This window comes from Magallana gigas, chromosome 5 (assembly GCF_963853765.1).
Source record: "Magallana gigas chromosome 5, xbMagGiga1.1, whole genome shotgun sequence".
NCBI classification, from domain to species: domain Eukaryota; kingdom Metazoa; phylum Mollusca; class Bivalvia; order Ostreida; family Ostreidae; genus Magallana; species Magallana gigas.
In genome coordinates this window covers 31568928-31640340 of record NC_088857.1, presented here as the reverse complement: position 1 = coordinate 31640340, position 71413 = coordinate 31568928, and the positions used below count along the sequence as shown (strand labels likewise).

General features: G+C 34.5%; 7 protein-coding genes across 9 annotated transcripts in view; 3 read left to right on the top strand and 4 right to left on the bottom strand.

The window, feature by feature from the left end:
• Positions 1 to 19797: 19797 nt before the first annotated feature.
• Positions 19798 to 24502, top strand: LOC105344617 (tRNA (cytosine(38)-C(5))-methyltransferase). Its single transcript, XM_011452423.4, has 9 exons — positions 19798 to 19942; positions 20304 to 20413; positions 21822 to 21970; positions 22233 to 22344; positions 22462 to 22569; positions 22669 to 23177; positions 23376 to 23433; positions 23953 to 24109; positions 24226 to 24502. Exons 1-9 carry the CDS (start codon positions 19888 to 19890, stop codon positions 24348 to 24350), a joined length of 1383 nt encoding a protein of 460 aa, XP_011450725.3. The 5' UTR covers positions 19798 to 19887; the 3' UTR covers positions 24351 to 24502.
• A 4522-nt stretch (positions 24503 to 29024) lies between these two features.
• Positions 29025 to 40576, bottom strand: LOC105333450 (uncharacterized). 2 transcript variants are annotated; one of them, XM_034468850.2, is made up of 5 exons: positions 40320 to 40576; positions 34472 to 34610; positions 33516 to 33713; positions 30481 to 30651; positions 29025 to 30377 (listed from the first exon to the last, which is right to left on the bottom strand). In XM_034468850.2, the coding sequence occupies exons 1-5, from the start codon at positions 40455 to 40457 to the stop codon at positions 29536 to 29538; spliced, it is 1488 nt and encodes a 495-aa protein (XP_034324741.1). In that variant the 5' UTR covers positions 40458 to 40576; the 3' UTR covers positions 29025 to 29535. The 2 variants fall into 2 exon arrangements, with proteins under 2 accessions (XP_034324741.1, XP_034324743.1); XM_034468852.2 differs by having other exon boundaries at positions 34472 to 34630; positions 40320 to 40446.
• Positions 40577 to 45502: 4926 nt separating this feature from the next.
• Positions 45503 to 50225, bottom strand: LOC105333449 (TBC1 domain family member 7). Of its 2 annotated transcripts, XM_066084397.1 has the most exons (8): positions 50071 to 50225; positions 49504 to 49724; positions 48513 to 48694; positions 47695 to 47832; positions 46900 to 47051; positions 46021 to 46150; positions 45772 to 45840; positions 45503 to 45673 (listed from the first exon to the last, which is right to left on the bottom strand). In XM_066084397.1, the coding sequence occupies exons 2-7, from the start codon at positions 49694 to 49696 to the stop codon at positions 45775 to 45777; spliced, it is 861 nt and encodes a 286-aa protein (XP_065940469.1). In that variant the 5' UTR covers positions 49697 to 49724; positions 50071 to 50225; the 3' UTR covers positions 45503 to 45673; positions 45772 to 45774. The 2 variants fall into 2 exon arrangements, with proteins under 2 accessions (XP_065940469.1, XP_011434738.2); XM_011436436.4 differs by having other exon boundaries at positions 45503 to 45840.
• A 3504-nt stretch (positions 50226 to 53729) lies between these two features.
• Positions 53730 to 60600, top strand: LOC105333447 (E3 ubiquitin-protein ligase rfwd3.S). Its single transcript, XM_011436434.4, has 14 exons — positions 53730 to 54330; positions 54458 to 54562; positions 54749 to 55066; positions 55255 to 55340; positions 55513 to 55615; positions 55842 to 56020; positions 56409 to 56502; positions 56744 to 56845; positions 57121 to 57284; positions 57911 to 58114; positions 58349 to 58443; positions 58706 to 58797; positions 59150 to 59338; positions 59775 to 60600. Exons 1-14 carry the CDS (start codon positions 54019 to 54021, stop codon positions 59922 to 59924), a joined length of 2193 nt encoding a protein of 730 aa, XP_011434736.2. The 5' UTR covers positions 53730 to 54018; the 3' UTR covers positions 59925 to 60600.
• A 427-nt stretch (positions 60601 to 61027) lies between these two features.
• On the bottom strand, positions 61028 to 63820 carry LOC105333446 (uncharacterized). The gene is made up of 6 exons (XM_020069390.3): positions 63676 to 63820; positions 62300 to 62403; positions 61882 to 61963; positions 61688 to 61784; positions 61313 to 61436; positions 61028 to 61197 (listed from the first exon to the last, which is right to left on the bottom strand). The coding sequence occupies exons 2-6, from the start codon at positions 62394 to 62396 to the stop codon at positions 61190 to 61192; spliced, it is 408 nt and encodes a 135-aa protein (XP_019924949.2). The 5' UTR covers positions 62397 to 62403; positions 63676 to 63820; the 3' UTR covers positions 61028 to 61189.
• Positions 63821 to 65331: 1511 nt separating this feature from the next.
• LOC105333445 (uncharacterized) lies at positions 65332 to 69403 on the top strand. Its single transcript, XM_011436432.4, has 4 exons — positions 65332 to 65508; positions 67767 to 67883; positions 68341 to 68433; positions 68706 to 69403. Exons 1-4 carry the CDS (start codon positions 65403 to 65405, stop codon positions 69023 to 69025), a joined length of 636 nt encoding a protein of 211 aa, XP_011434734.3. The 5' UTR covers positions 65332 to 65402; the 3' UTR covers positions 69026 to 69403.
• Positions 69404 to 69405: 2 nt separating this feature from the next.
• Positions 69406 to 71413, bottom strand: part of LOC105333444 (uncharacterized) — a 3890-nt gene continuing 1882 nt past the window's right edge. The window contains exon 2 of the mRNA XM_011436429.4: positions 69406 to 70604. Coding sequence (XP_011434731.2) covers positions 69833 to 70594 — 762 coding nt within the window. The 5' untranslated portion in view covers positions 70595 to 70604 and the 3' untranslated portion in view covers positions 69406 to 69832. The remainder of the gene's footprint in view (positions 70605 to 71413) is intronic.

Below are 71413 nucleotides of genomic sequence, written 5' to 3'. Positions count from 1 at the left end.
CCTTTGACCTTGACCTTTGACCTTTGACCTTGATCTTTGACCTTGACTTCTTAGAACTAATGAGTAATAAGTGTATGCAACATATATATCAGATTTAGTTATATGAACAATTTGCCCCCCCCCCCTCTTCTTTTATACAAGGATTGAATTCTTATATGAACATGACCCTCGATATTTGAACTTGAAATTCAATATTCCTTTTTAAAATAAAACCTAAAAAAGTGTTACAACCGTTTGTCAGAATTTTTTGAAAAGGTGAAACACTGTCTGCCATTTGACTCCAGACCGCGTTTTAGACTACGCCTCCAAATAAAAATTCCAGCTCCAGTAAAACTCTGTAGAACTCGGCGAAAATTCATGGGACTGTTTCTCACACCTGAATCTAATTGCCTGCCAAATTTCAAACGAAATGAACCCTATTTAAGAAAGTTATCCACCTCAGCGGCATCGAACCATCGTCCCGAGAAACGAAATTTCAACGCTTCGATATTTGTATCTAATAAATTCACGCTCAAATTTCACTGAAAATCTTTGTTTACATTTCTATCGGCAACCTGTGACGACTTGTGTTGAAGTGCAACGAAAGATAACTCTTCCTTCCCAGACCCCGATTTTAGATGAATTTAATTTACATTTTCTTTCAGTTTGTTTATTTCCCGACTTGGCTGAAATACATGACTGGCCTTAATTCAGTTCCGATTTTCCGTACTTGTAATCCACGAATGCATGACAGTTAATAGATTTATAAGCACGTGCATTTCAAATCACAGGGAGAATTCGCATCAGCTGAGCAAAAGTGACGTTCCCACACCTTCAAATACCCGCCGGCGACCAGAGTTTGACCTGGCCTGTTGATTTCTTAGTCAACGCTATCCGGCCACATTGTTTACAAGCAGCACTGATTTTTATGAATAAACTGGTGAACAAATACTGCCCTCCCAACCAATCGCTAAGCCCCTATCTATTCTAAAGGTTCCTCAGCGTTGGGTATCAATTTTAGATGGACAGAAGAACGCTTCATCTCTTCTTTCTATCATCATCCAAATTGACTACACAACTCAACAAATTTTACCTTCTAACAGATAACAAGCGAAATAGCGTAGTGGCAACACTCTCGCCTAGGAATCCAAGGGTACTCGGATCGATACCACTGTGCGGAACCGATTTTTTTTTTTTTACTTTTTTTTTCTTCGTAAATTGATTTTTCTCTAATTACTCAATAATTATCAACATTTTCGGGAATTTTTTTGAATCATTATGGAAGGTGGAAAGGCCTCTAATTGTTCCGTGAACAATTAGTCTACTAGTTATTCTTATAATTTTTCTTTTCTATTTTCCTTGGGACAACTTTTTTATTTCAAGAGATATTGAAACAATTTTTTCTTTATGTTATTGGCCATTAAAAGTTATGGTACCAAATGACCCTTTGCTTGATCACTCCCAGAACTTACAAAGTTATTGCCCTTGTGTACGAAAAGCTTGTTATCGCTACTCCTCTGCAACCATAAGAGATAGAGACTTGGAACGTTTACCAATGTCTTCAGTACACTTAGAGGGTTCTTCAATCTACTAATACCGAAAGGATCCGAGCCACCCTTCTGTCAGTTATTGCCCCTGAAAGTATTTGAATTTCCATAAAATCACTTCCAACTTTTTTATTATTTATCATAGAGACTTCGGACCACTTGGGATGGAAGAGTCTACCTTGGCCAAACAAAATGACATAAAGGTCAAAGGTCAAGGTCATTTGGAAATCTCTTAATTAATGAGTTTTTCTATCTCTTTTGTTTAGGATGGTAGAGAAAAAGTTTTTCATGGATGTAGTAGAACATCTTAAGACATTTCAAAATATAAACCTTTAACCCTTACCATGTAACAATTATAGAGTTATTGCCCCTATTGTACAAAATGCTTGTTATCGCTACTCCTCATTAACCGTTAGAGATAGAGACTTGAAACTTTTACTAATGTATTCAGTATACTTAGGCGCTTCTTCAATCTATTCATACCGAAAGGGTCCAAAGTCCCTTTCTAGCAGTTATTGCCCCTGAAAGTTTCGAACATTCAATAAAAACACAAATAACTTTTGAATCAATAATCATAGATACATCGGACCACTTGGTATTGAAGCGTCTACCTTGTCAGATGAAAATGACATAAAGGTCAAAGGTCAAGGTCGTCAAGCAATAAAAAATTGCAAACTTAATCGTTTGACACTTTTTTAAATGAAGTAACGCAGAAGAAATATGTTATTCTATTGAAGCAATCTTATTTCAAACATAAAAAAACAGTGAGGTGGAAAGACCTCTAATTGTTCGAGAACAATTAGTCTACTAGTTTATTATTATTTTTCTCCTCTATTTTCCACGGGAAAACTTTTTTATTTCAAGAGATATTGAAACAAATTTTTCTTTATGTGATTGAACATTAAAAGTTATGGTACCAAATGACCCTGTGTCTAATGACCCCAAGGACTTAAAAAGTTATTGCCCTTGTATACGAAAAGCTTGTTATCGCTACTCCTCTGAAACCATAAGAGATAGAGACTTGAAACTTTTACTAACGTCTGTAGTTCACTTAGACGCTCTTTCAATCTATTCATACCGAAAGGTTCCGAGACCCCCTTCTATCAGTTATTGCCCCTGAAAGTATTTCAATTTCCATAAAATCACTTCTAACTTTTTTACTATTTGTCATAGAGACTTTGGACCACTTGCGATGGAAGCGTCTTCCTTGGCCGATCAAAATGACGTAAAGGTCAAAGGTCAAGGTCATCTGTAAATCTGTGTATTCATGAGTTTTCGCATCTCTTTTGTTTAGGGTGATATAGAGAAATTTTATCAAGGATGTAGTAGGACGTCTTAAGACATTTCAAAATGTAGCCCTTCAGCTCCCATCTTGTAATAGTTAGCGAGTTATTGCCCCTTTTGTACGAAACGCTTGTTATCGCTACTCCTCTGAAACCATAACAGGTAGAGACTTGAAACTTTGACCAATGTCTTCAGCACACTTAGAAGTTTCTTCAATCTATTGATCCCAAAAGGGTCCAACGTGCCCTTCTGGCAGTAATTCCCCTTTGAATTTCATTGATTTCACAAACACATTAGAAATAACCCCCCCCCCCTCTTTTTCTGTTAAATGTGTGACCTTGACCTTTGACCTTGACCTTTGACCTTAACCCTTGACATCTTATGACTGGTGTGTTATAAGTATCCGCAACATCTATAATATCAGATTCATTTATATGTACAAAAAGCTCTTTTAAACACGAATTCACACTCCCATCCCTTATATTTTTAGGTTTGACCTTGACCTTCGACCTTGACCTTTGACCTGACCATGACCTTTGACCTTGACCTTAAAGGACTGATGCGTTACAAGTATATTTTACATATACATTTCAGATTCATTTATATGTGCAATAAGCTCTTTAAAACCACCACACCCCCCCCCCTTATTTTTAGGTTTGACCTTGACCCTTGACCTTGACCTTTGACCTGACCTTGACCTTTGACCTCTTAGAACAAATGAGTAATAAGTGTATGCAACATATATATCAGGTTCAGTTATATGAACAATTTGCCCCCCCCCCTTTCTTTTATACAAGGATTGATTTCTTATATGAACATGACCTTCGATATTTGAACTTGAAATTTGATATTCCTTTTTAAAATAAAACCTTAAAAAAGTGTTACAACTGTTTGTCAGAATTTTTTAAAAAGGTGAAACACTGCCTGCCATTTGACTCCAGACCGCGTTTTAGACTACGCCTCCAAATAAAAATTCCAGCTCCAGTAAAACTCTGTAGAACTTGGCGAAAATTCATGGGACTGTTCCTCACACCTGAATCTAATTGCCTGCCAAATTTCAAACGAAATGAACCCTATTGAAGAAAGTTATCCACCTCAGCGGCATCGAACCATGGTCCCGAGAAACGAAATTTCAACGCTTCGATATTTGTATCTAATAAATTCATGCTCAAATTTCACTGAAAATCTTTGTTTACATTTCTATCGGCAACCTGTGACGACTTGTGTTGAAGTGCAACGAAAGATAACTCTTCCTTCCCAGACCCCGATTTTAGATGAATTTAATTTACATTTTCTTTCAGTTTGTTTATTTCCCGACTTGGCTGAAATACATGACTGGCCTTAATTCAGTTCCGATTTTCCGTACTTGTAATCCACGAATGCATGACAGTTAATAGATTTATAAGCACGTGCATTTCAAATCACAGGGAGAATTCGCATCAGCTGAGCAAAAGTGACGTTCCCACACCTTCAAATACCCGCCGGCGACCAGAGTTTGACCTGGCCTGTTGATTTCTTAGTCAACGCTATCCGGCCACATTGTTTACAAGCAGCACTGATTTTTATGAATAAACTGGTGAACAAATACTGCCCTCCCAACCAATCGCTAAGCCCCTATCTATTCTAAAGGTTCCTCAGCGTTGGGTATCAATTTTAGATGGACAGAAGAACGCTTCATCTCTTCTTTCTATCATCATCCAAATTGACTACACAACTCAACAAATTTTACCTTCTAACAGATAACAAGCGAAATAGCGTAGTGGCAACACTCTCGCCTAGGAATCCAAGGGTACTCGGATCGATACCACTGTGCGGAACCGATTTTTTTTTTTCGTAAATTGATTTTTCTCTAATTTCTCAATAATTATCAACATTTTCGGGAATTTTTTTGAATCATTATGGAAGGTGGAAAGGCCTCTAATTGTTCCGTGAACAATTAGTCTACTAGTTATTATTATTAGGTCTTTCCACCTTTCAGGTGAAAGACCTTTTGTTTTTCTTATGTTTTTAGGTCTTTCCACCTTTCAGGTGAAAGACCTTTTGTATTTCTTATGTTTTTTATTAGGTCTTTCCACCTTTCAGGTGAAAGACCTTTTGTTTTTCTTATGTTTTTTATTATTATTATTATTATTATTATTATTTTTTTTCTTCTCTTTTTTTCCAGGGACAGCTTTTTTGTTTCAAGAGATATTGAAGCAATTTTTTCTTTATGTGACTGGCCATTAAAAGTTATGGTACCAAATGACCCTTTGGTTGATCACTCCCAGAACTTACAAAGTTTTTGCCCTTTGTGTACGAAGTGATTGTTATCGCTACTCCTCTGAAACCATAAGAGATAGAGACTTGAAACTTTTATTAACGTCTGTAGTACACTTAGACGCTCTTTCAATCTATTCATACCGAAAGGTTCCGAGACCCCCTTCTATCAGTTATTGCCCCTGAAAGTATTTCAATTTCCATAAAATCACTTCCAACTTTTTGACTATTTGTCATAGAGACTTCGGACCACTTGGGATGGAAGCGTCGTCCTTGGCCGATATAAATGACGTAAAGGTCAAAGGTCAAGGTCATTTGAAAATCTGTGTATTCATGAGTTTTCGTATCTCTGTTGTTTAGGGTGATATAGAGAAATTTGATCAAGGATGTAGTAGGACGTCTTAAGACATTTCAAAATGTAGCCCTTCAGCTCCCATCTTGTAATAGTTAGTGAGTAATTGCCCCTTTTGTACGAAATGCTTGTTATCGCTACTCCTCTGAAACCAAAACAGGTAGAGACTTGAAACGTTTACCAATGTCTTCATTACACTTAGAAGTTTCTTCAATCTATTGATCCCAAAAGGGTCCGACGTCCCTTTCTGGCAGTAATTCCCCTTTCAATTTCATTGATTTCACAAACACAATAGAAATAAACACACACCCCCCCCCCCTCCCTCTTTTTTCTAATGTTTGACCTTGACCTTTGACCTTTGACCTTGACCTTTTACCTCTTAAAACTGGTGTGTTATAAGTATGTGCAACATCTATAACATCAGATTCATTTATATGTACAAATAGGTCTTTCAAACACAACCCACCCCCCCCCTCCCTTTATTTTTAGGTTTGATCTTGACCTTTGACATGACCTGGACCTTGACCTTAAAGGACTGATGCGTTTCAAGTATATTTAACACATACATTTCAGATTCATTTATATGTGCAATAAGCTCTTTAAAACAACCAAAACACCCCCCCCCCCCTTATTTTTAGGTTTGACCTTGACCTTTGACCTTGACATTTGACCTTGACCTTTGACCTCTTAGAACGGGTGTGCTATAAGTATCTGCAACATCTATAATATCAGATTCATTTATATGTACGAATAGCTCTTTCAAACACGAATTCACCAACACAACCCCCCCCCCCCTTTTTATATTTTTAGGTTTGACCTTGACCTTTGACCTGACCTTGACCTTTGACCTTGACCTTTAAGGACCTGATGCGTTACAAGTATATTTAACATATACATATCAGATTCATTTATATGTGGAATTAGCTCTTTAACCACCCCCCCTTATTTTTAGGTTTGACCTTGACCTTTGACCTTGACCTTTGACCTTTGACCTTGATCTTTGACCTTGACTTCTTAGAACTAATGAGTAATAAGTGTATGCAACATATATATCAGATTTAGTTATATGAACAATTTGCCCCCCCCCCCTCTTCTTTTATACAAGGATTGAATTCTTATATGAACATGACCCTCGATATTTGAACTTGAAATTCAATATTCCTTTTTAAAATAAAACCTAAAAAAGTGTTACAACCGTTTGTCAGAATTTTTTGAAAAGGTGAAACACTGTCTGCCATTTGACTCCAGACCGCGTTTTAGACTACGCCTCCAAATAAAAATTCCAGCTCCAGTAAAACTCTGTAGAACTCGGCGAAAATTCATGGGACTGTTTCTCACACCTGAATCTAATTGCCTGCCAAATTTCAAACGAAATGAACCCTATTTAAGAAAGTTATCCACCTCAGCGGCATCGAACCATCGTCCCGAGAAACGAAATTTCAACGCTTCGATATTTGTATCTAATAAATTCACGCTCAAATTTCACTGAAAATCTTTGTTTACATTTCTATCGGCAACCTGTGACGACTTGTGTTGAAGTGCAACGAAAGATAACTCTTCCTTCCCAGACCCCGATTTTAGATGAATTTAATTTACATTTTCTTTCAGTTTGTTTATTTCCCGACTTGGCTGAAATACATGACTGGCCTTAATTCAGTTCCGATTTTCCGTACTTGTAATCCACGAATGCATGACAGTTAATAGATTTATAAGCACGTGCATTTCAAATCACAGGGAGAATTCGCATCAGCTGAGCAAAAGTGACGTTCCCACACCTTCAAATACCCGCCGGCGACCAGAGTTTGACCTGGCCTGTTGATTTCTTAGTCAACGCTATCCGGCCACATTGTTTACAAGCAGCACTGATTTTTATGAATAAACTGGTGAACAAATACTGCCCTCCCAACCAATCGCTAAGCCCCTATCTATTCTAAAGGTTCCTCAGCGTTGGGTATCAATTTTAGATGGACAGAAGAACGCTTCATCTCTTCTTTCTATCATCATCCAAATTGACTACACAACTCAACAAATTTTACCTTCTAACAGATAACAAGCGAAATAGCGTAGTGGCAACACTCTCGCCTAGGAATCCAAGGGTACTCGGATCGATACCACTGTGCGGAACCGATTTTTTTTTTTTACTTTTTTTTTCTTCGTAAATTGATTTTTCTCTAATTACTCAATAATTATCAACATTTTCGGGAATTTTTTTGAATCATTATGGAAGGTGGAAAGGCCTCTAATTGTTCCGTGAACAATTAGTCTACTAGTTATTCTTATAATTTTTCTTTTCTATTTTCCTTGGGACAACTTTTTTATTTCAAGAGATATTGAAACAATTTTTTCTTTATGTTATTGGCCATTAAAAGTTATGGTACCAAATGACCCTTTGCTTGATCACTCCCAGAACTTACAAAGTTATTGCCCTTGTGTACGAAAAGCTTGTTATCGCTACTCCTCTGCAACCATAAGAGATAGAGACTTGGAACGTTTACCAATGTCTTCAGTACACTTAGAGGGTTCTTCAATCTACTAATACCGAAAGGATCCGAGCCACCCTTCTGTCAGTTATTGCCCCTGAAAGTATTTGAATTTCCATAAAATCACTTCCAACTTTTTTATTATTTATCATAGAGACTTCGGACCACTTGGGATGGAAGAGTCTACCTTGGCCAAACAAAATGACATAAAGGTCAAAGGTCAAGGTCATTTGGAAATCTCTTAATTAATGAGTTTTTCTATCTCTTTTGTTTAGGATGGTAGAGAAAAAGTTTTTCATGGATGTAGTAGAACATCTTAAGACATTTCAAAATATAAACCTTTAACCCTTACCATGTAACAATTATAGAGTTATTGCCCCTATTGTACAAAATGCTTGTTATCGCTACTCCTCATTAACCGTTAGAGATAGAGACTTGAAACTTTTACTAATGTATTCAGTATACTTAGGCGCTTCTTCAATCTATTCATACCGAAAGGGTCCAAAGTCCCTTTCTAGCAGTTATTGCCCCTGAAAGTTTCGAACATTCAATAAAAACACAAATAACTTTTGAATCAATAATCATAGATACATCGGACCACTTGGTATTGAAGCGTCTACCTTGTCAGATGAAAATGACATAAAGGTCAAAGGTCAAGGTCGTCAAGCAATAAAAAATTGCAAACTTAATCGTTTGACACTTTTTTAAATGAAGTAACGCAGAAGAAATATGTTATTCTATTGAAGCAATCTTATTTCAAACATAAAAAAACAGTGAGGTGGAAAGACCTCTAATTGTTCGAGAACAATTAGTCTACTAGTTTATTATTATTTTTCTCCTCTATTTTCCACGGGAAAACTTTTTTATTTCAAGAGATATTGAAACAAATTTTTCTTTATGTGATTGAACATTAAAAGTTATGGTACCAAATGACCCTGTGTCTAATGACCCCAAGGACTTAAAAAGTTATTGCCCTTGTATACGAAAAGCTTGTTATCGCTACTCCTCTGAAACCATAAGAGATAGAGACTTGAAACTTTTACTAACGTCTGTAGTTCACTTAGACGCTCTTTCAATCTATTCATACCGAAAGGTTCCGAGACCCCCTTCTATCAGTTATTGCCCCTGAAAGTATTTCAATTTCCATAAAATCACTTCTAACTTTTTTACTATTTGTCATAGAGACTTTGGACCACTTGCGATGGAAGCGTCTTCCTTGGCCGATCAAAATGACGTAAAGGTCAAAGGTCAAGGTCATCTGTAAATCTGTGTATTCATGAGTTTTCGCATCTCTTTTGTTTAGGGTGATATAGAGAAATTTTATCAAGGATGTAGTAGGACGTCTTAAGACATTTCAAAATGTAGCCCTTCAGCTCCCATCTTGTAATAGTTAGCGAGTTATTGCCCCTTTTGTACGAAACGCTTGTTATCGCTACTCCTCTGAAACCATAACAGGTAGAGACTTGAAACTTTGACCAATGTCTTCAGCACACTTAGAAGTTTCTTCAATCTATTGATCCCAAAAGGGTCCAACGTGCCCTTCTGGCAGTAATTCCCCTTTGAATTTCATTGATTTCACAAACACATTAGAAATAACCCCCCCCCCTCTTTTTCTGTTAAATGTGTGACCTTGACCTTTGACCTTGACCTTTGACCTTAACCCTTGACATCTTATGACTGGTGTGTTATAAGTATCCGCAACATCTATAATATCAGATTCATTTATATGTACAAAAAGCTCTTTTAAACACGAATTCACACTCCCATCCCTTATATTTTTAGGTTTGACCTTGACCTTCGACCTTGACCTTTGACCTGACCATGACCTTTGACCTTGACCTTAAAGGACTGATGCGTTACAAGTATATTTTACATATACATTTCAGATTCATTTATATGTGCAATAAGCTCTTTAAAACCACCACACCCCCCCCCCTTATTTTTAGGTTTGACCTTGACCCTTGACCTTGACCTTTGACCTGACCTTGACCTTTGACCTCTTAGAACAAATGAGTAATAAGTGTATGCAACATATATATCAGGTTCAGTTATATGAACAATTTGCCCCCCCCCCTTTCTTTTATACAAGGATTGATTTCTTATATGAACATGACCTTCGATATTTGAACTTGAAATTTGATATTCCTTTTTAAAATAAAACCTTAAAAAAGTGTTACAACTGTTTGTCAGAATTTTTTAAAAAGGTGAAACACTGCCTGCCATTTGACTCCAGACCGCGTTTTAGACTACGCCTCCAAATAAAAATTCCAGCTCCAGTAAAACTCTGTAGAACTTGGCGAAAATTCATGGGACTGTTCCTCACACCTGAATCTAATTGCCTGCCAAATTTCAAACGAAATGAACCCTATTGAAGAAAGTTATCCACCTCAGCGGCATCGAACCATGGTCCCGAGAAACGAAATTTCAACGCTTCGATATTTGTATCTAATAAATTCATGCTCAAATTTCACTGAAAATCTTTGTTTACATTTCTATCGGCAACCTGTGACGACTTGTGTTGAAGTGCAACGAAAGATAACTCTTCCTTCCCAGACCCCGATTTTAGATGAATTTAATTTACATTTTCTTTCAGTTTGTTTATTTCCCGACTTGGCTGAAATACATGACTGGCCTTAATTCAGTTCCGATTTTCCGTACTTGTAATCCACGAATGCATGACAGTTAATAGATTTATAAGCACGTGCATTTCAAATCACAGGGAGAATTCGCATCAGCTGAGCAAAAGTGACGTTCCCACACCTTCAAATACCCGCCGGCGACCAGAGTTTGACCTGGCCTGTTGATTTCTTAGTCAACGCTATCCGGCCACATTGTTTACAAGCAGCACTGATTTTTATGAATAAACTGGTGAACAAATACTGCCCTCCCAACCAATCGCTAAGCCCCTATCTATTCTAAAGGTTCCTCAGCGTTGGGTATCAATTTTAGATGGACAGAAGAACGCTTCATCTCTTCTTTCTATCATCATCCAAATTCACTACACAACTCAACAAGTTTTACCTTCTATCAGATAACAAGCGAAATAGCGTAGTGGCAACACTCTCGCCTACGAATCTGTGGGTACTCGGATCGATACCACTGTGCGGAACCCATTTTTTTTTTTTACTTTTTTTTTCTTCGTAAATTGATTTTTCTCTAATTACTCAATAATTATCAACATTTTCGGGAATTTTTTTGAATCATTATGGAAGGTGGAAAGGCCTCTAATTGTTCCGTGAACAATTAGTCTACTAGTTATAATTTTTCTTCTTCTAGACGTTTTTAAATCCTCAATAACTTTTTTGTTTGTCATCGGATTTCATTCAAATTTTCACGGTATATTGTAAATTGAATTAGGTTGCTAGAGCACAAAAAAAAATTGAAATCGCAACTTCCGGTTTTGAGTTATTCCCCTTTTTCTAAAATTTTAGGGGCGTTAGTTTCCAGACAAAGGCTCCGAAATGGTCCGTAGCAAATAATTTATAGTTAAAAATCTTTATTATTGATACTTTGAATATTGTCCTCTGATTTTTGGATTTTAGTTTCTTCCAATTATTCCACTCGAATTAATCAATCGAAATCTATGTTTTAAAAATAGCGAAATTTTTCTCATGTTTTAGCTTCGTAACTTTTTAGTTTGAAATATTTCCTAAATACATATAGAACAAAAGTTGTGCATAATGTTAAGGACTTTCATTTGACACCAATAAAAAAGGGCTGGCCCCTTAAATTAAGGGCCAGTAGCCCTCAAAAGATTTTGCTTATTAACTCAAAAACGGTCAGGATTTCGATATTGCTCTCGCTGGAAAAGTTGTTTGTTGGGATCTCATAAAGGTCGTTACAATGTTATTTTGTAAGTGATTTGTGTAGTATGAGTGTAAAAAGGTTTACATGTTAACATGTAGCTGCTTTCATTTGGCAAGTTAACGAAAGTCTTTGCGCGAAAACTGGCAAACAGTTACCATAGAAAGTATAATGGTTTATACAGGAGGCTTTAATTCATGAGAGAAAAAAATTAGAACACATGCTTTTTTTTTTTTATAGAAGTTAAAGTCATTGTTGTTTAGTTCTTATAGTGCACAATCCTAAAAGACGAGAATCGAAAAACAAAACATTCTTTTTCTTTTCTAGTAAAACACAAAATACTTATTGAAAAAAATGTCTATGCATTACATTTTAGTTATCATACTGCATGCATTTAAAATCCACATTGAAACAGAGATGCGTATTATTACGTAAGCTATCCCTCGCCCACGGCCGAGAAAATCGGTCACCATGGTCGCGGCTGGACTACCTGGCGGTCAGCGGTTATCTAATACACGAGAGTTGCGTCTCTCATATATGAGTTAATCTAGCTGCGAACTGAAGAATTATTTCAGTTTTGATTACACATAAAGGTTTATTCTTCAATTGGATTAAACGATAGGGTGTCAATTAAGAAATCGTTCAGTTAATTAATAAAAGCAATGTCATTCTCAATCTCATGCAATATCAGACATAGTAAAAAAAATTCTATTTGATAAAATTTAGTCATTTAATTGCAAACTTTTCAAATCTTCCTAGGTTCTGAGCTGTGCGTGTGTATGCGTTAAACCTTTATGTAATCTATCCTTCGCCCGCGGCCGGGGAAATCATCCACGGCTGCACTACCTAGCGGTAAACGGTTATCTAATACACAAGATTCGCACCCGCACACTTACATGAATATGAACGTGTTTGAGTTTATATAGCCGTTAATACACTGTTTTAATTTTATGTTATAAAAGTTTGGTTATTTTGTATTTAGTTAAATTAAACGTTGGAGAGTAAAATTAAAAAGTCGTTCTGAAAATTAATAAAAGCGATATTACTCCAAATCGGAAATACTCGTGAGACATATTTGAATACTTGGTTTGTAAGTCTTAAATGTTTTAAAAACTGTACAATCAATGTTTTCAATCAACAACAAAAAAACAACGACACAAATATTAAAACCTTTAAATAATGATCATCCCTCGCACATGGCCGAGGAGATCCCACGCAAGTGACCTCTACATGTACCTTATCACGCGTGCATGTTTGGTATTTTGTACGAACGCAGCTATTTTTATTATGTTTTTAACTATTATATTGGTTTCAGATGAACCGATAAATTTATTTTACTCGTACAGTTGATTTAGCATTGATTTATACGACAGCGTACAAGGTAATTTAAAAAATCAAATCAAATTATGATCAAAGTGCCATGTTTGCGGGAGGTGCTGACACGATAAGAGAATGCCCTGAATTAAGGCATTCGGTGATTATTGTAAAGAATATTCACATGAGTTTTGAAACAAGTTTTGTTTAGATTCTATCGGTCACATATAAATAACTTCTGTAGTGTTTCTACATGGTCGTTAGTTTCATTGTGAAAACGAACTTATTTCTGTGTTGCCCTCCCACCGCCCCGCTGACAAGTGCTCTCTTTTTTTAAAATTCCAGATCTGTCGAAAATCATTTGATAGTGACTTCTTATGTGTAACATTTTCTCCTGAGCGTGTTTCTCTTTCCCACCCGTTTTTTTATTCGGTCAGTCTTTGTAAATTTCAACTTTCTTTATTGCGTAAATTCAATCGCCACGTGCTACCGAAAATCTTGTGTCACTTTGAACAGCGCAAACAGCTCAGAACATATATAGCCCCAGCTTATTTATGGCTGCAGATCATCAATTGTTATGTAATTAATCAACAGTTCGAAGGGCGTTTTCTTCAAAGTGGTCAATTTTCAAACAACAAGACTTTCATTTTCACATTAAAGGTGCGGGATCGTAATCTGAGAACGTGGCTATAATAAATTAACATGTCGAACACGCTAAACTTCTATTATATATAGTTATGAATAGAATAATATATATTATAATTAAAAGTTTTAAGTCAAATGTAATGTTTTCTTGGGATAAGATGTTATGAAATTCGACTACATTATGCTATGCAGGTGGTCGCCATAGAGAAATCATCAAAGTATTGCAAGTTAGGACAGATTAGTTTACTTGACTTACAGACTATAATATAGCGACATATCTGCCTCCAAAAAATATATGCGCTTCTCAAAGTTACACTTCAGTGAGATGGACATGTGTTCTTGGGGATTTTCTTTATTGCTAATTATATGAAAATTGATTTTTAAAAAAAAGTTTTATTGAAGTTGTGTGGTATGAGGATGTCATGCAACTTAATTTACTTACAAGGTTACATGTAGCTACAGCCAGTGGAATACTAATTTTAGGTCAACAATCACTGGCGGATTTAATGGGGGGGGGGGGGGGCGTGGAGGGCGCACGCCACCCCCCCCCCCCTAAAATTTTCAAAGTATGCATGACTGTAGATGATTTGATAAATTTTACATAGAAAAGTTAGCATTTTGTGTTTCACTTTATTTATAATTATGCCTGATTCAATATTACACCTCATTGATACATTAGCTGTGCTATGCTGACTGTAATTCTGCTGCTCTATAAACATCTATAAACATCTAATCCTAATGCATGTTGACAGGTTTTGATAACAAACCAATTAAACTGTGTTTAAAACAAGCAGTGTTGGTCATTTCATTATGGTGGCTGCAACAAATTCCCCAGGGCCCTGAACTTGGGGCTTCGACCAAGAATCGACTGGAAATCCCAGCAGTTTTGTTTCAAGTTTAGACTGCGCTGTCATTTCCATATTGCGACGCAAGCAGACATTTCTGAATAACTGTATATTTTTTGAATTTTTTTCTAGGTAAATAGACTATTTTAATATAAGAATATTGAAGATTTGATGCATCAGATATTTCTAACAGCTAATAGGGGGTCGGATACCGTAACGTCATTACAATGTTGTAACTTTGATAACCTAGTTAATTTTGGGAGTTCATAAATGCCCAATTTTTTTTGTTTTTAATCCAATACATGTATTAGGTATAAGTAACAATATGTGTCAAATTGTTTTATATATGTAATAGGCTTTTGTGTTAAGTGTACATAACTGAAAAATACCACTATTTTGAGACTGGTTTTACCTTCAAAATACACGAAAACCCAGGAGCTTCCGGGGGCTTCGCCCCCTGGGCCCCCACCAGGGCTTTGCCCGGGACCCACGGGGGGCCTCAAGGCGGCCCCAGACCCCCTGCCTCAATAATTTTATCCACGCCCCCCCCTAACTACAAACCCTGTATCCGCCCCTGACAATGATTACCCAATCTATTAAAATACAAGATAAATAGAGAATGCAAATATTGCTTGTGACATGTACGTAGTTTTTTGGGAGTTGATTTTTAATCAACTCTCCTATGCAGTCACTCGGACAAACCGAAAGTGAAACAGTGTTTGGACCTCAGCACAAATCATTGCTCCTGACAAGACTTAGTTCTTGAAAATAATTGATGAATTCGATGTAATGTATGCTAAAGCATTGTTTTTCAAGGAAACTTATTTACAAATACCTTAAAAATAGTCAGATTTTAAATGGTACGAACAATTTAAATATTTTTTGTAGTCGTATGTATTCCTACGCCAGAGTTTAATATAGTCTCGTTCAACTCGACGCTCGGCTGTCTCCGTAAACCCTTGTCGGAGATTTACGGTGTCAGCCGAGCGTTTGGTTGAACGAGACTAGAGTTCAATATTGCTTGGATCCATATATTTCTACCACTGATACATAGTTTGATTGAATTAATTTTATCTTTAAATATTATTTAACATGATTCATATGGAGGTTTCTCGACATTCTAGTCGAAAAAGTTCAAAATTTCATATTATAAAAATATGCGTAATTCAAATTAGAAACTACGTATACATGTACTTGTCATGCAAAATAACATATCATTGATTTTAAAATAAATAAACATCGACAAAATCAACTCCCGTCAGTTCTTCAGTACTTTGATTTTATATATCTTTATGATAAAGCAGAGAAGAGCAAAAAAAAAAAAATAAAAACAAAAAAAAAAACCCACAAAAAACAAACATGGAACTTGCATCAAATTTACTTCATGTACATGTTACCAAAAATCCGACCGAATATGCGCCTTTGTCACATTTAATTAAATTAACTGAAAATAAAAACCGTAACACCATTATTTTCCGCTTATTTTTATTGAAGTTTCTCCCTTTTTTTTTAAAAAAAAATACATACGTAAACTTTCTCCGAGAGAATAACTGTTGATCCAATAAAGGAGAAAAAACTGACTTCAAAATAGGGATTTTGAATATTATTGCATCGTAGGGAGAAGTAATATTCATTTCTGTAAATAATGTTATTAAATTTTACGTTACATAGCGGTGTCTGTATATCAGGAGTAACATTTAGACGCTCACTTATGCATAAATTCTCCCGATGATCTTAGATAGCTGATTATTATTTTAAATGTTCAAGTCTACTCGTATTATCAAATAATATCAGCCCTGAATAAATTTTCATAGATGCCATCAATTTTGGCTATTTACCAAAATTTTACAGCACGAAACAAATTCAAACTTGCACATAGTCTTCAAAAAATTAGAAAGATTTATTTACAGAAGTTACGTGTTTTTTTTATGCACGTTTTTACTTACATTTCCTTACATGAATCATGAGTACATGTAATATATAACAATCCATGCTACCCTGAAAAATTTAACTCGCCATTAAACTTCTCATTGTTTAAATCCCTGTCACACTGGAGCTGCGTCCTCACAGCGATCCCGCTGCGTAATTGAATAATGTAAAACGCCATGGTAAACGAACTAGAGTCTTCTACAGCGCCTTAACAACTCAACGGCATCTTCGTTCGCCGCAGTGGGATATCCTAGCCTAGAACATTTTAGAACGCCATGCGACGGCGCGTACTTTGAACATGCACAAAGTACGCGCCGTGGCTCTGCGTTCCGATAAACACGCCGTAGAAGAGGAGTAAGGTCGCCATGACAGCGCCGTAAAGTCTCCAACAGCGCATGTGCACGCAGTCAGCGCGCAGAGCACGCTGTGGATGCGCGGTAAAAACTCCTAACACGTCATGAGCGATCGGCGGATACCCAGCGAGAGGGCAGTCAATCGCCAAGTAGAACTTTGTGGAAACGTAGTTTGGAGCTCTGTAAAAACGCCTTTCTGAATTTTCCTTGCGATCCTACGGCGATTCCATTAAATTTACAACGCCGTGAACACGCACTGGGAACGCAATTTTGTGTGAGAGGGCCTTAAAGAGTTTTCAAAACAATTACACAAACTGTGTTCGACAAATAGTTTTCCTAAAACATTTTTTTCCTCTCTTTATACAGGCTTTCAATCACAGCACGTTTTTATAACAAAAGCAGAAGTGAAATTTTAGTCATTAGTCATTATAATCGTTTGACACCAAATCACATAAATTTTCATCTCGCAGCAACAACGGAAGACCTACTCGTGGCTTTGCCACGAGCTCTGCTCTAGTTATAGTTAATGATTCTACATCATGTTGATACTTGTATAGATGTTTATAGTCAGAACCACTTTCTGTGCCTATTCTGATAGCGACATGCAAGTTCTAGTCTGTCAGCTACGCCATACCAGCCCTAAGACGCTTTTACTTTTGGCGCACGAGCACCTTACAATACTCTGCGATCGGAATTTTCTGGCTTTGCAAGAGCTCTCGCATTCGTTGCATGCGTGTTTGTGATCTCATCAAGTTTGCTCAAAATAGTGGACGTGCACACTATTTAGACGCGACCAAATTATTGTAGTGATATTAGTACGAGCCTTTTACAACGTTTTGTGTACTCGCAAGAGCGATACACGATTTTTAAAGATCGTAAGATAAATTGCAGCTGTTTATTTGTGAGTTGTGCGACCATAAGACTGTTGCACAACATGTCTAATGTAATCTTGCAACGTTTAACTATCATTGCAAGATTTATCGGTTTTAGTTTTCATGTTTTGTCACTTTTATTTAATGGATATAGCGTTATTTTCGCCATATGATATTTTCGCATTATTTACGGTTTTGCCTTGTCTTGAATTCGCTCCAACAAAGAGAGATAATATGAGACATCAATTGGAATTCGCCAAATCTTAATACGCTAATTGAAAAAAGAGCGAAATGAACGAAAATAAAACGGGCGAATAATTCCTTTATACAGCATTCACTGTACATGTATATAATAATCATACACAGTATCTGTTTCAGGCCACAACTGACTTTGGTTTTGGCTGTTGTTTTTGTCTTGTTTGTTCATCTTCTCTTGCATTCAACTATTTCTACTGAAGAGCGTCGGAAAATGTTGGTGTATACATATACATGTATAATCCCCTCTTACTCGTACGAGCATTCATACGATATGAAACGCCGCTTGTACGTCCGTTTGCAACAATTTGCCGCACATTCAATCGTCCGGTCATCTGGTCTTTCCTGCACGATCATATCGCATTATCTTACAACACTCGCTTTCATTGTACTACAGTCGCATATAGACGCAAGATATATCGCAAGATTCAACGCGTTTACAGTGCAAACGGGCGCTCTGAATCATGCTACATGTAGTTAGTACGAGTACTTTTCCATATGCAAGTATTTTGGCATAAACTTACCAACCATATCTATTTTCATTCGCACGAAAATTTTGTCGCTTCCGCCAATTGTGAAAGAAGCTTTAGCCACAAACTTTCTTATATTGGTAGATTCAGTTTATCGCTGATTGGATAAGAAGTATTTAAGTCTAAAAGGCAAAAAAAAAGTGCAATTTTGGATGAAAAGTTACATTTTCAAAAATTTAATGTAGTTAAAATGAACAAGAGCTCCAGGCGGATTCGAACTCATGATCTGCGGTTCAGAAGCCCAATATTTTAGCCACTGAGCTACGACGACATACAACCTAATCGGACGATATAAACAGTTTAACAAAACATTTAAATCGCCATCTTGTGACGAAGTGTCTCAAAAAGTATAAGTGAAAGTGTAGTGAGGTACCTTAAAAATACCAAATCTTGTGCGCACGATTTTTTGTGCGAACAGTTTTTCATAACGCGCTGGCGTGCGTTATTCAATTTGTATATGCACACGCCGTTGCAGTTATGAGACCACATCTTTCGAAAAATAATGATTCAATGCTTTATATTTTCCCCTTGCACTGAAATGTCAATTAAAGTTTCATTGGTTTCAACATGATTTTTTTATTTACCGAGTATGATTCCCTCTATTTCTTACGGGAACTTACATTAAATTCATAACTCTATATAAAAACAGACAGACTAAAATCTACACTTCCCGTTTATCGATTGGTTGAAACATAAAGCGACTGAAGCTGACAGGAAACTAGATTGGTCGAAACCTACAGCACATTAGAAAATTCACGGGCTTCACGATATAACCGCGATGATGTCAAACTCAATTTCCAACAGGAGACAATTTGGCTGTTTCTTTTAGCTTACGTACTGGTGTATATTAACAGTTTTTTAGTGAATTATACTTATTTTTACAAGTAGTTTATTAATTTGTTAAAAGACAGATGTACTAGTACAGGGAAATATTCCCCCCGTTTTATATTTTCGCCCCTTTCGCCCTCCTTGTCAGCGGGCGCATTTAGGACTGGGTTAACTTTCAATGTCTCTTTAAACACAACTGTGTATGGGTGAATTTAACACGAAGCGAAATTGTTTGCAAGTGGAGAAGGTTGAAAATTACACGGGGCGAAAATAACCCTGTATACAGTAAATATAAACACGCGTTATTCAATTTGTCTGCATTCAGTTATTAACACCACAACGTCAAATTTTACTAACGAATGATGGCATTTCTTCAGAGATATGTAACAATTGTAACTTGTACTCATTTAAATGTTTACATTTAGATTTTGATATGATTCCGGCGATTTCCGCAAATTTCTGATTTTACAAATACCTTTCGTTTTCAAATCGGGTTCGTTATACATAAAACTTGAAATTGAAAGTAGAAATGTAGGCTACATGCCTTCCTTAGGCTCGGAAAAAAATAGTCACCGACTTCTCACTACTGTGACTACATGACATTTTAAAAGAATATGAGGGTTTTGGAATTATACAGTGGAATCGGTGGAATGCACTGTGCAGTGAAGGGTAAATAAGAAATAATACATTTTTCAAATGGAAATTTCCCTTCATTAAGTTTTGTTTGCCAAAACATCGGGATAAACATTTATCAATACGGGACCAATTGCCCAAATAGGAAACATATCCCATTTGGGCTATTATATCCCAAACGGGCTTATATCCCATTTGGGCGATTGGTCCAAACTTATTCAGGAAAATGCATGTATTATATTTTAAACAATTTCATAGAGCATAAACTGATAAAGGGGTTTTTACTGCTTAATCAGGCTAATGTTATAGCCTCACAAACACACTTGATTGAATATATGAAGCTTCTATATCAAGAAGTTGTTTTTTGCCTCTCATGAGTGTTCAATCTCAATTACAGAATGTGGAATATCGTATGAGATAATAGCAGCAATTGATGTCAATACAACGGCCAACAAAATATACAAGCACAATTTTCCAGAGAGTAATTTGATGGATTGTGGAATAGAGGTAAATTAGTTTATACATGTGATATGTACCGGCGGTATGCAAAATATACTGGTTTTTTTCAACCCCATATACTGGTCAGTGGCACACCAAAATTCATGGAATATGAAAATTTGTACAGTTTTGAAATTCATTGCTAAATGCCGCCATTTCCTCTCATTCTTGCTCCCGAGACAATGGAAAACATCACCTGTGTTTAACACGTGACCTATTGATTCTTGTGTGGTGTACACAAACCATCAAATGTGAAGGTGTGAACTGCTGGTATTGGGATAATCATCCGTATCAAAAAGCCCCTTTAGGTAGCGGTGTTTTAAAATATTTTGTAACTTGATCAAAAAACTATTAGCCAACTTTAGAAATATACATGAATCTGAACCAGCTCTCCGTCTTTAATGTATATGATGAATAGACATATTTATTATTATCCTTACGCTGGAAGAAAGAATTTTTTATGTGCAGAAATTTATGTATTACTAAGGTTGCATTTGCTGCTGTTATTTACATTGCTGGTGTATATATATATATCAGTAATGTATTAATGAACAAGATGTAAATTGCAGACATTGACTCTCGTGTTATGCTATATAAAGTTGGTAAACAAACTATCATCTTAACTTGCTCAATTCATATGATTTGTGAAAAAACTGTGATTATAAAACACAATATGAAATTTAAAAGCATAGAAAACTTTATTACAACATTTTAAATGTGGCATTTGCGACAATATACATTTGTTGGTTTAGAAATAAGGTGATTTATCAAGAGAGTTTAAGCAATATTTTGTACATTTTTTTGTACCGTTTTTTGATGAGCAGTGTACAGTTTTTTTCACATGATTTTCCCCCCAAATTTGAAAAAATGTGAATACTTGTAATAGCTATGCCCAAACTGGTCACATTATTTTTAATAAAGAAAAGATTAAAAGTCCATGGTATAAAACATGTTTTGGGGTCAAGTGCACTGGATGCAAAGTCTAAATTAGATATTCATAACATCGGTCTGTTATCAAACTCGTATCAAAAATTTTAACCCAGATACATGATATGTGTATACATCTGTAAGAAACCTGAACATTTTAATTTTCTGACATTCTGTATTAAAATAAAATTATTAAGATTAGGATAGAAATTGTCAAAATTAAAATAAAAATTAAAATAAAATTATTAAGATTAGGATAGAAATTGTCATTTTTAAAATTTTCAGTAAATAATGAATTACAGTCCGTGATAATAAATGGTCTATTTCCTTTTGTAAACCAGATAACAAATAGCTCATTTTGTTCAGTTAAATAAGAGATGCATTCTAAACTTGTATTTCTTATTGTTATTATAACTTATCAATATTTAACAAAAAGTGTTATATTTTATATCCTGAATTTTTCTCCAACTTGGTGTTTTCTTCTTTTCAGTCATTATCTGCTACGCAACTAGATGAGATGAAAATAGATATGATTGTGATGAGTCCACCTTGTCAACCGTTTACCAGGGTTGGTAAGAAGTTAGATGCTGAAGACATCAGAACCAGGTCTTTCCTTCACCTCTTATCTCTTCTGCCCAGGTAAATTTACCTTCAGTTTGGTTTATACATGGATTAGTAACAACATGAAATAAAATGTCTATCTACCTCATGACCAGTAAAAGAAAAATTTCATTTAATGCATGTAAAAGAAAGATTTTTGTATGAAATACCCAGTAGTTGATACATGGAGTCAAATAAAAAATCAAATAAAGATAAAAATACTAGAATGAATTGATAGGAGCATGTTTGAACAAAATATTGATTCGATCATCTTAAAATTTGAAGATATTTTTTAATTCAGGTTGAATAATTGTCCAAAATACATTCTTGTGGAAAATGTAAAAGGATTTGAAGATTCTGAGACTTGTTTGAAGTTGCGTGAAACTTTGATGAAGTGCAACTTTACATATCAGGTACATGTATTCATTTTAATCTTAAGTATCTCTTGAGTTTTTAATATCTGTCCCATTAATATATCTCTGCTATCTGTTTAGTCACTGGAAGTTGTTTTTCATTCCCATGTGTTTCAGGAATTTTTGCTGACACCACTCCAGTTTGGAATTCCAAACTCCAGATTAAGATATTACCTCATTGCCAAAAGAAGTCCACTGAAATTTAGCTTTGCTAACACCACAGAGGTATGTAGCTTTATCATTGTTTATTAATCATTATGTGGAAAAAAATGTTATCGTTTGAAGAATCCATGGGAAACAAAATGTTCTCTTTCATTTTTGTAGATAATGACTTCATTACCATCAATCAATTCGGAAGAAAATAGTTCCTCAACAAATGCAACAAATATAAGTCAACCTTCTACAGCATGTATAAGTGATGAATCAACTCGGACAAATGATCATTGCAAAAATTCATCACATATCTCATCATCTCATCATATGCAAAGTAGCCCTGCTAAACCTGCAAAAAAAAAAGAGACACAGCATGGAATGCTGGGAAAATCTATTAATAACAGTGATGCAACTGATAAGAAATCTCCAGATATCCCAGCAGCCACCTGTCCGATCTGCAGGGAGAGCTGCCTCCAGTCAGCAGGTTACAACATGAGACAGTTGAGTGAGGGAGAGGAGGAGGAGGATAAATATCTCTGTCGTTTAGTGCAGGACTTCTTGGAGGACCAGCCCCCGGAGTACTTCCAGCCCTTCATGTTGACCAGGAAAGACCTCAAAAGATTTATCGTCATGGACATTGTCTTCCCCTGCTTGCAAAAAACTACATGTTTTACCAAGAGGTACATTGTATGTTTCATAAACGACATTAATTTTTATGACAATTTGAAAAAACTTAGGTGCTCAGATGGATCAAACTTGCATGCAGACATCATTTCATTCTCATGTATGATTATAAAAAAGTATTACATTCCTAACTTCTGTATAGTGTATTCATCATTGACCTTTGACAGATTTATATAGATCTTGATATTTTTAAGGTATGGTCATTTTATGGAAGGAGCTGGTTCTATTTTCCAAATGTCTCACAGTATATCTGTAAGTATTAAGTTGTACATGTAATACTATGAATTGATGCATAAAGAAGTTATTAAAAATCATGATTTATTTAGAGATTAATTTTATAATGTGCAGATCTAGAACATATTTTTCAGGGTTGGGGGTGGTGTAGGGGAGCTGGTCAGAGGAATATTTAGTTTATTGGGGAGGGGGGGGGGGGGGGTCCAAGGCTATCAAAATTAAAATTTAAGAAATTTTAATTTTCAAGGGTTGGGTCCAGCATAATTATAAACATAAAGTCTGGTTAATTTTGAAATATTTTTTAACTCATGAAATGATTGAATTGAAAACATCTTTCGAGCATACATTCCTGAAAATGATATATATGGATTGTTAACAAAGTTCCAATAATCTATGCTTGCATTGACACAAATGCACATGTCGTTAATTACAATGTGCAAGTCTAATTATGTTAGCTTGCCAGATCCTTAATGTTAACCAAATCCTTAATGATTCATCTAATGGATTGCTCATTAAAAATTTTGCTCTATCAATTAGGAAATGACTGCAGCTAGTGAATTGAAAGACAGAACTCTGGAATTGAAGAACAGAGATCAATGGTCTGATGAAGATTATCAGGTGTTGTCAAGGTTAAGACTGCGGTACTTCACTCCGAGGGAAATCGCCAACTTCCTGTGTTTTCCAGCAACCTACAGTATGTTTATCCAGTACCTCAGTCCAATGTCTGTATAACATGTTTCTATCCGTAAAAATATTGTAAATATAACGTATTTCAATACAAAGAGAGAGCTTTATGATTTATATTTTCAGATTTCCCTCAAGACTTATCTAAAATTCAGCTATACAGAACACTTGGTAACAGCTTGAATGTCCGAGTAGTGTCTAAATTAATTCAACTGATGGTGAAGGAGCAAACAAGTCATGTACAAGTTTAGCAAGACTCTGGGTGTAGTGTGAATTATCTCAAATGTTGACTAGACTTTTAACCTAATGATGACTGTTGACTGAAAAGGGCATTAATATTGTCATGTATTAAAAATCTCGTTACACCTATTTTTTCAATGTGTATGGAAATGATATTTTTAAATAAAGAGAACATTTAAATAAGGATTTAGATTATCAATTCTATTGATTTAGATGCATAAATATGCGTGTATTTTATTTATAAAAGTTTTTTTTATTTATTAAATATAAAAAAAAATACATACATATTCATGCATCTGTATTTAAGGGAACCGCAACATATTGAAGTTAATGAAAAAGAATTGAAAGGATGTGAAGCCTCAGTCCTTCTGACTGTTAAGTGACCTAGGTTTTTGTACATTTTTAATTTAATTTGATGCTTTTTTGGACAATACTATTCACTTGAAATCGCAACGTGGGCTATTATTTGTGTAAATATTTGCATGTAAAATATCTCATGTTTATCTATATAAAGAAATCACTTGTTTAAATGAGTTAAGTTCATATACTGGTATGATAAAATTGTATTGATTGGATAAATGTATTGAGTTAACACCGAATGATTTAAAACATTGGAATGCATGACAAATAAAACCGCGATTGCGATTGGATCAACGTTTGTACAATTACAATATGTTTATCACTTATATCAGGCTTGTAGCGGGGGGGGGGGGGGGGGGGGGGGGGGCAATTCGTATTATTATACTTTCATGTTAAATACTGAAATCTGATTGGTTTAGACGCAGTTGGTAATCTGTTCTATTACCCTCAGCCTTAGCAACACACTTGGCAACGGGTAACACAACGAATTGTTACATGCGCGTACAGTTTGCCGTAGAATTCACTTCATTTCTATATAAAAGCAGTAAAATTTTCTTTACTAAAATAAATAGTTCCCGTTTGGGAGGGTACTAGTAACTGTTGAAATTGACACCCCTCGAAAACCATTGTCAACCTCCGCTTTGCGTCGGTTGATAATGGTTTTCTCGGGGCGTCAATTTCAACAGTTACCCTCCCAAACCATGCAAACAGGCACTATTTATATAATGTTACCCGTTGCTAAGTGTGTTGCTAACGCTGAGGGTAATAGAACGGATTATAAACTGCGTCTAAACCAATCAGATTTCAGCATTAAACATGAAAGTATAACAATATATATTATTAAAGATTAAGAACGGAACAATATAAATACTGAGAAAGTTTAATCTGCCGCATTTGAATAATTACTTTTGTTTGCTTTTAGATGTCAAAACATACATGTACGAATTGCTTAGTTGCCGTCGTTAGCTGAATGTTAGCTGATGGACACTGCAAGTTGTTAATCATGCCACATGTTGAATAATGCAGGCACGTACCATTCGGGCGGGGGGGGGGGGGGGGCAGCATGTAAAAAATTCAAGTGAAAATAAGGAAATTAACAGTGAAATTGAAGTTACAGGTATATTAGGCATGCATACTATCAGGAAAATCCTAATCCGTGTAAAGGGGAGGGGGCACAAGGATTATGATTTTCATATTTTATTTGTAATTTTTTTTTATATAAATTTCTTTTGCACATACAATATATACATGTAGGCATATTTAGCACAATTGACAAACCGTTGACAAGATCAATTTCAACACTTTTAAGGGAGAGAGAAAGAGGGAAAGTCGGAAATGGAGAGTGGGGGAGAGAATGGGGGGATTCGTGAGAATGACTGTATCATGTCAAATTATGATTTTCATGATTTTGGTAAGTTGGATGGGTTTTTCTTGGATGTATGGTGGCATAGATCTGCCACCACTTGTCAGATAATTATGTCGACTTGTCAGATGATTATGTCGACTTGTCAGATATTTATATCAACTTGTCAGATCTTTATGTTGACTTGTCAGAAAATAACCATTTTGACTAGAAACTCATTATTTTGTTTTAAAGCGTGTAAGTGCCACTAACTGCTATTTACTTGGCATTATAATATCTGACAAGTCGTCATAAAGATCTGACAAGTTAACATAATTATTTGATAAGTCGACAAAAAGATCTGACAAGTTAACATAATTATCAGACAGAAAAAATAATATGGCCTCTAGTTTAAAGAAAATTATCATTCAAATTATAAGTCGAGTGCCAGATAATGATCTTGACTTGTCAGATGTTATGTCGTCTTGTCAAATAGTTATGTCGACTTGTCAAATAATTATGTCGACTTGTCAGATAATTATGTCGACTTGTCAAATAATTGTGTCGACTTTAAAGATGCTTATGTTGACTTGTCAGATCCTTATGTTGACTTGTCAGAAATTATTATTACAACTGGATGGCACAAATTGGGCGTGGAAAGGTTATAGTGTTAAATTTTTAAACACGTGGATAAGTGATAAGTCGACTTAAAGAACTGACAAGTCAACATAATTATCTGACAAGTCGACATCAAGATCTGACAAGTCGATATGATTATCTGACAAGTGGTGGCAGATCTATGCCACCATATGGATGAGTCAGATTATGGTTTTGAGAATGAATAGCTGCTCTGACCAACCGATTATTTGTCATCTAATTATTTTAAAAAATATTCTCAAATAAACCTATTATCTATGGTGGCATATCTCTGCCCTTTGTGTGCAAGTTATTTTTCTATCAAATATGTCGACATGCAAGATAAATATGTTGACATGCAAGATAATTATGTCAAAATGCAACATATAACTATGTTGACATGCAGGAAAATTGCAATCAGATGAGAATTATACAAAATCTCAAATATCGCCCCCCTGTTACATCCAAGATGCTTGATGTTACATTTTAATGTCGACATGCAACTTATTTCTGTCAACATGCAACTTATTTATGTCGACATACAACTTATTTATGTCAATGTGCAACTTACGTATGTTGACACGCGAGATAAATATGTTGACATGCAACTTAGTTATGTTTACATGCGAGATAAATATTTTGACATGCAACTTATAAGTTAAATGTCAACATAACTAAGTTGCGTGTCGACATAAATATGTTGCATGTCAACATATCTATCTTGCATGTTAACATAACAAAGTTGCATGTCGACATAAATAAGTTGCATGTCGACATTAAGAAGATGCATGTTAACATAAATAAGTTGCATGTTGACATCAATAGGTACAGCGTATCTAGCATCTTGGATGTCACATGTTGGCGATATTCGAGATTTTTTATAACTCTTCTTTGATTGCAATTTTCCTGCATGTCAACATAGCTATGTTGCATGTTGACCTAACTATCTTGCATGAATTTTGTTTTTCCTCTGCACTGTTTATAGATATTACAAAATAAAAGCCTTGTTTCACAGAGTCCGAACAATTGGAGTATGAAAAAAACCCATTAGAAAGTGTGAAGTAAATTATATTCTTAATTTTAAATAAAAAGAATTTTAAAATTGCTATCAAATTAATTTTTTTTCCTTTGATTAAATTGTGTATGAATAATTTTCCTTTCATTAAATTGTGTATAAATAATTCATTAAGCCGATTTACCTGGTATTGTGCATTGCAAACAGAAGTTAAGCGTTATGAAAACAACTTAATGACTTTTAATATTCTTTGATAAGACAATAGGAGCTTTGTACTAGCATTCCTTTGAAATAAACTATTGCCTTCTTTTTGGATGCAATACAGACAAGTACACACAAATGCCAGATGCAAGTATAGGAGGAAATTTTTTTTCTCCAAAAAGAACAAATATTTAAATGTATATGAAAAATGACAAGGATTATAAATCAATAAAGTGATAAGTTTACCCTTTTACGAAAACGAAACTGAACTTTCTAAAGGTGGAATAGGACATCTTCATATTGTGGAGTACTTTCTATCGAAATAAACTATACATTTACAATTTGATGTAATAATTTTATTTCTTTCCCAAAATTGTTACATAAGAGGGTAGCGCAAAGAGCGAAATTCAATCTGTATCTCATAAGTTCAAATCCGCTTGGGCTTTTAAAATTCTACTTATTAAAAAAAATCAAAACATATTTCTTATTCAAATATATTTTATATAAAGTTTCTAGTCCACTTTTCAATATAAATACTTTTGTTATACTTTCATGTTAAATACTGAAATCTGATTGGTTAAGACGCAGTTCATAATTTTTTCTATTACCCTCAGCGTTAGCAACGCACTTAGCAACGGGTAACATTAAAAATTGTTACATGCGCGAAAATTATGCGCGTCTGGTTCGCTGTAGAATTCACGTTATTCCTATATAAAAGCAGTAAAATTTCTTAAAAATTAAGACATTCAGTATAACAAAATAAATAGTGCCTGTTTGGGAGGATAACAGTTGAAATTTGACACCCCTCAAAAACCATTGTCAACCTCCGCTTCGCGTCGGTTGACAATGGTTTTCGAGGGGTGTCAATTTCAACTGTTACCCTCCCAAACAGGCACTATTTATATAATGACAACTCATGATTTTTTTTTACTTTTATTTCCAATGATATCAAACTCCAGGTCAGATTACTCTATTGAGGTATATATTTACCTCTACATGTCCCCTATTCAGTCGTAATGATTGTATTTCGTACATAATATTCATTTCAATTTTGGAATGTGACCTTGGATATTAATTGTCAAAAAGTTCATTGAAAATCATGTTGCAAAAAGAATACAATTTTTTATACTTGTGCAAGTTTATTACCATAACCTACTGAATATGTGCATATTTGAAACACTGCATATTTTGGCCAATAATGTCCCTTGTCCTTTAAAAAAAAATCGGTGAAAATATTTTGATTTTTATGTACATTAATTTCGACAAGTGCCCCATACCACTTAATACGTTCAACCTTCCTATATGAAGGATGTTGTTAAAACGCATGATAATGTCTGCATGTTTAAATATACATATATGTCATATATTTTCCTCCAAGTTCTTTTATTCCTCGATTTGATGGATAATTTTATTTTACGTGACTAAATGTTTTATTTTTGTTGAAGAAGACGAATAAAAAGAATATTTTTGTTCTCCAGAGGACAAAGAACTGCTATGGACTATTGAATTTCTTTAGTTCCCATTTTGGTTACCTCACCTCAAGATTATGTAATGATCGCACGTGTTTTATCACGCTGTAGTTTTAAAGAGAATCCACGATGACGAATGTAAACCTGTTATTTTACGTCATAGAACAGGTATTCTAACCAGGTATATGACCTTTCTCCACGTAGGCCATTAACCTCACAGCCTCCAATTTTGTCATTCCACAATCCGTGTGAAGAATGTCGGCAGTCAGTTCGCTCAAAATAGCACCGTCGATCCACTGTTTTTCAAAAACAGAAGCGTATTTTTCAAGTCTCAGTTTCTGCAACAGAGCACCTACATCCGCAACATTCATTTTTTGCAAGTCTTTCTTCGCATCGATGGTTACTGGTTTATTTCGTATGTTTTTACCTCTAGGGTTTATATTCCTTGCGGGTAGCACGGGGCTGTTTACGTCCTTGGGGTCAGTTTTGGCAGAAAACGAAGATTGGCTGATCAGTTTACTCGGAGAGTACATGTTATCTCTCGAAGTTTCACTAATGTCTTCATATACGCCCTTCAACTCTGAAGATGTTTCACCAGTGTCATCATGGTCATGGTGTTTCTTAAAAAGTCCCAATAAGGATGCTTGACCTTTGACCTTATTTGTTCGAGTGACGCAAGTTCCTCTTCTTGGGGGGATGCCGGGAAGGGCGCCTCCACTTTTAGCTGAATCATCAGCAGATCTTGACCGATGCATCGATTTAGACTTGTACTGAGGCTTAGGTGGGATTTTTGGTTTTGTATCCTCAGAACAAGATGGCGCCTGTTCTCTAGTACATGAAGCGATCACTTCGTACGTGTCACAGTTCTCATCTGGGCGACGTTTTTCTGGTTTTGACCCAGTAAGCGTTTGGTACACATCTGCTTCATTGAGACAATCATGTAACGTGCAATAAACTTGCGGTACTTGAACTGTGGCATCAAAATCTCCATCCTCTTTAGCGTAGAGAGCTATATCTGCAGGCAAAAACGAACAATTAACACTGATTTTACCTTCTTCTTTTTTAAAATGTCATGATAAAATTAGATTCTGATATGAAAGGATTACTGTCTATTTTACCTGGATTTCCAAAGTAATTATCACACTGTATCTGGTTATTGCAAATTTCGTTTAAAGAGTGGATGTAATTGCTCCATTCCGTTTGTTCATAGCCCTCTCTACCAACAATCAGAGACATGCGAAGGTCTGTCAGAAACAATGGAATCTGTTGAATGGCGGAGGTTACTTTATCTGCAAAGAGGTGTTATAGTCGTTAGAGAGTTGCTGCAACTGAAATATACACCTTATCGTTGATAAACAGTAAAATAAGATGATTTATAAAGTAAATTATTATAGCCCGAAGAAAATGCATAATTTCTTTGTGATTTTTCAGGACCAGGAAATGCGAGGTATGTTCCCTTACTTAGTTTGTGGTTGGTATGTGGTTGTATTTTCTGGTGTATGTTTTGCCTTTCATACAGAACTGGTATGCTGTATCCACAGACAGTTTAATCTAGCTCTTGTGGTTTTTGGCAATTGTATGAAATTGTCCACTTCCTTATAAAAGATTTTAACCCCCCCCCCCCCCTTTCAAATAAAAAAAAAATGAGTCCGTGTGACATTATTTTTCCTAGAATTTTCTGTATCTGCTGAAATACAAATCTTATTTCAAACCAAGCGCAACGATAGGTTTAAGTAATAAGTTTAGCACCTGCAGAAAAATACCATGCGGTCATACAGCGTCTTACATGGTCAAAATCGCTCAAATGTTCTGGAAATTTTAGTTCCTTTTTGTTTTGAACATATTTTATTGACTAAACAAAAGGATCAGAAACAAGTTCTAAAAACTTACAAGTTCCTCTCCTTAAATATAACAAAAGTTGTCATGCATATGAATATAGAACAAAAGAAAATATAATATTGATATACACAAAGAAATATTATTTAAATCTCAAGGATTCGTCTATAAACTTTTGTACAGAAGCAAAAATGCTTTTGTTGATATGTAAAGGAAGGTTGTTGTTGCCATATAAAAATAAATTAGTATCAATATTGACTAAATCTAACATAAACAAATGATCAAACATGTTGTTTCTCGCTCTAGAGTATTTTTTACAAGAAAAAAAGAAATGATAAACATCTTCTGTTTGACCACATAAACACAACGGATTATTTATCATATTACGTTTACAAAGATCATAGTTTAATACACAGTTATGTCTCCGCTTTGTATGAATAATGTTGGTACAGCGTTTACCAAAAGAAAAATAAATTTTTCATTGGTAATCCTATCGGTATATAGTATATCTCAACTCATACAATTGCAGTTTTAATATAACAAATTAATTAGATCAAACTTTATCGCCCACTCATAGCGTTACTACCTCGAGAGCCCCTAAAGTATAGCTATTGCAATAATTTTAGTAGCATTTTATGTTCTAGTTTTTTTCCTGAACTTGTACATGCATTCTATATATCCCATTTAGCAGTATCAATGCAAATATTTACAACAAGCTTGCAAACTGCTTTCCAGTACTTTCAGTACTTCAGTTCCTACCAGTTGTGTTTGAAAGTAGTATGTGCAAGATTTTTTTAAATCTTTCAAATTTTCTAAACACGTGATCATTTTTTTTAACGAAGAGAAGTGCATGAAACCTTTAAATGTCTGTGCTATTATCATAAAATTGAGGGTCGCCATGCTTTATCGATAATGTGGATAGACAAGATCAAACATAAATGGAAATGTTCCATAGGTGGGCGCATTTATCTCATGTCTAAAGGAATCGGGTATATACAATTTAAATGCCATGTCAAACAGACGATACCTTGCAATTTAGTTGTGCAACAAACTGAACGGCAATGTAAACTTTTAGGTATTTTATCGGTGAATATTTTTAAGTCATTTAAAGAAGATCTGAAGTCCTGAAAGTAAATTTTATCTCAGATTTGAATATATAAAAAAATCCCTTGCTATACGGATGTATACAGAGTATGACCACCATACCTAAAACAGTATGATCCATCTGTATCTGGATTTTATTTCGCGATGATCTATTTTCGCTATTTTTACGATCATTTTAACATCGGCTCGCAAAAATAGCAAGAGGCCCATGGGCGACATCGCTAATCTGAGCAACAATAGCCCTAGACCGTTTTTAGAGTATTAATTATTATCAAAACAAATATCAAGAAAACTTAGTAGAGTATATCTTGTTTATGAAGATTTTTATTTTTTCTTCTATTCTAAACATAGACATTAAATTGCTCTGTTTGATTATGTTTTAAAAGATTTTCTCCACTTATTCCAACGTAAAATTATCCCTCCTCCATTGTGGCCAAATCATACCCTCAGGTATCATGATTTCAAAAAACTTGAAGATGCATCGACACAACTTACAGGATTTTAAGCCAAATGGTTTTATGAGAAGAAAGATTTTTTAAAGATTAGTCTCTATAAAATCATTAATATGTATATTGCCCCCCCCCCCTGTAGTTTCGGGGGTCATGATTCGAACAAACCTGAATCTTCAATATCTGGTGATGATAATAACAGGTTGTCTGGCTAACTGGATTTTGAAAAGTTTTTTTGAAAATACCAACAAATTTCAATAACCTTAAATTACACGTATTTCCCCTTTAAAGAGGGACTGACAATTTAATTGAACAAGCTTGAAAGCACTTCACACACAAGTATGCTTTATACCAAGTTTAATTGGTTCTAGAGAAGAAGATGAAAATGTTATACGTTTACGACAACGCTAGCGACAATAATCACGAAGACAGACAACGGACAAATTTTGACAAGGAAAACTCAATTGAGACTTCGGCTCAGATGAGCTAAAAGGATTTACCTTTGCAAATTCGAAACACGCGAAAAAAAAACCCCTGAATTTAAGATTGATAAACAAAAGTATGTAGTTTCATGCTTTACTTTCGTCTATCTAAATATGGGCGCATAAAGTGGTGAGTATTGAGCAACAAACGCATGAATTCATTGGTTCTTTTGTTTGCTTTTGAAAGCGTCCAGCCTTAACCTTATTAATATGCATAATGTAATCTCAGTTGTAGCACAATAAAACTTTAAGAATAAATGAGAATTGTAAAACATATCACACCTTCTGACAAGTTGTGACCCAGAAGAAAGGTATCCTGATACGTGTGTGTCAGTCTCAGCACCAGCTTGTCATCACTGTTTATCAGTCTCATTGGTGTAAACGATTCCGAGTCATTTGACGTCATTTCCGGAATGAAAATAACGTCAATTGGAAGCCTTCGTTTAGATAGTACTCGACGCAAACTGTATCTTTTGTTTCCTGGAATATATTATAAACAAAATATATCTCAGTTAGATCAATTTAATACGTAGTAATACAACAATGGTTTTTCAAAGACTCTTCCCCATCAAGATACAAGTAAAGGCAAAAATGAATTGAAAAGTTTGTAATTTTGTACATGTACGTACAAACAATTTGCAGTTGTATTTCATATTACATGTATTATTTTACGTGTATTGAATAAAGAAAATTTCAAATTTACGACAGAAGGGTTTCAATGCAAAATATTCAACCACATATTAAGTTATTAACTTTGGACATTTCTTTATTTCTACAATATCTTTATTCCCATATTATGCATAATGCTTTCGGTGACCTTTCCCTTTCATTATGCGCCTTGTGTTCATTGTATATGTACAAGAATACGTGATGTTTGAATGAGGGCATTTTTTTGTAAGAGGATGCGCATTTAATATGCCATACAGTGAATTATAAAATAGGTGAATTTCTAAACGTATGCACACTAGCTGCATATTCACTAGCAGTACAAAATTATATGTATTGTTGTGTTCAGATAAAAAATAAGTTAACGTAGAAGGTATTCATATAAAGGACATGAACACAGAAAGCAAATCCAAAAATAATTTATCTCCGATTTTATCTTTGGGAGTTGGGATCAAGTAAAACAACATGTAACCATTATACTTGTATAACCATTATAAATCAGACCCAATTTGCGATTCAAATTTAAGTGAATTACGTCAGAGAAGGAAGTAAACTTACATAAATAGAATTACCTTTTTTTGCCGACACAAAGCAGAATTGTGCATTGTAGTCCAATGGTATACTAAGGAGCCTGTGGGTCAGAGAGAGGGGGCCATGCAGTACGCTGGCGACCACGCGCTCCTGAGATCCTGCTCGTCGTATAAAAAGGACCTGCATGTACACAACAAAATCTGCATAAGTCAAAATCTTTTATTACAAGCTGGTGGCAAAAATTAAACGTGCAAATTTAACAAAAGAGCACTTGGCTTGCATATTATCCAATTACAAAAATATGTACTTTCGATATTGGCTGATGTGTGTTCCTATCATAGAGCACAAATCGTTTCCTGAACTATTAAAGTTTAAATACATATACAGTTTAAATGAAACAGGAAGAATTTTGTCGTTTATTTGTTACAAATTTTTTTTTTATAAATTCAATTTAACATTCGTAACTCAGCCATGTGAGTGAATGAGCTCAAAGATATCAAATTTTGACGAATCTTCTGACCTTGCTCTATTTAACATTTTAAATTCCCAATTGATTTTAAAATCTTAAAAGAATATGACTTAAATTTTATTGTTTCTAATAAACATTAGACTTGTTGTGTGACACCGCTTGTCTCTTCCATTCGGAACAAAGCCAAATGTACAACTGTCGACAAGACTGACCGTACAAACCCCCCGCATGTAGCCAGAAAAGTCGAAATTGACGAAATATAAAAGTTTGTATCGATGCAATCGATTTTTTATCATCTTTTTTTATTTATTTATTTATTTATTTTCTTTTTGCTGACGAACATGACAGCAGGAACAATCAATCTCGATTCTGACACTAAGCATTCGTAAAATAGGCTATATCTTCCGATCATTATTATTTTTATTTTTTAATTATCTCATTATAATAGAGGGTGTTTTAAAAAAAATGTTAAACTAAAAATGCTCACGAAAGCGCAGATATTAACGGCGAGAGCAGGCCCCGGGGCCATAAAACTTAGACGTGCTTTCTTTTGATCTAAGTCTCACTTTTACAAAAGGAACATATAGTGGAAAAGTGAGAATGAGATCAAAAGTGAGCTCGTCTAAGTTTTATGGCCCCGGGGCCAGATGTGCATGTAAAATCCCCGCTTTTCAATTGCAAATCTTCATTGACTCTATTTAAATGATTAAAATCTAAATAGATATGCATGGACGTTCATTTGTCTAGTACGACTAACTACTTCTCCAAGATGCAAATATAATCATGATATTTTTCATGTTAAAAAAGAAAATTCTAATAAAATTCCGTACACCAACCCCCCCCCCCCCCCCCCCCCTGTATAGCCAGACAAGTTGTATGTTGTGTGCTTCTCAATGGTTTATTCCCCGAACGGCTACTCGCCAAAACAAACACCTAATTATTTTATGCAATTATGGGGTCCTCTTAAGGGGCACAGGTATACTTTACCTGTGTTCACCTTGATTCATATAATCAGTGAAATATTGTTAATTCATTAGAAATGAATGTATTGGTATATTCCTATAAAATTTGAAAGCTTTTATTAAAAGCACTTTTACAAAATTCCGGATTTTTATTCATTTTTAAAGAAATAAAATTTATCTAGAATGCCTACGGTTTCTCTAAATATGGTATTATAACCTTTTCAAAATGTTAACAAACACTACATTTCCCACTATGATGAACCTTACAACGTAAACTCATTACCTAGAATGTGTAAATACTCTTACAGTATGACAATTTTCGATGGAATGAGACACTTTTGTTAGATGGAAGGGAAACAATAAAAACGTCTTGTGATTCGTCGAGACTCTATTTATGTTAATCTATTGTAGAGTGTTTTTAAAAACTTTTCCTTAAATGAAAAGTATTATTATGATGTAGCCTAAACCCGTCCACTTAATTTTTAAATTTGCACTGAAAAGAATAAAAATTTGTGTTGCTAAATTTTGAATCAAAGATCTGTTATGTTTACAAAACGTATGTGCATAATTAACTGACTTACATTATGAAATTTATATAAACAATGTATACAAATCAAAAAAGGATATTTTTACAACATTTCAAATTCTCTCATCTTTATTAGTGCCAGTATGGGATATCTAACGCCTTATACGCCCATATCCTTTTTAGCTCACCTGAGCTGAAAGCTCAAGTGAGCTATTCTGATCACATTTTGTCCGTCGTCCGTCTGTCCGTCCGTCTGACCGTCTGTAAACTTTTTACATTTTGAACTTCTTCTCTAAAACCGCTTATCCAATTTCAACCAAATTTGGCACAAAGCATCCTTATGGGAGGGCGAATATAAATTACAGAAATTGTATTGTATTGTATTGTTTATTGGCTAAATTCAAATGAATTATAAGCTGTTGAAACATATGTACATAATTATAAATATATAATGCTACACTCTATCCAATCAAAATCAAACAGTTCGCTATTGACGTTAAACAATATTCTAAAAAAATATTATTCATACATGTACATTCATAGGAGGAGAGACCCTATAAATCAATAAATCAAATGATTATAATAATGATAATAATAATAATAATAGTAATATTAATAATAAAAGTGATAGTAATAATACATCAGTTGGATGTACTAGTTATCCGACATCCCGTTTTTTACCTGCCTCACGCAGAAACATTGCGAGATGGCACAATTGTTTGCGATTATGAATGGCAAGGAGTTGAACTAACTTAAACATTGAAGGACGAGACCAGTAATATTTTTTTAAATACAATACCCGTAGACTTTTATAAAATGGACAGATAAGTATGAAATGGAATTCATCCTCGACTTCACCTAAATTACAATATTTACAGATACGCATCGATCTGACAGTTCCATTATAACGGCCTTGCTCTACCAAAAGCCTATGCGATGACAGTCTATATTTTGTTAAAAGGACAACAAGGTAATAATAATAAAAATAAAAGTCCGATCTGTATTCAAAGCGGAGACAACCTTGAAACTGTAGAAAAAGGGGGGCGCATTTTTAAAAATCTTCTTCTCAAGAACTACTGAGGCAAATTCAACGTAGTTTAGCATAAATTATCCTTATGGGAAGGAAAATATAAATTCCAAAAATTAAGGGGTAATTCTGTTTCAAATCTGAGTTATTACGAAAATAATAATAAATGAAAGGCGTGTTTCAATCAGTTTAAAAGCTTCGGGTTCGGCATCCGGTAAAATGGGTAGGCAAGACTCGGCCTGGGCAAAAAAAGGATTGGCAGATATTAATCTGCCAATCCCATTAAAATTTCAGGATATTTGATGGACTAATATATTTGTATTCGCTGTAAATATTGCTGCAAAATAATGCGTATTTGGAATTGACGATTTCCGATCTGCCCCGGCTTTTATTTTGCCACGGCCCGGGTTTGCATACCCATTTTACCAAGACTCGTATTCCATACTTCTAAAACGAGGTTCTTTGTTTAAAGCAGCCATGACATTATACGAAAAAGGGTCGATCTGACTATGATGAATTTGCTTGTTGTGCAACAGTTCGCGTATGAAGGGAAATTTTGAAACATGCAAATTATATTTGTACCGATTTTGTGAAGTAAATTGAGGCTAAATATTTCAATGCGTTGACAGTTTTCACACATGACGTTGGTGTTAGCTTGTTCTGATATTCGTTTCGTTTTCATTATTAATGCTTTGTAACCTGGAAACTATCGTCTGTATTTCGTGAATTTTACGTATCAAATCAAACAGAGACTTCGGTAAATCAAACAGTTACCTGTTTACCTGCGTAAATTAAGCAAAATCTGATGTAGAGGTACCGAAATACAATTCATTCTATCGGTAATTCGGCATTATCTTTTGCGTAATGGTAGATTAATGCAATAGGTTTTGTTGAGATGCTCGGCATTTTCTCGAGTTTATTAAGTTTAAATAGAGTTTGATATCGCTGACGGAAATATGTAGGTATATACATGTATATATATGATTCCTTTCGAAAAATAAATTGTGTTCTTTATTTGGTATACATGTATTGCATGTTTCTTGTGTTTAATTGTTTACAATTTCTATTTACTAACCATATTTGAGTGTTAAGCTTCGAATTATAAGCAAGATCCAGGGATTTGCTACCAATTCTATGTTTGTACACAGATCTTAAAAACTAAAGATTAAAAAAGTAAAAAAATTTGTCAATATTTATTAAGAAAATTTTCAAAGTCTGTTCTTCCAGAAACCAACTTTAACAACTTATTGTATTGTAAACTTAACCTTTTTAGCTCACCTGAGGGTGGGGCCACAATGGGGGTCGAGGTTTAACAAATGAATATATAGAGTAAATCTTTAAAAATCTTCTTCTCAGAAACTAATCAGCCAGGAAAGCTGAAACTTGTGTGAAAGCATCCTCAGGTAATGTAGATTCAAATTTGTGAAAATCATGACCCTCGGGGGTAGGGTGGGGCCACAATGGGAGATCGAAGTTTTACATAGGAATATATAGAGTAAATCTTTAAAAATCTTCTTCTCAGAAACTAATCGGCCAGGAAAGCTGACACTTGTGTGGAAGCATTCCCAGGTAGTGTAGATTCAAATTTGTGAAAATCATGACCCCCGGGGGGTAGGGTAGGGCCAAAATGATGGAAGTTTTATATAGGAATATATAGAGTAAATCTTTAAAAATCTTCTTCTCGGAAACTAATCAGCCGGCAAAGCTGAAACTTGTGTGGAAGCATCCTCAGGTAGTGTAGATTCAAAGTTGTGAAAATAATAACCCCTGGAGATAGGTTGGGGCCACAATGGGGGGTCGAAGTTTAACATATGATTATATATAGTAAATCTTTAAAAATCTTCTTCTCAGAAACTAATTAGCCAGAAAAGCTTAAACTTGTCAGTAAGCATCCTCAGGTAGTGTAGATTCAAATTTGTGAAAATCATGACCCCCGGGGGTAGGTTTTGGCCACAATGGAAGGTCGATGTTTTACATAGGAATAAACCGAGTAAATCTTTAAAAATCTTCTTCTCAGAAATTAATCAGCCAGGAAAGCTGAAACTTGTGTGAAAGCATCCTCAGGTAATGTAGATTCAAAGTTGTGAAAATCATGATCCCCAGGGGTAGGGTGGGGCCACAATGGTGGGTCAAAGTTTAACAAAGAAATATATAGGGTAAATTTTTAAAAATCTTCTCAGAAACTAATCAGCAAGATGATTCTTTATAATTGTTAAAACTTTGGCCCCAGGACAATTCTTTGGCCTCACGAGAAGGTTCAGAGTTTGATGTACGTTTATATCCCATATATAAACTATTGTTAAAGATCTTTTAGAGAACTGCAATACTCAACATATGATATGACTATAAAATCATCCTGTTAGAAAAGGGACTAATGATTATAAACATAAGAATATCCAGGGGAAAATGGATTTTATTTATACAGGATCTACATGTATTATTGTACATTGTCCAGATAGTTTGTAATATGACTCCATTTAGCTGATTTTATCATACCTATTGTTCCTCAGGTGAGCGATGTGGCCCATGGGCCTCTTGTTTTTGTTGTTTGTTTTTTTTTTGAGTTTTTTTTTACCAAAACATGAATGAATGCATAGAAGAATTTTACAGAACGTAGAAATGGGTTTTGATATGATAAATTCTTTGATTGAATCTTTAAATCAAACCACTGTCAGATTAGAATGTCGCGATTAAAAATACACTTGATAATTTTCGTCGTAGTTCCAGTTTCAGGCATTTTGTTATTGGCAATCTATTTATAGAATATATAGTTTAAATTTTCCAAAAAATGTCTGCGATTTTTTTTTATGAAGAGTTCTTGTCTTAAGAGTCCATTTTTTACCAATGAGAGAGAGAGAGAGAGAGAGAGAGAGAGAGCGTAAACAAGATTGCTTTTAATACTAACCTGTCCCCTTTCGTACGTCTTGATTTGTTCCTCGCCATAGTAACCTTTTGTAACCTGTATAAGTCTCGGCAAGTAATTAGAAAACTGTTCATGAAAATCTTTGGGGGAATATTCCACACTGTTCACCACAAACACCATGCTGGTAGAACTAGTCGACAGAACTTCAACACTGCACACCGAGAACTAATACACTTCCTTGTTTTAATAATGCAAAATCATTGAGTGTTTTACGCACCTGGTCATTCTTGATTAAATAACACAGGTGTTTGTAAGTGGACTGTAATCTATTATTTATACAGTTAAAAACTGTTACTGACTGTCCATGGAAAAATGTCCGGTTGTTCCAAGTCCATGAAAGGCGAGGCGATTTTTTTTAAGTAGAGGACCAATTGCACAATGTTTTATTTGTGAACAGAATTTAATGAAAAACACGTTTTTAGTCGCCATACTTTGCTACCGTTCAAGAAGTAAAGCATCTTTTTAAAAACGATTAGTTGTGTATAGGAACTGCCTAAAAGATACACGCAGAATTCGTACAGCGCTGAAAGAATCTCGTTTATATTTTTTATCAAAAGAACAGATAGTTATAAACCGAAAATCGTGCATTTCTAAATATTTTAAAAGATTTATTATAATGAGAGTTTATTTTTAGATATCGACTTTTTAAACTCCAGAGAATTTCTATACCTATACATCATCATCGTATACTTAGAACCATTTTAACACGACCTTGGACTTTCAGTACGGTGTAACGATCCATTTCTTGCGTCACAAGTTAAATGACTCTGGTTTCAAGCGAAATACACACCGATTGCGTAGTCTTAGCTCAAAGGCTAGACAAACCTTGTTGATTTCAAAGAGCCATAGCTGTAACGTCAGCAATGAAGTAGACAAGCCTACGTCACAAGGCAGTTTGACACAACTACCCAAAGTCCAAGCTCTTGTTAAAATGGTTCTATTTATATATTGCTGCTTAGTTGATGCGGGCGAGACAAACGAAAATTTGAACCGCACCAAATGGCCGAGGTCCTAGTTTACAGATATAAATTATGGAAGAGTGTCCCGAAATAAAAAGGCAAAAGCCAAATTTTCAGACCGCGAGTCGTACACGGAATCGTGTCAAATAGATCTTGCTGTTGGCGTTACATGTAAAAAGTGGATCTATTCTTATTTACATTTTTTAAAAACTTTAGTGTCGTATTTGTCAAAACATCAAAAATAACGAGAAAGAAAAGAAAAACATTAATTTTTATTTATTGTAAATCTGTGGTAAGGGCGCCACATGCATCATGTCTCAGATTTCATGTTCGTTATCATTATTTTTCGCGACGTTTTCGGCTATACGCAAGATCGTAACTTATAAAATTATGGGACCGATTTGTTATAATCAGTACTAGTATTCGCAACTTGGCAAAGAGTCATACTAAATCTATAACCTGAACACGAATTCATTAAAGAAGTAATGAACATTTTTTGTAAAGTATATAAAATTAATGTCTTTTTTAAAAATTGACTCCAATCTACATGCATATAGCGCCACATCATTATTACATACTGTAATGTTTCAAATAAATACCCATTCTTCTTGCATACTTTTAAGGAATAAGGAAACATTCTTTTAGTATAATTTTCACTTCATAATAAGAATGATTCCTTATTACTTGTATTCATTCCTTATTACTATATAATTATTTACATAAATAATAATTCGTTATTTCTTATTTTCACCAATCGTTCATTTGAATATTAAATGATCTACGTTTTTACGTTATTTTCATTTTGTAAACCGTAATTGCGCAATGAATTGATGAAATGTTTCAAAATATGTTCGTAGTGTTATCACAGAAAAACACACAAGAAAATATAAAAATCTAGAAATAAAGTCCGCAATTACCAGTACTTGAATGATTCTAGATAACTAGAAATGTTGTCTGGAAATATTAAAAAAACCGAAGCTCATTAGTTATATAAAGAAACAAGAGGCCCATGGGCCACATCGCTCACCTGAGGAACAATGGGTATGATAAAATCAGCTTAATGAAGTCATAATACAAACAATCTGGACAATGTACAATAATACATGTAGATCCTGTAAAAATAAAATCCATTTTCCCCCCTGGATATTCTTATGTTTATAATCATTAGTCCCTTTTCTAACAGGATATTTTTATAGTCATATCACATGTTGAGTATTGCAGTCCTCAAAAAGATCCTTTACAATTGTTTATATATGGGATATTAAGCTACATCAAACTCTGAACCTTCTTGTGAGGCCGAAGAATTGTCCTGGAGCCAAAGTCTTAACAATTATAAAGATACGTCTGGCTGATTAGTTTCTGAGAAGAATATTTTCAAAGATTTACTCTTTATATTCCTATGTAAAACTTCGACCCTCCATTGTGCCCCACCCTACCCCCAGGGATCATGATTTTCAAAACTTTGAATCTGCACTACCTGAGGTTGCTTCCACATAAGTTTCAGCTTTCCTGGCTGATTAGTTTATGAGAAGATTTTAAAAGATTTACTCTATATATTCCTTTGTAAAACTTTAGCACCGCCCCCGCCCCCTCCCAATGTGGCCTCACCCTACCCCCAGGGATCATGTTTTTACAACTTTGAATCTACACTACCTGAGGATACTTCAACACAAGTTTCAGCTTTCCTGGCTGATTAGTTTCTGAGAAGAAGATTTTTAAAGATTTACTCTATAAATTCCTATGTAAAACATCGACCCCCCATTGTGGCCCCACCCTACCCCTGGGGGTCATGATTTTCACAACTTTGAATCTACACTGCCTGAGGATGCTTCCACACGAGTTTCAGCTTTCCTGGCTGATTAGTTTCTGAGAAGAAGATTTTCAAAGATTTACTCTATATATTCCTATGTAAAACTTCGACCCCCCATTGTGGCCCCACCCTACCCCTGGGGGTCATGATTTTCACAACTTTGAATCTACACTACCCGAGGATGCTTCCACGCTAGTCTCAGCTTTCCTGGCCGATTATTTTCTGAGAACAAGATTTTTAAAGATTTACTCTATATATTCCTATGTAAAACTTCGACCACCCATTGTGGCCCCACCCTACCCCTGGGGGTCATGATTTTCACAACTTTGAATCTACACTACCTGAGGATGCTTCCACGCAAGTCTCAGCTTTCCTGGCCGATTAGTTTCTGAGAAGAAGATTTTCAAAGATTTACTCTAGTATATATTTCTATGTAAAACTTCGACCCCCCATTGTGGCCCCACCCTACATCCAGGGGTCATGAATTTAACAACTTTGAATCTACACTACCTGAGGATGCTTCCACACAAGCTCAGCTTTCCTGGCTGATTAGTTTCTGAGAACAAGATTTTCAAAGATTTACTCTATATATTCCTATGTAAAACTTCGACCCCCCATTGTGGCCCCACCCTACCCCTGGGGGTCATGAATTTCACAACTTTGAATCTACACTGCCTGAGGATGCTTGCACACGAGTTTCAGCTTTCCTGGCTGATTAGTTTCTGAGAAGAAGATTTTAAAAGATTTACTCTATATATTCCTTTGTAAAGCTTCAGCACCGCCCCCGCCCACTCCCAATGTGGCCTCACCCTACCCCCAGGGATCATGTTTTTACAACTTTGAATCTACACTACCTGAGGATACTTCAACACAAGTTTCAGCTTTCCTGGCTGATTAGTTTCTGAGAAGAAGATTTTCAAAGATTTACTCTATATATTCCTATGTAAAACTTCGACCACCCCATTGTGGCCCCACCCTACCCCTGGGGGTCATGATTTTCATAACTCTGAATCTACACTACCTGAGGATACTTCCACACAAGTTTCAGCTTTCCTGGCTGGTTAGTTTCTGAGAACAAGATTTTTAAAGATTTACTCTATATATTCCTATGTAAAACATCGACCCCCATTGCGGCCCCACCCTACATCCGGGGGTCATGATTTTCACAACTTTGAATCTACACTACCTGAGGATGCTTCCACGCAAGTCTCAGCTTTCCTGGCTGATTAGTTTCTGAGAAGAAGATTTTTAAAGATTTACTCTATATATTCCTATGTAAAACTTCGACCCCCCATTGCGGCCCCACCCTACATCCAGGGGTCATGAATTTAACAACTTTGAATCTACACTACCTGAGGATGCTTCCACACAAGTTTCAGCTTTCCTGGCTGATTAGTTTCTGAGAAGAAGATTTTTAAAGATTTACTCTATATATTCCTATGTAAAACCTCGACCCCCCCATTGTGGCCCCACCCTACCCCTGGGGGTCATGAATTTCACATCTTTGAATCTACACTACCTGAGGATGCTTTCACACAAGTTTCAGCTTTCATGGCTTTCTGGTTCTTGAGAAGAAGATTTTTGAAAATTTCTCGAAATTTTTCATTAATTTCTAATTATCTCCCCTTGAAAACGAGTGTGACCCTTAATTTTCACAACTTTGCATCCCCTTTGCCTAAGGATGATTTGTGTTAAGTTTGGTTGAAATTGGCCCAGTAGTTCTTGAGAAGATGTTGAAAATGTGAAAAGTTTACGGACAGAAGGACAGACGGACGGACGACAGACAAAATGTGATCAGAATAGCTCACTTGAGCTTTCAGCTCACGTGAGCTAAAAAGTAGTCTTAGACCACTGCTTCCTTTGATCAACAAACGTAAAACCTCTATTCCAAAGGATACTTTGAACAAAGTTTGAAAGAAATTGGCTCATTTGTTCTGCAGAAAAAAGTTTATGGACCCTCTGTACAGAAATGAAAACTAGTTTGTTTGTCACACAAAAGTGTGCTTTATAAGCATACAAGTATCTAAACCAGGAAAACGCATTGAAGACAAAATTTCCTACTGAATGAAAAAAATGCCTTTTACTACCATACTTCATTTGGTAAAATGCATGTACAATAAGTTCACAAATATTTTATTTTGGTCAGAGTACTGAGCAGTGTATACTAAGAGCGTCCTTAAAGTATATGTACATGTACATGAAAGTCATTAATTGAGGTCTCTAGCCCAGGCAAGCTGAAAACTTGTCAGTCATGGGTTTATTATAAATAAAACCCTTCAGAAGTCCTCAAAATAATTTCCTCATTATTGATGATAATTGTCACTAATACAACAACTCTTTCCTATCTATAGTATGTAACTGGAATAAAATGTCCCTGTTATTGCAACAACAAAATATTTCTAACACATTTTTTATTACAATTAATTTTAGCATCTTTTACAACAAAATTCAGTGTCAATGTTCAACAACATTATTAGTACTTAAAGGGTCCATTGTGTATCATAAACATACACATTTCTATAACATCATAAATTAACATCTCTCTCTCTCTCTCTCTCTCTCTCTCTCTCTCTCTCTCTCTCTCTCTCTCTCTCTCTCTCTCTCTCTCTCTCTCTCTCTCTCTCTCTCTCTCTCTCTCTCTCTCTCTCTCTCTCTCTCTCTCTCTGCACTAGGAGTGTTTGCTCCATATATCTAAGGCTTTAGTCACAATAATGTCACCACAGTCTTCTGGTAGCTGGAAAAAATATCACAAAAATAAATGAACTGCTATTTTATAAGACAAATACAAAAAGATTTTTATTTTCTAACCGTAATTTTTTAATTTTACAGGAAATCCTACTAATTGATAAATAGAATGTAATACATGTTTATATTAGAAAAATTATCATCCTGGTTCAAAAACCAAATAACATACCTCCATCAAATATTGAACCATTTCATCTTTACTTTTCATGCTTAACAGGGGGCGCTTAAAAGTCTGAAAAATGGCAACTGCTACAAACACAACTATACCATGGGCTCCTCCTATCACCTTATCCCAGATCCTAATGAGGAACAAAAAATAAAGTTGACATTTACATGTACATATCTTCTAAATGTGGAATCATTCAAAGTTAAAAGGGACAAATATTCATAATCTAAAATGTACCAATTCAAGCAGATAAAACTTGTGGATGAATGATTTTCTTAAATGAATATTTATCTGGTATACTGTATACAGGGTTATTTTGCCCCATGGTTTTTTTTTCCCTTCTACACTTGCCAACAGTTTTTAATTTGCTCAGATACGATTGTGTTAAAAGAGAGATGATTTGAGACATGTGAATTCATTCAGTCTTAAAATTGTCAGCTGAGGAAAATAAAATGTGGGAAAATATATTTCCCCGTGTACGTAAATGTTCGGTATCTCAATATGCATAGGAACTAATTCACAAATATTGGGACACCAATAATATAATAGTTTCACAGTACATGTAAACATGTTCCGAAATCGTATTTGCAACAGTGACTTGTATTTGCATTTCATCAACAAAATATACATTTCTAATCTGTACTTTGTAATGCATCTTCTAAATTTCTTAGGTATAGGTTTGAGTAAATAAGACTGCATGCAAAAATTATCTAATCAAATGTGAAAAAATATGACATTTTGGAGAATTATTGATAACAGCATGCAGTTCCTGACAATTATATAAATATTTAGGAATATAACAGTTTCAAATAATAGATTGTAATGCTAAACAAATGATAAGAACACACTTCAGCATGTAACAAGTACATTGCAATTACGTACCTTTCTATGGAAGTCTCGGGAAGCACACCGGCAAAACAGCTCTCAAACCACAAGTGCAGGGGCAGAGAATTCCAAAGGTCATGTTTGTGAAAGAGGTCAAACAGTTTTCTATCTCCATCCTCAGACTTTAGGCATTGAGATGTTTTCTGAACCTTCAAGTGAAGGAGATTTGCACATACTGTTTATTGATTAACATTCTTTCAAAAAGTTTTTAATTAATGTTGAGATGCTTCCACTTCCAAAGAAGGGCTTCAATTTTAGATCTTGGTCTAATGCTGAAATTCTGCATTGTACAATCATGTACCTACACAGTCAATGAAGTGCTTTAAAGTGCATTAATTGCTTTATACAAATTTCACATGAAAACAGCGTAAGTTTTTTAAAAAAATTATGTGGAAAAAGTTGGTATACATGTACCGATATATGCTACCTAATTGGTGAATAAAATTGATGTTTAACGGGGGGAAAACTCTAGATTAAACAATAAAAAAAGGGAAATTAATTGTAAACTTTAAGAATGAGAACATTAAAAATTGATACTTAGGCAAATCTTATCAACTTTTAACTGCTGAAAAAATTTGAATGGATGATCAGAGACTAAATCTTAATACCGGTATATGGAACCTTTATGATAAGGTCTACTCAGCCCCTTGGCACCAAAAGGTGCCTAAATAATATTAATGTGTAGAGGTTAAGAGAGGAATACGAATAATTTATCATACAAAGTGGAATACCGTATGAATAATTTGTAATACAACAATATTTTAGAATCCTTAGAAATGGAAAACAACTCACCAGAATTTCATTACTGTCCTTGGACTTTTTAAACATTTTGTAAAATTCTACAGAGACAAGGTAAGCATCTGTCATGTCTTCACAGATATTTGCCATTGTAGCTGCTATTAAGACAAAGTCTTCAAACTCACAATCATACTGAAAAGAGAAAAAAAATTAAAAGTTCAGTTCATACTACTATAAGTGCTAAGTAAAACACAATTTTACAATTTTTTTTCTTTCTTGCTCTATGTTTTTCTTTTAGTCACATACTCATATTCATTATTAATTTATTATTTAAGTGATTTAATTGATTGTTTTAATTAAGCACTGTTTAGTACTTGTTTAGTCATGTTCAAGAACAACACAATCTATGTTTTTCTTCCAAAAAATCAACTTTTTAAACTTCCTTGTACATTTTCCAAAAATGAATCTAAAATATTCTGCTCAAAAAAGATATACTGGTACTGATAATTCTTTGCACTTGCTAATAAGTAGATGTATTTGACTTTGTCAACAATAAAACACAGTTAAACAAGAGGAACGCCTAGTGCCCTTGCCATTGGAATTATTTTGTGAATGTGTTGTGAATCAAGTTAGCACATTTGTTTATTGTATTCTATTGTAATTGCTACACAAAATTTGGGTTATATAGTGTATACACTCGATTATAAGGTATCTCAAATATTAGCAATAGATTTGGAAACACAGTACTTAAGATACACAATATATGTAAACAATATATATACATTATAACACTCAAACATTCACATACACACAGTTAGCAATGCAATATCCCCCATGGATCAAGTTGCATGAAGAAATGATAAAATCTTTACCTTATATTGTTCAAATTTGATCTGTCCTGATTCAAGAAGGTACATTTTGAGAAAAACATTCCCTATTGGCGAATCTTCTCTAGCATATCGCAATATCTGCACAGCATGTTTCAAGTCATTGTATTTCTGTGTGCGTTGTTTCATTTGAAAATCATGAGAGTCTGGATTTGCACAAATTATATCTGAAATTAACAAAGTACAGAAAAGAATTAGCAAACATAAAAATCTTTTTATCAATGGGGTTTAATACACTGAATTCAAAATTATTGTTCTGTTGAAAGCTGTTAGATTTTTTAAAGATTATGCCTGTCTGGTGAGATATACAATATACTTGTGTAATGATGTTATCTATTATAAAACTGCTTGTCATTAAATGTTATCCTTATGTTTTTATAAAACTTGCATCAATTTTAAATATAGTAACAAGTCATTCTAATGAAAATAAATCACTGGGAATGACATGTAGAAAATTCCACTAGACTGTTTCTGAAATGCAAATCCAAATGTTAAGAATAGTTTTATACATGTATTGTTTTATAATTTTCAGAAAATGTGTTGAGAAAAGTATATAAAGTCCTTACAACTGACACTTTTGTCAAGTATTTGTACTATCCAGATTAATAAGTATTGATCATGTTTGGTTCTGACCTAATTAAACAGTTATAGTTCCGGTTTATTGTTTAAGTTTAATGGCTTTATCCATCCAGACACAACATTTATATTTACTGTAAATTAATCCTTATATATTACGCGAGTACTTAATTCCGGGATCCCGCTGTTTTGTATCAAATCGCGAGAATATAAAATCGCGAATGCGGAACTTTTATCCTTATTTATCATAGTTCTTAACTCTGACAGAATAATGGCGAGATTTTAAAATTCGCAAAGGGTGCTCCTCGCGATTTTACGTGGATATTAACTCCTAGCGTTTAATTAGGAATCTACAGTAGTGAGTACACATCATGTATGTACATGTACCGGTATATCTCACCTAGTGTCAATTTCCATACATAGTTACGATACATTGCTGGCATCGCAAATCGCAAGCAGAACTGCTTTAGTTTTTCCACACTGATTGGTTTCTCTTTCAGTAGAATTTCCAAAGATTTCCTTTCCTCCACTCCACCAATTCCAAACTTGTCATAATAGTATGTTCTGAAGTTTCTCTCATCTGACATGATCATAAAGATGTCACAAGACTAACAACAGGATCTGGAAAATTAACATTGTAGTTAGTACGAAGGAATTTATAGTAGATAGATATCTGTAGTTGTCTCTTGTGTATTAAAGACATAAATGGTTATGCCATATGAAAATAATACCACGTTTCAATTAAATTTGTTAATTTATAATGTAATCATTCAGTTTGCAATAATCAAAATCAAGCAGTTGACATGAAAATTATTGTTTTTACATAATGATCATATCGCAAACAAATGTACACTAACCAATGGTAACGTTATGTTGGATAACTTTGGTTGTAGTAATAACAGTTACACTCTTTAGCTTATTGTATGCAGTATTTTTTTTCAATACAAAGTCATAACTCAAAACTTACTGTTCCATTCTTAAAGCTGGCAAAAACCAAGGACAGTTGATGCACATACTTAATCATATATAACCAAAACACAAAACCATAATCATAATGTATTCCTCTCAGATTTTTTCCTGCCTTCTGAAGTCGGAAGTTGCAAATTGCTAACTAAAAGAGAAAACCAAATTTTGCCTTTCGGAACTCCTCGACACTTGCGTAACCAAAGTTTACTCTAGTCAAAGTCGAAGATGTACAGTCTTTCACAGCGTCTGAATTCAGCGATCACAAGAAGAGTTGTGCGTAACTTTCCACGGCTTTTGAGTTCTGGAAACGAAGGTGAACAACCAGAGTTTATCCCGATTCCCGAGTATGCAATGCGACCAGATGAAACCATGGATGTGAGGAAAGCTAGGCTTCTCTACCAGAGTAGGAAAAGGGGCATGCTTGAAAATGGACTGTTATTAAGTACCTTTGCTGCGAAATATTTGAATGGAATGACTGAACGTCAAGTTGAGCTGTATGACAATCTTATAAATAAACCCAGTAACGATTGGGAGATTTATTATTGGGCTACAGGAAATAAACCCACACCAGAGGAATATCAGAGTGAAATTATGGACTTGTTGAAGGAACATGCAAAAAATAAAGACAAGGATTGCAGAATTACTCAGCCACCTTTGTATGGATAATGAACAAACATTATCTATAGACTTGTGGTTTTTATGTTATGTATGTACTGTAAAATTAGATTTTTGAACGGAAGAAACAAAGCTTAATCTTTCTATATCTATTGTATTTTGTTGCCTTATGATAAAAGAGAAATAAAACCTATCATTTATTTATTTATTATGCATATGGGATTGAATTATCAGTCAATAGTGTTATATCACCATTTTGAATTTACATCGGGATCGAGTTGAATTAGAGCAGGGTAAAACTAGTATAAATTCATGCCAGGCGGATCCAGAGAAGGTAAGGGGGTTAAAAGGATTAGGTACTGGGCGCAATAGAACTAGGGTTAATTTTAAGCTCCATGGGGGTCAAGGTTTCCTGAATTTCAAATATTTTCAAAAAAATAAAAATAAAATACTACCAGCCTTATCACTAACTGTAAACCTGAAAATTTATATTTCTCCTCAATAATAGCAATTGTTTATGAGAAATTGTAGAAATTTCATTTTAAGGTGGAATAACACACCTAGAATAAGTCACTTAAGGTCAGACGACACGTTCCTCAATTTTATATAACCTTTTCCAGGAATTTGATGATGGTTTACTACTATCTTGACAAGCTTTCTTGCAAAAAATTAGGGTACCTTACCAGGCATTTCTGCAAAATACTAGAGTATGCAATTTCCTATATAATCTTCTTGAAAATACACTTGAATTGCGTATAAAAAAATAAATTCATATACAGCACAGTAAAATTCACTATATTGGAATTCTATCTCGGCCGGGGCGGGGTTTTGAACTCATGACCTCTAGAACCTATACGCTTTTGGCGGTGAGCGGCCACGGTTCTAACCACTCGGCCATCTAGACACATAACCACATCCAATTTAATTTTAATCATTTTTAAAATAATTATAAAATTAATATTTTTTATTGGAACTCTTTATTAAGAGGAGATACAAAAAAGATTCTCGAGGAACGTGTCGTCTGACCTTAAATTATCAGAATTTTTTTTGATAATGAAAGATATAATGATAAATAAACTGTACAAATGTCAAATAAGCGAAATATTTGCAGTTTGGGGATAAAAAAAATGAATATCTAAGATAATTATTTCAATAAGTAACAACAATAGCCCCTGCGGGATTCAAAATCGGGATGTACAGATCACAAGTCCGACACTTTATCCACTCGGCTATGGAGTAACTTACATGTTTCAGTCCATAAAATCCTTTTAATAAAACGAAATATCGTTTCGATCAGCAGTCAGTCATTTTGTGGTGATGTGTTATTCCACCTTAAAAATGTTTTTTTAAAAATTGTGTTCATGCTATGATTGTTTTGGATACAGTCCGCATTGGATATTGATATCTTCGGTTATTATATAGAAGTTATCATTAAGTGCATCAAGTGACTGTATTGCGCACTGACATAATTTTAATTTATGCGTACAAAAAAGTTTAAAGATTTCTTCCATTTTTTTTTTGTTGGTCTATTTTTATATATCAGCTAGATAAATTCTCTCATAAAATGCAGAAAAAAGTTAAAATTCAATCGTAAGCGAACATTGTATATTAATGCAAACTTTAAGACAACGATATCAGTTTCCTTCTATCATTATTATATTATTCAGAGTTCAGCTTTATTTTCTCGGTTGGAGTTGACTTATACATATGTTATACTTATGTTATATCTGCATATATTTCACATAGATTAAACCAAAAGCAAGTCTCCTCCGTATCAAAAAATAACCCTCACTTTTATTGCGAATGTTCTTGTACCATATGTAACTGTATTGAGATAGCCAGATAGGAGATGAATTTCATTATTTCTTTCATTGTACAGATATAACAATTAAAGATAAGAGAGTTTTATACATACTTTCATACTTATACACACAACCAAATGTTTATAAATTTCAACAACTCTTTAATACTAATAATAAAAAATTGTTGATTAATCTGTGTAAATTCATCAAAGTTGTAATTGATCGATGAGACTCAGAGAGTTAGCTCTCTAGGTTAATTGCTAATTATACTTTTTCCTTTTTTTCACTTTTGTATTGTCAGTTCAGTTCAGTTCTTTATTAACTTTAAGCTATACAGCTCATCAGTACAATAAATATAAACAATATACACGTACAGGTAGGTTAACAGGAGAATGTGGCAGAAGTGTACATACTATGATATCAACATCTAATTTGCATTAAGTAAATCTTTTCTTAATTTCAAACCAAAGTGAATAAATTTACCCAGATTACATAGTTCCTTTACATTTTCAACATTAAAAAGTTGCAGAAGTTTACACATTGAAGGTTTTTTTTTCCAGTAATAAGGCTCAATGTATTTTTTGCGATAGCCTTCGTATATGGGACATATTAAAATATTGTCACTCTCCAATGCATACAATGTATGTATTATATGTATTATTGTTCAATTGATTTTTCTTAAGAAAATAATAAATAAAAGAGAATAAAGAAATTGTCATTGTCATTACATATTTGATTGATTGATTAGTTGATCGATCGATTGATTGATTGAATGATTTACACGTCCATTAATTTTTGCTACGTCTTTATACTACCTTGTGGGACAATTATTAATCTATCAGAAGATAGTTTTTTTTTTTTTTAAATATTATCGGATCTTTACTGAAACCAATATTAAATTTTAAAACTGTTCAAACGATTTCTTTTTCTTCATATATGATGTTTAGTATCTACAGGAAAGTTTTTGTTAATACTAAACAAAAGACTTTTGCATAATGTTTCACAGTTCCTTTTTCTTCCATGCAAAATTACAACAGCACATATATCACATATACATGTACATACATGTATGTAGTCGCGCGCTTGTGTGTTAAAATGAATCAACAAATCTTTTGAAAAAAATTATTCATTATAAATATATTTAGAAACAAGTTTATGAACGATATTTACTCAAATCAAGATTATACTGTACATGTAGTGTATTCATTGGGATAACAATGAACGACAACTCTTGTCGCAAGTGGTATCTAATTTTACCCAAATCCAAAATGGGAGACTTGATTGGCGCAAAATTTGACATTATGTCGTGTTAGTAGCTAACCATGTGTTTTACTTTTTTTCAAGGAAATGTCGGTACGATCTAATGAACGTTATGTAATATAGTTTACATAATACTTGAAAATCATACCGATGCTTTATGTATACGATGTTCTATTGGGGAATTCGCAACATAATGTGAAATTAATGGCGAACTATATTATTGGTTCTCCAACAATGCATGAAAGTATATTATACAAATAGTTATTGGAATAATGTCTGCTGCGAGTGATGGAGACGATAATGAATCAAATACGGTATCTGAGACTGGCCCCTCTCTACAGGCAGGGAGTATAACAGATACGATTCAAACGTCGCCAAGTGGGAGTAGGGTGTTCATTCATAATGACCTAGCATCACCATCTACTTCATTAAATCAGCAGACTTTGGCTGGATTCTTCACTGGCAGCCGTCGAGGAGCTGGAAGAAGTGATGTCTCTCACCGTACTGCACCAGTACATTTAGGACCAGCCCCACCTTTACCTGTGTTCAATATCTCAGAAAACCCAGGTCCTTCAAGTATAGTGGTAATTTTTATGCTTTAGTTCAAATCTCTTCTAACACCATTGGATATTTAAAGAATTTAATGTATTTGATTTACGGAAAATATTTCTATATGAGGTTTTCCACCATAACCTTTCTCTTTTTTTCTAGAATTTGGATAGAGGAGATGGAGAGATTTCTGAGAACAGAGGTGACAGGTCACCTGAAGTGATTTCCAGTGAGGGGGAAGATTCAAGGTCATCAAACCAAGACGTGGTATGGAAGGGAAAATCTGAAATAACAATTTTTTTTCAATTTCATAATCCAACTATAGATTTACCCAGTAATAAAATCCCATCTTCCAAAGTCAAAAGTTTCTGATCTGCTCCTCCCCTAGCAAGTGTCAGAAATCCTTGACTTAGGAAGATAATAAAATACAATATGAATTTTTGTAATTTTCAGGAAATTGTTTCTGACCCTGAAGAAGAAAACTCCAACCCACCAGTAGCTGCTCCTCTGGTAGTGGAAAATGCAGAGGTTCCTGGGCAAGAAGCTATACCTCAATTACCTGTGACTGATGTTCAGAATACCGGTAGTGCTCAAGCAACCTCCCCGGGTCCGCAGCTTGAAACACCTGCAGCCTCCAATATACAGCTAATTCAGGCTTCAACCAGTTCCCCTTCAGACTTCAGAACTCCAAAGCGTCGACGAGTGATGTCTACTCCAGACAAGCCTAAAGGAGCAAGTGATCATCAAGAAAATGATGATGAAGACGGAAATGTAAGATAATCCAATTAGTTTTTGATAATTTTTTTTTCAGAAGGGAACTATATGAAAAAAAATTCTTAAGGCTTTACATGTGTTTTTTATAACATGACTTTTAAATGTAGGTTTAACTGATTAATCATTTTGCTAATAAGAGATACATTTCCTGACAAATTTACTCAGTATAAATTTGAATATTGTAGAGCTGCCCAATTTGCTTTGAGGAATGGTCCACCTCTGGATCTCACAGACTTGCATCTTTAAGATGTGGTCATTTATTTGGACAAAGGTTGGCATGTTTTTCATAGCTGGAAAAAATCAAATAATTTATGAATTACATGTGATAAATTGATACATCAATTATTGTAGCTTTATATTATATTACAAAAGGTATCCTGCACATCAAAGACTTGGTATCAGTTTATATAGTACATGTATTCAATATGAACTTTTATTTTCAGTTGCATTGAAAAATGGCTGAAGGGTCAGGGTGGTAAATGTCCCCAATGTAACTGTAAAGCCAAGAGACAAGACATCAGGGTTCTTTATGCCAAATCACTGAAGGTGAGCCATGCGTTTGAGTTTATATTCTAAATGTTTTTGATGGAATAGAAAGAAATTGGGAGGTGTGAGATTGGTATTGAATAAAATATTACATATATAGAATAGTGAAATATTTTTTTAAAAACTCAATGACAAATGTGCAGTTACTTCAAAATTGTATTTTCTCCTATTTTTGAATGCAAAGAGTTTAACAATTTAACTACATAATGTACAAATATTTTAACAGGCTGTCGACACTACGGAGCGTGACAGGGCATTACAAGAGTTGGAGAAAGAGAGAGAAGTTCGAAGAAAGGTGGAAATGGAAGCTGCACAGTGTCGTTTACAGTACCAGCTAGCCATAGAGGAGTGTAACAGACTGAAGACAGAGCTAGACAAAGTCAAACGCCAGCTACAAACTAGCAGGTAATTACCGGGTAGTCACATTGGAAAATGAAAATTGTGCAATGAGATTCAAAGGTAATACCAGTTATTATCATTGAAAGTGTTTAAATGCTATTTTTTGACATTTTCAAATAAATCTCTCACTGGTATTTTATTTGAAGCAAAAAATACTTTTTTGTGATTCTGTTATAAATGTCATCAAAGTATAAAGTTAACCTAAGCTGAAATGATTCGTTAGCTTTTTAGGGTAAGAGGGTTTTGACTTCGATTGCAAGAGTTGTATGACCCTGAATTAACATTTCCTCTCACTGACGAGGAATTAAATGCTAATTTTATTGTATTTATAGCCTGATTTAGAATTTAATGTGATGTATGCATTTATGATTACTATACAAATTAAACTTGGTAGATCTGATGCTAGCTCTGGTTCAGCGCCATCCCAATCGCAAGTCCGAGATGTTAACGGTCACTTTGTGTTGGACAAAACTATCAAGATCTGGGAGGTAAGACTTTCAAGAAAGTAAAAAACCAATATATTTCTTTAACTTTTAATACAAGGAAATCTTTATTTTATATAAATAATTACAACTGTTACAATAGTTATTATTACCGGTAACAACATTATTCCCATCTGCTGCTGATGGTTTATATAAGCAGCCATTCTCCTTAAAGTAAGAAGAGCAACAGTTATTATGAACCATGTTTTTGTATGATGTGTATGGTTTTATGATATGGTCTCTGCAGGCTGGAAACTGCAGGGTCATGTCCTACTCCCCCTCCCTGGCCACTCTGGTTGTCTCCCAGCCCTCATCAAGTCCTCTATTTCCAGGATTTGGTTTCAAAAAGGCAAGTTTTTAATACATGTAGATGCATTGCGGGTCCAAATTTTCAGTGTTTATATCTTTAAAACACAACGGCCTTGTAATTTGTTTATCTTTTTTTGTTATATAATTATAATGCTCTTCAAGTAATTATTTCTTTATCCAGCTATCTTTAATAGTTATAATCATGTGTCTCATTCTTGCAAAAAGCATATGGAGTGTTTATTATCACAAGGAAATCTAAAACTTTGTTTTAATTTTATTAATTTGTCAATGACTCGTATATTCTATTCCAAACAGATTAGTTGTATGGATTTCAAAACCTCCCAGTACTTAACTGTTCACAGTAAAGCTATCCGCGACTGCTGCTTCCACCCGTTTGTGGATGACGGAATACTCCTGAGCTGTGGATTGGATAAAACAGCCAAGATGACAAGTGTCATCAGCAATACTGTTGTACAGACGTAAGATTATTGATGAGGAAAAGTAATAAAGATAAAATCATAAGGAAGAGTTTCACTTCTAAACATTGTATTAAAACTTTGAAAATTTCATTTAAAGGTCATTCATTGAATGGTGTATGGTAAATCATTTGTGAAATATTTCCAACTTTCATTTGTATTTCCAGCATTTATCAGTACCTCTTGGTCATCATTATTTATAGTCTCAAATCACTGGTTGTTAACATAAATGCATATATAGCATTGCCCTTTTCATCCACATTGCACTGTTATATCCAGCAATAAAGCAGTTGCTTATAGAAGTTAGTTTATAACAGATATTACAGGTAGTTGACATTTTACCTTCAAACATATAATATTCTTCAGCCATTAATGTGCAAAATCAGCTAGTGTATGTATTGAACTTAGCTAGTAACGATGGTCAGGTGCAGCACAACTGATTAGAAAATTACCTTTTATCCAGTAATTTTCGCGATGATTTAATTCTTGCCATTTCTTGCTTTTTTTCGCAATCTCTTTCAAACGCAAAATATTGAAAATGCAGAAATTGTATTCTGTATTGTTTTCTATAAGAAACTTTTAAAATTGCAAAAAATGACTGACACAAATTAACCTTTCTGTTTTTACAGATACAATCTCTCCAATCCTGTCTGGAGCTGTGTGTGGAACACAGATGACAGGAATTTTTTCTATGCTGGACAAGCCAATGGGAATGTAATGGAGTTTGACATTCGGAACACCTCTGAGCATGTCCAGGAATTGAATACTGAGGGTATACGGTCACCAGTGGTATCATTACAGTACATTCCAAAAGACATTCAAGCTGGCTTTAGGTTATTATACATACATATGCATACACATGTAACAACTAAAATTTTACTATCTTATCAATTTAATTTGTGTTTTGCTCTTCATTTCTGACAGTCCCTCTGATGGAAAAATTCAAACTGAACAGAGAGGACAGATTCACTTATAATTACTATGGAATACATATAGTATGATGGGCTTGCTTAATATTCAAAATTGAGTTTTTTAAGTATTTTAGGCATATTTTTTTATGTTTTTAGGCCAGGAGGTTTAGTCGTGGGCCAGTTGAATAAAATCAGCTTCTATGAGAAGAAACAGGATAACCAATACAGATTGCACATGCTGCCACTAGAAGGTAAAGATGGATGAAAATACTTAGGATTTGACATTTTTGTGTAGTGTTTCTATAAAAAGATTCAGTCTTTTAAGTTTACATATATTACCCTCCGTGGTGGGCAGTATTGAAACACATGTCAATTTATTGTTGGATGAAATCTGGATATAAACCATTAATGATACTATTCATTTCACATTTACATGCTATACAGTATATTACAAGGGTACAATATACCGGTACATATATGCAGTGAACATTTCTTTGTGCTGTTGATCTCTAGGTAACTTGACCAGTTTGTGCTTCGAGAGCCACACCAGACACCTGTTAGCTAGTTTCAGACCTACTTCTAAACATCCCACCAGTAGACATCAGGTAAAAGTAGTCAATGATTATATAGGTCAGTTATTAAGTTATAATATAAAATCAGATAAATACAATTGAATTCAGTCGTTAAATGGAGGGGATTTGAAAATTTATGCAGACTTGATTATTTTGTTGTTTAATTTCTAACATCAATTGTGCAAAAGATATTTTGAACAATGTATATGTTACTTTGAGATTCTACTTTTATAATGGCCAAAAAACAACAAATCATTTATGACATCAATTTATCATTAATGACATTTTTAATTATTTTACATACATGTATTCAACAATACTCTAAATTTGATATATATTAGACTGGATGGTTGTTTTGCTGTTAATGACCTTGACCTTTTTGAAGCTGTGTGAGATGACCTGTGTGAACCTGAGTGTTGACCCCGCTGTCATTGACAACGGATGTAGCTGTCACGTGGTCCACACCTTTCATGGCAGTCAGACACAGACAGTGCTGACCAGAGCTCTTCTGATGACTCATCCAGCAGAGGACAGTAGGATGCTGGTGTGTGCCGGGGAGGAAACTTCATCAGGGGTTAGTTGGTTTTAGTGTTGGTTAATAGAGTATAACACCCCAAAATATACGTCTAATAATAGTTAAAATAAGTATTGGTCCATAGGTTACAGTACTGTGTATCTTTACAAAATAAGTCAGATTATAGTTAGAATGAGAATAAATTCATAGGGTACGACTCTTCAAAATATATGTCAGATTAGAAATAATCTGAAGTTTTTGAACATAGTATATACATGTATACCGGTAGATGGTACTCAGATAGTATAACTCTTAAAAATTAGTCAGATTATGGATTCAATAAAGATGACATTTTGAACCCGTTACCAATTTTTAATTTATTGTCCTTCAAAATTTGAGAAAATTTTCAATTTCTTTTGCTGTCATGTTCTAGAGGGTAACTATGTTTTATCAAACTTTAAGATATTCTTTGATATTTCCTGATGACCAATTTCAGGTCCACATCTGGGACACATCGTCCAGTCAGCTAGTCCAGCGCCTGCCTGCAGGAGGGGTGGTGGTGGACACATGTACCCTGAGGCTCAACCAACAAACCTACCTCGCTGCCCTCACCGAGAAAAACCTCAAAGTCTACCGCTGGTGCTGAGAAATATCTGGTACTTTGATATTGTGGCTACTGAAAAAACCTGAAATTCCACCACTGGTGCCGAGTAATATCTACCACCTGTGATTATGGAGAAAAACCTCAGAATCTACCGTTGATGCTGAAGAATATCTGGTACTCCAATCTTATGATTACCAGTTGTGTCATGGAATATCTGGTACTCCAATCTTATGATTACCAGTTGTGTCATGGAATATCTGTTACTTCAATCTTATGATTACCAGTTGTGTCATGGAATATCTGGAACTTCAATCTTGTGATTACCAGTTGTGTTAAGGAATATCTGGTACTCCAATCTTATGATTAATGCTGGTGTTGAGGAATATCTGGTACACTTTTTGCTACTGAAAAAACCTCAAATTCCACCACTGGTGCTATGCTACTGTAACATCTTTGCTGTGTTCAGACAGGGCTAGCCGGATCTAGAGCTTCTTTCTTGCTGTTCGGGAGTACATGTATAAACTGTGATATTGACAGCGTAGTTTGACATGATAATGGTCCCGTTGTGTTCATAACAGTCAAGGTCTTTCAGGAAAACTGTTGTTGACAGTGCAATGTGTTGCAAGGTGCGTGTGCAGTTGATACATTTTATTTTGATATTGAAATTGACGATGAATGCATCTGTATGTATACTGGTAAATGAATATGGTTTTGTACATTATGTGTTTGAATTTTTTTTTAAAACAAAATTTCATGCTTATAAAGATATGAGTGTACTTATAGTGGAAATTGCATTGCTATTTATTTCATTTGGTTTGAAATCAGATTCCTGATCTGCTTAATTTGATTGCTACACACTTTATTGCAATCAACAAAAGCGGAGTGTGTACATGTAGCATTCTATAATAGCAAATCAAGATCGTATTTTTATCAGATTGTTTTACTGGGGATCACCAAGCCCCAAGTTAACCTATTTTATAATATATTTTGTAGGTAAGAAAGTATGGGCTTAAAATGCTTTGAGCTCATCGTGTGCCAGAACCGTTTATTTAGTTTTCATCGTTATACACAAAACATCAATTTTGAGATTTGATGAAACAAAATACTTCAGTTATCAATGGAAACAAAGTGCATTAAGAGATATGTATATAATGGTATCACAGTCCATGTTTTATTTATAAAGAACTGCAAGTCAAGATGATAATATGTACATATGGTGTATATATAAGAGTAGCCGCCCTTTCCCGTGAATTTTATTGCACATAATTCTGTCAGCAATTATTAGCAAGTGGTAACATTCCAACAAGCTATTTGCCTGTAAATTAAAAAAAAATTGTTGCAGCATTAAACAACATGAAGATGTCAACTTCAATTTTAAAGGTATACCATTTTATAAATTTTCACGTTGAAGTAATTTTTTAGATACTCACCAAATCCGCCAAACTTGATGTTGAGGTAGTTGGGCATCATGTGATCGTCCTCGTCTCTCTTGTGGTGAGTCCTGGAGGTCAGGAAGTCAGAGACTACCTCCTCAGCCGTTTTGATGGAAAGTTTCTGTAAAAATAAAGTAAAAAGAAGGACTAAATTCATGGTCATTTTCATCAGAGCGAACTTACAATATTACATAAGACAATCTTAGAGGTGGGGTACGAATATTCCAGCAAAACCTTTGTTTTCTAAAAAGATGCCAGTACTCCTGAATTTTATTATTCTTCAGTATATTAATTAGAAATTTCCGGGCCGACCCATGGTATCATAAAGCCCCCTCCCTTTATATAATATTCCACCTGTATTCAAGTACTTACTCCAGTGCCGTTTGATTTGTCAATGACCATCCTCATGATTCCACCCAGAATTTGGCCCTCATTCTCCTTGATCAGCTGTAAGGCCTCTTCGTAAAACCTGTACAAACAATATGTCACGGATATCTATTCTTACAAGGTGCCTCAATAATGTGATGAAATTAAAATTTCGAAGCATTGCCGTTTGATGGACTTACTTGGGGCTGTTCTTCCAGTCGACGTTCTTTTCCAGTTCTGTCAACAGTTTCTTTTCTAGCGTGGATTTAACGGTGTTCTCCACTGAAACAAGAGATTCACATGCAATTCATAAACGATACTTCCTCACGGCGGGGATTTGTTCTCCTTAAGCCATATGTACCTGTATGTTATATACATGTGTACAGTATGTGAGCATAATTTTTTATTCGTACACTTTTTAAACAGTAATATATTTACTACTTTTGTATTTTTTAATGTTTTTAAAAGTTGTCTGGTTTTTTGGTTTTTATTGGGGGGGGGGGGGGTGTTTTCAGAAAAATTGCCAAAAGACGCTAACCAATCAATGCATATACATTGACCCTGAAATTACCCCGCTATGAAGTTAACATGAACGAATGGTTTGTATGCGATGCTTACACATGGATAAAAATGAAGCTTTTTTGCCAGGGATGGCCGTTGATTGGACTTGTAGAGCTGTCGTCACAAGACCGATGATAAGGAAAGTGGTTTGCATGTTGTATCTGCACGAAATAGCATTATGATAGTATTAATATCAGAAAACAAAATTTTGTAATGTTTTGTAATATATAACAATTTTCTAAATTTTACTCTGTTTAGAACAGAATCCTTACATGCATGTAATTTTTTGAATGTATTAATGTATGAAACATAAAATTAGGGATGGTGCACTGTATAAGTTCTTATCTTTAGTGTCGGTTTTTCTCTTGACAGAACGTACATGTAGCGAGCAGCAAAATGGAAAATGACTTTCTGATAAACCAGCTATGATTTAAATGGTATGAAAAAAACATGATTTCATGATTGGCGATCCTTTTTTCTGCTTTATTTTGATTAGTTCGTGTAATTACGAGTATAATTGTCCTTTGTTCCCACAAAATCGTCACATATGAATAAATACTATATTTGCGCCATGAGTACACCATGTATGTCCACATGATGACACAATTTCAAGATATGACGTAAAATATTTCGTCTCAGCATGTGACTTTTTACTTATTGAAAGTACGATAATTACGAAATGATTATATAGCGCTAAAATTATAAGAATATGAATGAATTTGTTTATAATGACAAAAAAGATTTGTCTTGTATGTGAGTTCAGTTATTTCACAGGATATGAAAATGATGAATAAATTGCGAGATGAACAAAGAAATTTCCCCCCCCCCCCCGTATTATATCACTTCAAAAACTATGCCTTATAATGATCTGACCTCCTCGTGCATTTGTTTAATAAAAATTGTATTTTTGATATGTAGCTACATTTTACTTGATTCAAAACTACACCGACGTGTGTCAGTGAGACAAATGCATTAAAAAAAACGTGTTATAGAATTTTAGCTGTACATATTATCAAAAATCTTTAAAATGTATTGAGGAATGGTGTGTAATATTGGACAGAAAAGGAAAATATTGCATTTATTACCTGGTAACCTTTCAGGTAAGTAAGTTACCTGGTTATATAAAAGTGTTAAAATGTGTGTTATCTTGGTCAATATCAAATACATGTAACACATGTAGCTGACTTTTTAAACAAACCCTCAACTAAAATGTGTCATATAATATGTAAAACTATATGAAATATACACACATAATTATATACATACTAGTATACTAAAACTATGTGAAATAGACACATCAATATAAAGATACATAATGATTACAATTATAATGTAGACATGAAATTCTGACTAAGGACTTTTATGCCCCGAGATCAAAATTGATAATTTACATATTTGTATACAGGTTTTTTTGTGACGTTGTCAAAAGTTACCTTTGAATTGTGGACTGGTGTTTAATCCTGTAATGTAAACCTTGTATGTCACTATAAATTCCCTTCTGACAGAGAAACTTTCGCCAATATTCTATATAAAGACAATTGATAACCCCCGATGACGCACATTCTGATACGATTACGATACCAGACTTCTGTTTGGGTTATGAAATTAGAAATGTACTCACTCACTCACTCTAAAATAAGATATTAAACAAGTGATTATTTTTATAAAGCCGAAAGCAGTTGCCAGATTTGTAATTGGCTTTAACAGTTTTACATGAGAACAAAACAGCGTTTATTAACAGGGTTTTTTTTCTTTTGGACAATTTATCGTCCGATGCAGGACACCGAATTCCTTCAGATATAGTATTTTTAAGTTCTCTCAATGAGACAATATATTTCAGGGGCCGGTTGTTCAAAAGGTGGATAAGTATCGTAGGCTAAAATGAAAAATGATTGAAACTTTTGCATTTACGAGTATAGAAGAATGCAAACTGATGCACCGATATTACACATGTTGTAAATAACACAAATAACGTATCTACATGTAGATATGTAGAAGAACTTACACATGTATATCATTATAGTAAGGGAGAATAAGTATATAAAATGTATTTCATTTCTATAGTAGTTCCTCGCAAGGTCTTCAGATCGCTTCACGCCGGCGTAATTTCATATATGGATTTATATATATGTTGTACATTTACAAGTACATGTACAGCTGCCGTTGACTTATCGTTGGATGAACTACTGACCCGCGTTGGTGAGAATTAACGGGGTCATGACGTCATTCATATACATGTGACCCAGAAAGTCCATTGAATGATCACCAATGAACGGTAAATTACGTATATTATTCAATATCTACATACACTTGAAATTATTTTTTCCTATCAGTGGTACCATGAACACAATACGTGTACACTTTGTGCAATACATGTAAGTGACTATATAAATTAACGGCAATCGACCACAGAACATTTTTGATAAGGCAAATAGCCATTGGCTGATTTAGAGGGGGCCGGGGTCCCGCGTGACAGTCCCCATCCTTTTGTGATCAAAATTTATTTTTTTTAAAATAGTAGAACTACAGAAAAGGAAAGTCAATCAGTTTTTGTTATTATGCAGTGGCGTCGAAAGCAAAAAAAAAAGAGGGGGGGGGGGGGGAGCTCGACTAATCATCATCTTGACAAGTTAAAAACAAAGGGGGGGGGGGGCGTAGTATTCCTGTAACTGAAATTTTCAACATCACTCTTAATATTTCCTTATTTTCATTTCAATTCCTTACATTCTACCGAAAATGCGGGGGCAAGAGGCGGTAGCTCCCTGATACTTCAATTTTTATTTTTTTAAAATATGGTGAAATCTAATATATTAAAATTATGTTTGCTGCGAGAGAAAGTGGGGGGGGGGAGGCTTTGCCCCCCCCCCTTTTTTTTTGCCTGCTGATACAATTTAAACGCAATATTTATATCTATAACATCATTAACCTGTCATCAAATAATTCAAAAATCTTGAGTCAGTTTATTTTTTCACTTAGGACTGGGCAGATTTCGACAGTTCCTTGAGTCATTTTATTGAACCCTGGAGAAAATAAGGTCGATTGTTGAAGATGAAAAATCCGGAGAAAATCAGTGCGTATTTTTGCATTTACAAAGCAGTCGACATTTCCTATTGTAGTTCATTCATGTAAACATTTGTTACTTCAGCGGAAGGATATTGTGATGGGATTTAAAAGAGACAGCTTTATCATGTTAGGCTACTTAAGCTTGGCATTACTTGCTGTTACATTTAATTTTGTCCATCCGTCTTCATTGCCGAGTATCCGAGGTAAAATGCTGAGAAACATGAGCATATTGAAAGTGAAAGTAGAGTTATTTATCTGTTAATTCGTTGTCCAAGTGTGACTCTCAAAAATATGTTAATTTCAGCGAGATTTGTCGAGACTAAAAATGTGACTGATATTTCTGAAAATTTTGATGTCTCTTCCGAAGAAGAGACGTCAGTCAAAAAATTTCAGTCTCGACGAATCTCGCCGAGATTAAAGACACATATAGGCCTATATATAGTAGAATTTTTCAACAGCTTTTTAACTCAGTCTTATCTACATCCCCTCCGAGAGTTGCACTCAAATAATACATTTTAGCTTTCGAAAAACGGCAGTTGAAGTGTTTACTGCCATTCTTTAAAACGACATTTTATTTACAAAATAGGATAAATATGGGATTGTGGCAGGACTACTTTAATTCTTTTCCCTATTCGCATTATTGCGTGCATCATTGCAAACCACGGCCAATTTGCAACGTTGCGGTCCTCACCCTTCTGGGGTGGACTGGGGGTCATGGCTTTAGACATTATGCATCTTTGGAATCAGATGGGCAGGGCCATAGAAAACAGTGAAGGAGAGAAGTCGGTGAAATTGAATTAACAGTCAAGTCTAAACATGCTAAAGTACTGATGAAGAAAACACATGCTGAGGGACTTTTATATTATAAGGGGCTTATTAATTTGTTGAGTCGGTCTGTATTCTATATTTTTGTTATAGTATTGTAGTATAGTATAGTATAATACATTAACACTATTAATTTGAAGCACAACGTTTGTTGTTTCAGAAAAGTAATGAAGTCCTTAAACTCGTGGTAAAAAATACAGTAATATATTATTTAAATGTTAGACTTCAATTGTTGTGCCTCAAATGGCTAAGTGCTTTGTAAACTGCACTTTATAATGTAAGGGTTCTAAGCCACCGTGACATATTTTGTTTTTTCTTTGTGTTTGTTTAAACAACAAAAATGTATAAGTACTCTACGCTTGTGCATGAAACAGGTTTGCAAAGGATAGTGCATTATACTTAAGTTTAAAATGTTAACTATAGGAACACTAGAATCATGCAGAAACGAAATACTAATAGACCAATTCATTTGTGTTTAACTCTGTCCCAAGATAGTTATGCAGCACATTTTCTTGAATTATTCAATAATTACAAATACCCTAGTAATCAAACGATGTTAATCAATAATACGAAAAAAACTGAAGACGTCTCCCTTGAGACACCCCTCTAGCTTGTCAGATTTCTCAACACACGGCCCACGGGAATTTTAAATTACAAGAGACATGAAAGTACCCAGATGGTAACGTTAAAAATTATGCGAGATGTTTCGAGTGACTTCCGAATGATTAAAGAATGATATTAACGTTTCCCATTATAAATCTCCGTAAGAAATTAATTTTCGATCGTGTTTTCTCTGGGTAAAAATAGATGATATATGAAAAAGAAGTCTTAAAAAAATTGGATTTGTTTCTTTTCATCGATATCAATTGTTCTTCTTTGAGGGATAGGTATGTGTATTTTTTTAAATTGTGAAAAAGTGACGAAAACATTAACCTGTGACAAAAATATTAGGACGTAGGCTATTGTTGATGATTTTACTTTTGTAAATTTTGTATTTACTGCCACCCGGTAAATTCAGAATTTACAACATGACATTTGTATGATTTCATTTTGTTACATGTACTAGAATATAAATTTAAATAAAATGTTTTAAAATTTGAAGGAAAGAATAAAAAAATTTGATTCTCGGACCCAATTAACTTCAAAGTATACTAGTAATGCTTCAGATACTAGGTGGATGTGCAAAGGGGAGTAACTTAATTTTCATGTTTGACTTGAAAAATGGGTTATTCCCCTTTTCCATATGGCAAAAAAATTAATCAACGCGGCAGCATTTATCCAGATGTGGCGGTGCTTGAGAACTAAAACATTTTTTTTTTTACCGTACGTTCAAATAAAATATTTTAGAATTTTAAAATGATTTTTTAAGGTTAAAGCATAAAACATTTGTGCACTCTTTTTTTGCCCATGTTCTGTAATTTTGATGCATTTGCACAGGAATACGATGGTCTAGAAAACCGTTTCATCGAAGAAAACTTTAACTACAGTTATTCTGATGTAATTTGACCATCCCCGTTTTCAGTGACAATTTAGGATTTCATTAATGTGAAAACATTGAGTATTTAAAACATTATAAATCGATATATTTAGTATTATTCTTTATATAAAAGCAGTTTTGGTTTCATTTTTCTGGCAGTATTTGATCACAAACCACAGAATGTAGAGGAGGAACCTAACGGGTGTAGCTGTGTGGGCTACACGTGTGGATGTTGTCAGCATTTAGAGGTGGACAAGATAGGTCTGAACGACACCGGTAAGAGCTGAAGAAGAGTATTCTATGTCTTATTATTTACGTAGCTAGAGATGTCTTTTGTCGATGTCTCTAGCTCAGTAGCTGTCGGGTTTTTTGTGCAACTTTCCCCCCATTATGGTTCGGAGAATTAATTTCAAACTTGCTGAGTAACTTGATAATGAGAAACTACAGGTCAAGCTTGAGTTTTGTTAGAAAATGTTTAAAACGACTTGTTAATTAATTGGGTCTTAAAAGGGAAAATGTGTTGGACCCAAATATACTAGTACTCAAATAGATCTGATTTTGCAATTTTATCTATTTCATCAAATGGAACTGCAAGGAATTTTTAGCAAAATAATTATACAGAGAGTGTCGACATGTTTTCTAATGGTCAATGTGTTGATTTTTTACCATTTGCAAGCTAGGTTTATTCTGATTTTTTGTGAACTTTTTACCTACTGTTTATATTTCATGACAGTGTGTATCAACGTGAAGTACCTGGACCAGGATTACGGGTTAGAGGTCACACTCAGCGTGGATGGACACGTCTACATCAACGCCTCTATTTCAGGTAAACACTCTTCATTGGACAAACATGTATAATATGCTTCAATAGATTACGCCTCTTTTAATTGAACTGATTTTTTTTTTACTGTTTATACTAATGTACATAGATGATCTAGTCAGTATTTAGTGAAATAAATATTTGAACATATTGTTTCAAATCGGTCATGTACTACATATTTGTTGTAAGTTTGCATTCATTTATTTTATTTTATTAATTAACTATCTTTGGCTCAAAATTACATTTATTGTTATTTTTTTATTTTACTATACGTTTAGCTCGAAATCCTCCTCCATTGTGTGCCGCCATACCAGGACTGAAGGATTTGGCCAGCATTTGTTTACAATTCTACAACTTGAATGTCAACTCCACTTCCTTTTCCGGTTGTATGAGAGTGGTTGCCAAGCTAAAATACGTCACAGTGGATAAGATAAATATTGGCTGCTTCAAAATCCCTCCCTCTAAATCCGGCGCCCGGACAGTCCCGAAAGTCCAGTCTAAAGAATTTCTGGCTTTTGTGGAAAAATACATGGAGGCTAAACGCTCGGACTATAAATGGTTAGATCTGAAGAAATTTGATGTGAGAAGTCTTAAATGAGCATTAGAAACCATGAAAGAGACTGAACTAAGTACTGACTATTTCTCCACATCCCTGAAGTCCACATTTATATACTAAAGTATACTTGAAGACTTTTTAAAAGTATACAATTTTTTTTCTCATACTTTATAAATGTATTGCTGAAGTTTTGTTTAATTTATGTTATTTTTACCAATATGCATTTACAAAAAAAGATTTCTTTCAAAATAAAACGTGTATACATGCAAATTTGCTTAGAGGTCATATCCTGCTTTTCAGGTAATTTTTTTTTCGCAAATGTATAAAGTATATACTAATATTGTATCAAGATATATATGCATGTTGAACATGAAGTGATCAGTAGAAACGAAAAACTGAAATAAAAAAAAAAACCAACCACAGAGAGTGTTTTTATCATTCATTAACGTACCTCGTTTTACAAAATAAACCCTTTTTGCAACAGAAATGCTTTTAGAAAGGTGACGCGGATTTTTTAATTGCCCAGGATATACTTTTATGCAGAATTACATTGGATTTATTTTCATGGATAAGGTTTAATGTACTTTCATTTAATCAAAAGTAAATATTTGCACACATTTCAATTTAGACCCCAGTGTAATACGCTTTAGCAACAAAGCCGATATATGGTTGTTGTTTAAAGTTGTTGTTACAAATTAAAAACCAGATACATGTTGGTAGGCAATAAAATGTTTGCACTTCTGCTTAACTGAATTCCCATTTTTGCTAATCTGTGGAAACACTCAAACGAACTCGTGTGGAATAATCGCAACTTCAAAGTAATAATAAGGCCCTGGAACAAAAGAGTAATCAAGGTTGATTCATCTGTATCAAAGCTATTAGATGCTCCGGATATTTCGTGTTTTCCCGTCGGAAGCTGGGACTCAGTTCGTTAAATCCTTCAGAAGGTGCTGTTGATTTAACTAAAGCGCCTTCCAGACCTTGAAAACGTGGATCATCGGTAGTTTTTGCATAGAAAGAATGTAATGGGACAATTTCAGAAAATATGCCATTTTCCTCGTCAAATGTATGAAATACTTGAGTATTTCCACTAGCGTCCTTTAGTTTGAATATCACGTGACGTTTGTTGCCATTTTCATCTTCTTCGATTGACGGAAGCTTCAATGTCTCTAGATCTTCGGTGATTTCCGTTCGCTGTCGTTCCGGAGATTTCGGCGGAGACGGTGCTGGTTTTGGTTTTGGTTCAATTTCTGGAAGTATCAGTCCTGCGTCCTGCAGTCTCTGGTGACGTCTCCTCTGACGCGTTATAAATGATTTCTTATGAAGGTCCAGCAGACGACAGGAGCGATGTTGCTCCACCTTAATGTGAGAGAGTTTAACGTCAAGCATTTGTTGCTGTGTGACGTTGTCGTATAACAGGACACGTGATACGTTGGTTTTCGGTAGAGCACTTTTTCTTTTCTTCCCCAAATTAGGCATGATTGTTGGAGGACTGTGCATGTAGTTCAAGTTGAACCCTTTGGGCTTTGTCTCTTTCTTGTCGTCTGCTTGCGCTCCATTCTGATGCGGACGAGGCGATTTTTGTGCCACTGATCCTGAATTACCTTCCATTTGAGCAAATCTGAATCAAAACATCAAAACAAATTACCATATTTTTTTTTAACTATACACACTGTCATGAATAATTTAACAAAACATTTGTCAACCTATTGATATGAAATAACATTCCCCTCCATATTTACCTAGCATTACTACTGTGATAATGGGGTACTCTTCTTTAATTTGGCAGGCCTATAAATCATTTGAACATTTGTTCTCCCAGACGTGTAAGCATATATGCCTCTGCTGTCCTGGGATACTTGTATTTTAACCTCATTCGCATATCAAATTCTTAAATCAACGCATGCAGACGACATACCAGGCTGTCCTCTCTATCTTCCTGTTACAGTTGCAACTAAGACAGTTTGAATACTTTTATGTGCTACTTTACGCTATGTTATCTTTTCAAGTATAATACACGATAGCAAATATCAAGTGACAGAGGGAATTCTAACCGATTTATGATCCCTTCGCGTTGGTTCACCGTAGTTTTCACCCGATCGGGATATTTATTTGCCCCATTGAAGATGTATGATAAAAAAAATCATATCTTCGTTAGGCCACACTAATATAATTTCTTGTTCTTCGGACCCCACGCGCTCGTATTTTAATAATACTGTACAAATAATGTTAATATCAATTCCCCGCATCCAGGAAATTCTGCGGTGTTTTATGTTCTATTTTCGCTCTATTTTTCGTAGTTTAAATAGTTTTATAATATAAATCCAAAAGAAGCAGAAAAAATATAATCGTCCACACAAATTTATTTATGTACCGTCTAAAAAAATTTGCATACAAATAAAAATGATTTTTTTATTTAAGACATTCAGT

Excerpts from the sequence above, each read along its gene's own strand:
- LOC105344617 (XM_011452423.4), top strand. The coding sequence starts at position 19,888 with ATGAGGGTTTTGGAATTATACAGTGGAATCGGTGGAATGCACTGTGCA. Across the intron at positions 19,943-20,303 it reads AATGCACTGTGCAGTGAAGG|AATGTGGAATATCGTATGAG; the intron begins GTAAATAAGAAA and ends TCTCAATTACAG. Across the intron at positions 22,345-22,461 it reads AGTGCAACTTTACATATCAG|GAATTTTTGCTGACACCACT; the intron begins GTACATGTATTC and ends CATGTGTTTCAG.
- LOC105333450 (XM_034468850.2), bottom strand. The coding sequence starts at position 40,457 with ATGGTGTTTGTGGTGAACAGTGTGGAATATTCCCCCAAAGATTTTCAT. Across the intron at positions 33,714-34,471 it reads CTTTGTGTCGGCAAAAAAAG|GAAACAAAAGATACAGTTTG; the intron begins GTAATTCTATTT and ends AATATATTCCAG. Across the intron at positions 30,652-33,515 it reads GGGTCACAACTTGTCAGAAG|ATAAAGTAACCTCCGCCATT; the intron begins GTGTGATATGTT and ends ACCTCTTTGCAG.
- LOC105333449 (XM_011436436.4), bottom strand. The coding sequence starts at position 49,696 with ATGATCATGTCAGATGAGAGAAACTTCAGAACATACTATTATGACAAG. Across the intron at positions 48,695-49,503 it reads TGTATGGAAATTGACACTAG|ATATAATTTGTGCAAATCCA; the intron begins GTGAGATATACC and ends TGTTAATTTCAG. Across the intron at positions 46,151-46,899 it reads CCCGAGACTTCCATAGAAAG|GATCTGGGATAAGGTGATAG; the intron begins GTACGTAATTGC and ends GTTCCTCATTAG.
- LOC105333447 (XM_011436434.4), top strand. The coding sequence starts at position 54,019 with ATGTCTGCTGCGAGTGATGGAGACGATAATGAATCAAATACGGTATCT. Across the intron at positions 55,067-55,254 it reads ATGATGATGAAGACGGAAAT|AGCTGCCCAATTTGCTTTGA; the intron begins GTAAGATAATCC and ends TGAATATTGTAG. Across the intron at positions 59,339-59,774 it reads GGGAGGAAACTTCATCAGGG|GTCCACATCTGGGACACATC; the intron begins GTTAGTTGGTTT and ends GACCAATTTCAG.
- LOC105333446 (XM_020069390.3), bottom strand. The coding sequence starts at position 62,396 with ATGCAAACCACTTTCCTTATCATCGGTCTTGTGACGACAGCTCTACAA. Across the intron at positions 61,964-62,299 it reads AGCTTCATTTTTATCCATGT|TGGAGAACACCGTTAAATCC; the intron begins GTAAGCATCGCA and ends CTCTTGTTTCAG. Across the intron at positions 61,785-61,881 it reads GACTGGAAGAACAGCCCCAA|GTTTTACGAAGAGGCCTTAC; the intron begins GTAAGTCCATCA and ends TTGTTTGTACAG.
- LOC105333445 (XM_011436432.4), top strand. The coding sequence starts at position 65,403 with ATGGGATTTAAAAGAGACAGCTTTATCATGTTAGGCTACTTAAGCTTG. Across the intron at positions 65,509-67,766 it reads TTCATTGCCGAGTATCCGAG|TATTTGATCACAAACCACAG; the intron begins GTAAAATGCTGA and ends TTTTTCTGGCAG. Across the intron at positions 68,434-68,705 it reads CATCAACGCCTCTATTTCAG|CTCGAAATCCTCCTCCATTG; the intron begins GTAAACACTCTT and ends CTATACGTTTAG.